Source organism: Triturus cristatus, chromosome 6, assembly GCF_964204655.1.
Source record: "Triturus cristatus chromosome 6, aTriCri1.1, whole genome shotgun sequence".
Lineage (NCBI taxonomy): Eukaryota > Metazoa > Chordata > Amphibia > Caudata > Salamandridae > Triturus > Triturus cristatus.
The window spans coordinates 15,486,023-15,558,111 of NC_140589.1; positions in this window are offsets into that span (position 1 = coordinate 15,486,023).

A 72,089-nucleotide genomic window follows, 5' to 3' on the forward strand; every position below is an offset into this window, starting at 1 on the left:
TCTCCACATGTAGAGCTAAATGTCAAGTCCCCTTCACCCTCTAGTTGCACGTCAATCACACGTCATGCGGCTGCGCGTGCATCTCTGCCAAATATTTTCTGCTGACATTGCAGGATTCTCTTATGGATCCACCCACTTGTGACATCATGTTTAATGACGTTTCTAGTTACGCCTATGTTTACGCCTTTTTTCATTACGTATGTATATCATTATCTGTGTTATCAGCTGTTACGCCTCCTGCATCTGTCTTAATGTAATACTTTTCATATAAATATCATTACTTGTCAATAATGTATTGCCTTCCCTTCCTGAACCTTCGTGGTGATGGAATTTGAAGCCTACAGTTCGAACTGTAATTCCTTTGTAGAGGAATAAAGCCTTTTAGAACCTCTAATACCACGGATTCTGCCTCTTATATTTACTGAGTTATTCTTACTAGACTTTACCGCATAAAAAAATAGTACCGGTAATGAAATATTTACCACATAAATTGGCGCCCGAATAGGGACACTTTCTCATCTCACGCGCCGGAGGTGCATTGCAGGCCCGGTCTCCTGCCACAGCTGAACGGACAAAAACGCGTACCTGCAGGATTTCCTGTATCTCCCTCCGGCCAAGCGGGGGCGACTGAGGCTGCGATCAACACCCAGACGAGGCGGTGAGAAGTGCGAAGTATCCCGACCAGAGCCTAGCTGAGAGAGCAAGATCCGAGGAATACAGAGGCCCACCAGGTTCCGAAGTTCCGAGTCCAGTCGAGTCGAGTCCAGTCCGGTCCAGTTTCAGTTCAGTTCCGAGGCCTTCCGTTCCGCGCTACCCGGTGAGTACCATTGCCGGGGAGGCATTTAAACGTGCACATAGGTTGTGCCGGTCAAGACGGGTTTGGGTACACAAATCCGGTCTGCACTGTTTCAGCAGTGTATCTATACTGTTTAAGCAGTATATCTAGTATGTCTTGCATATAATTCAGTATTATCTAGTATCAGTATTATGTCAGTAACTAGTTTTCTATTAATTATCATCGTTCATTAACTGTTAAATGTTAAATGTTTTAATACGTTCTACATATTGTGGTGTGAATGATTGTTCATTATTGTGTTTATTGTATTAAGTGTGTTCAAGATTAAGTAATAAGGTCTAAAAATGCCGCTCTTTTCAAAATTAAGACAGATCAAAACCAGAAAAGGGGTACTCGAAGAAGCTGTTCCCATCCCACCTAGGGACACTCCAGGATACTTTATGTATCATAAGCATGGCCTAGATGCCGTGTTATTTCTTGATTTATGGATGGACTACACCAAAGAGTTGCCAGAAAGTCAGAGGTGGCCCGCAGCGGGGACCTGGGATGCAGATTGCATCATGAGAGTAGAAAAAGAATTATGGAAAAAGAAAGCCAGACAGTCACAGAAGGATGCCATTGAATTATGGCGTAAAGAATCATATAGACGTACAGAAAAAGCATTCAGACAGGAAGAGAAAAGTAAGGAGAATTCAAATAAAGCCCGAGAAAATCTATTAATTGAGGAAGGTACCCGAGTAAAATCAGAACAAGTAGATAGACAAAGACATACCCTTATGAATGGTATGTATCCTCTTCTGGCCGAAGGGTTACTTAAGGCTACCCCGGAAATACCAAAAGACTTGCCACCTCCATTGCTCCCGATAAAAGCACATCCCAAAACAGCAAAAGATGTTTTCCTTTCCTCCTATTTAGATGACGTAGCTCCCGAATATGCTAATGCCACACCACACACACCGCATGACGATGGTGTTCAACGTCAAGATCATCCGTCTGTATCCCCGCAACAACAAACTCCTACGCCCATTCCCACAGGTCCGTCCGTTTCTACTGTTTTTCCCGCATCTACAATTTCTATCTTACGTCCAACGAATCCTTTCTTGCCCAGCACCTCAGATGGTGCTACAGGAGGTACGACAGACATGTTTGCCACACCGCCGCGAAATAAACAGACCCTTAGAGATTTAGCACTCCAACGTACACCCCAACTAGCGACATCCGACATGTTTAAAGAACACCTTGTGGATTGTAGATACGATCCAGTGCCAGGTAAACAGGACAGATTGCTACTATCATCACTACGTATACGACGAGCTACATTGTATTTAATGACGATACCAGGAATGGTTGAACACCTAGACAATATATATCACTTTGTCCAAACAGGGCGAGGCCCAGAAAGTATTAACGAAGCTATGGAATACCAGAAAGTGGATGTACAAAGACAACTACTACGTTTTTTCATAAACTGCGTGATCAGGAAGCAAGACAGGCCTGGGGCAGATCATGATACCATGCAAAAACTTGCCAAATGGGGTCAGAACATATCAGACGAGAAACATGATAGACAGGCGTGTATAATAGCCATGTATCGAAAGATCCGCAAGGAAGTAGAACGAATACATAAAGAAAGACGAGAAGCAGACAGAATTGAATCAGAGGGAGAGGAGGAGCAAGAATCAGAACAATTAGATACGATAGCTTACGTAGGTAGAGGAAGACCCCATAATAATACTAGAGGCTTTAATGATCCGATACGTCCGATACGTCCAGAATGTAACAGACATTTTCAAGCCCCTATGTTAAATACAAGGTCCCCTGAACACCTATTCCAAGCCGCTGATAAATTACTCCGAGACCGAAGGGGGTACCATATGCTCGATTCCATGGATGAACAAGAATTAGCCAGGTCAGCAGTACAATGGGCTGACAGTCCCAGCAAATACAGTGATGATGCACTAGCACACACGTTTCTGAATCTAGCCCCAGACGAACAGCGTTTAGCTGGTATATACATGATTCAACACCTCCTTATATTATATAAAAGCCAACACTCCGATCCAGGACCCTTACCTGACATATTGACAGAACTACTCACGGATAAATGGAGAGGGTCAGGTACTGATTTGATTAAAGAAATTCTAAAATTTCGAAACCAGTATATAGTTTTCGCATACCCAGAACACGTTCCAATTCCCACTATGGGAAGAAAAATATATCACATAGATAGACAGAATCCGTTATGCGAAGTCCATCCAATCAGAGGTGAAGATAATAACTTTACACGCGTGTTTGTGTACACGCCTATAACTAAAATTGAATTATTAGAAATGAAGAAAGTAGTACCCAGCCATGACAAGGATCCAGCAGGTTTCCACCGTGAGATAAAAGACATGTTACTCATGGGAGAGTATACCTACCCCGACATCATGAAAATATTGAAAGTGTTAATGCCTGCCGGTGTTTACGAGAAACTCAAAGAAAAGGAATGGGAGGTGGGAGACCAAAAGATAGACTGGACAGCATTAGAAAACGAAGAAAAGGCCCGAGCTGCAGGATCAGGGCTTGGGGAAAAGACTACAGCACTACCAGGATTACTAGTACAGGTACTGCCACGTTTATTAACTACGAAAAAGGAGGACTGGGGTGCAATCTCAGCCTGTAAACAAAAGCAAGATGAGGACACTAGTGATTTCTATTCCCGATTTGAAAAATGTTTTGGTATCAATAGTGGCATAAAAGCAAGTAGCGAGTCATATCCACATCTATTTGTGACAAAATTAGTTGAAAATTCCCTGCCGCAAGTTAAGAATAGAGTATTGAAATTTGAGAGTACCTGGCAAGGTAACACCCCGTCACAGATGTTACAGATGTTACAATATCACCACAATAGAATTAGAGAAGAACAAGAACATGAACAAAGACGTATGAAAGATACGAAAATGAAAATGCTTGTTGCTCAGTCAGTTCCAGCTGATGGTCATAAAAAGGGTGATTCCACAGGTCCGGCGAAAGGGACATGCAACTATTGTAAACAACAAGGTCATTATATACACGATTGTCCAGTTCTAAAACATAATATTGCCACAGGTAGAACCCAGGAAAGACCACGTCCACCTAGACAGGATCAGAATCAACAACAAATCCCTCAGCATGCACAATCTAGGCCAGCTCCGCAACAACTAGCTCCGCAACAGACAGCTCCACAACAGACCGTAGCACCACCACAAGCGCAGCCTATTGCTGCCACACAAGCAACAACGCAACAGATGTACCAGTATGCACAAAATGACTATCCCGATTACCAGCGATACACATGAAATAGCCTAGAGAGGGAAGTTGGCTTACCCCTTATCGAGGTTCCTGTAGATCAAGAGGGACCTTATGTACATAGTGAACTATTAGGGGAAGACAGAAAGTTTTTACTTGATACAGGGGCAAGCAGAACAACTATACGACGCAGTGAAGTTCCAGGGGCACCCCTCTCAGGCTCACAGAATATTTCCCTTGGATTCTCAGGAAAGCCTATCATTAATGAAGTAACGCAACCTCTTCCACTTACGGTTGGTCCATTGACACGAACTACAGATTTATTGCTTACTAAATCATGTCCAGAAAACTTGTTAGGTATAAAAACATTGAAAGCTCTAGGAGCTATAATATGTTGTTCTCCGGAAGGAGTACGATTATTTTTACGTGACTTCAAAGGTCACTACGTGTCCAGAGACATGGATCACCGGCTGCAGAATTTACCTACACATCTATGGGCACAAGGCCCAACTGATGTTGGTTGCATGAACATTACACCATATCGAGTCACACTAAAAACAGGAGTAGTATTACCACGAATGCGACAATACAAGTTACCACCAGATGCTGTTGTGGCTTTGCTGCAAATCATTGACGAGCTCATTGCACAAGGAGTGGTTGTAGAAACCGACTCCAATGTATGTAATTCCCCGATAATTCCCATTCTTAAAAGAACGGATCCAAAAGCATCACCAGTATATCGATTAGTTATTGATCTGCGCGAATTAAATAAATGTATTGTACCACAATACCCTGTGGTCCCAGATATCTCTTCATTACTCACAGCTATTGACTCAGAAGCAACGTTCTTCACTGTAATTGATCTCAAGAATGCTTTCTTTAGCGTCCCAATAGATCCGGAAAGTCAATATTTGTTCGGATTCAGTTTGAATGGACGAAGTTTTAAATTCACACGCGCTCCTCAAGGATTCACAGAAAGCCCCAGCATCTATAGCCAAGCACTGAAACGAGAACTTGACAGTATCCACATGCCAGTTAACACTGCCTTGCTTCAATATGTCGATGATCTGCTGATCACCGCCCGAAGCGAACCTGAATGTGAAAAAGCGTCACTGAAGGTTTTTAAATTTCTGGCTGACAAGGGGCACAAGGTGTCCCCTTCTAAGCTGCAATTCTGTGTCCAGCAAGTTGTTTACCTTGGGCACTCGCTGTCCAAGGAGGGAAGACAGCTTACACCTGATCGCATCCAGTTAATCGCTAACATGCCACCACCCAAGACACAAAAGGAGGTGCGGGCTTTTATAGGTCTCACTTCATACTGTAGGCAGTGGATCCCTCAATATGCATTTCTAGCAAAACCACTCATCCAGTTGACAACACAGGAGGCAGCCACATCGACTGTCCTCCCTTGGACTCAAGAACATACACATGCCTTTGAAAGCTTAAAGAAAGCTTTATGTCAAGCACCTGTTTTAGCAACACCATGTTACAGTAAACAGTTTACACTCTTTGTTACAGAACGCGGAGGTACTGCCTTGTCAGTACTCACTCAGGAACAAGCAGGATCACACAAACCATGTGCTTATTTCTCTAGTACATTAGATCCAGTAGCTCAGGCTCTTCCTGCGTGCCTGAAATCAGTGGCAGCAACAGCTTTAGCAATCAGACAAAGCGATGCCATAGTGTTAGGACATCAATTGACAGTACAAGTACCACACGCAGTAGAGGTTCTCTTCAACCGCACACAAACACAACACTTGACTATAGCAAGACTCACCGGTTATGAATTAACATTGTTTCAGCCACATATAGAAATCAGACGTTGTAATACGTTAAATCCTGCCACACTTTTGCCCGTAAATGGAACAGATCCATTAGCACATGATTTTATTGAAGTCATTACTATCACGACGAAACCCAGACAAGACTTGACAGATATCCCTTTATCAGATCCAGACCTGACATTGTATGTAGATGGTTCATGTATGAGAACAAGTACAGGAGAGTTAGTGGCCGCTTACGCAGTCACAACAGACACTGAAATCGTTGAAACAAATTGTATTAACACTTTGTCAGCTCAAGCAGCAGAGCTCATCGCTCTGACACAAGCCTGTATTCAAGCCAAAAATAAGAAAGTCAACATATACACAGATTCACGTTATGCATTCGGAGTCGTCCATGACTTCGGCGTACTGTGGCGAGAGAGAGGTTATTTAACTTCTCACGGTGCCCACATCCAACACGGACCCCTCATTCAAACCCTATTAGACACGATTCATCTACCTATTGCAATATCGATTATGAAATGCAAAGCTCATACAAAAGTTACCGATATCATTTCTCAGGGTAATGACCTAGCTGACAGAACAGCTAAACAGACTGCTCAGAACCAGACTCATACAACTGACACGACAAAGACAATAGTTTCGACACCAACACATTGCATGACAGTTAAGGATCCCGCCCTTGATGTAATTGACATACAGACACATGCTACACCAGAAGAAATAAAGAAATGGACTGAATTAGGAGGGATCCAAACGGATCAAGGATGGATGACGAAGGAAAAATCTATATGGTTTCTTCCCGACTCCATGGTTCAAGTCATCATTAACACAATACATAGTCCAGCGCACCTAGGAGAAAAAGCTATGCTAGACAGTATTCAACACATTTGGTTCAACAAACACTTGCGAGCAGCAGCCAAACAGAAAGTACGTACCTGTATGATATGTTGTCAGTTTAATCCAGGTAAAAGCATCCCCGTAGAGCAGGGTGGATTTCAACCTCCCGATCATGCTTTTGAAGTCCTCCAGATGGATTATATCCAGATGGAACGATGTCGAGGATTCAAATATGTTCTCGTAGTTGTCTGTGCTCTTTCCCGTTGGACAGAAGCCTACCCGGTTTCAGATTACACTGCCCCGACTACTGCCAAACAGCTAGTTCGAGAATTCTTCCCACGATTCGGTTTACCACGTGTTGTATACTCAGATAACGGCCAGCCATTCTCATCCGAACTAATGAAACACGTTTCACTTCTGTTAGGTTACCAATGGAAATTCCACTGTGTTCGACATCCCGAGGCAGCAGGTCTTGTGGAACGTCATAATCAAACTCTGAAAATTAGATTGTCCAAAATAAGTAGAGAAAAAGGTGTCGATTGGATAGTAGCCTTACCAGTTGCGCTCTTTTATATGAGAATGGTAGCACATTCTCGAACAGGGCTATCCCCGTACGAGGTGATCTTCGGTAGACCACCAAATATGTGGGGGACGCCTATACCTCGTAAAATCACTGATGTTGACTGTAATATGCTGACAGATTACCTGGCTTCCTTGATGTCTGCACTACAATCTTGTCGTTCACAGGTAGCTGCAGCTTTTCCCGATAACACTGAGGTGAAGCCCCATGACGTGGTTCCAGGTGATCTGGTTCTTGTGAGGAACTTCGACCGGAAGACCCAGCTGGAGCCCAGGTGGAAATCGCCCAAACTCGTCTTGCTGATGACAAGGACAGCCGTGAAGGTTGAGGGACGTAAAGGGTGGTTGCACTCGAGTCATATCAAGAAATTTTATGGACTACCGTCCGATGTGAACACTCAGCCCTGCATTCCCTCACAGACAGACTCAAAGCTCCCCTTGGTTGAACAGACAAAAAATGAACTCTATAAACTGAAATTAAGGTCTAGCAAGTCAGACAATTTGATTGTTTAAGTCCTCTCCAAGGTGAATCGGTTGAATTTGTCTCTGACATGTATCCTCTAGACCGAAATAGAAAGAGAAATAGACAGATAAAGCTTAAAAAACATGCGTACTGTAAATCGCTTCGTAGTCACTGCACAGTTACATTATTAATTTTGTTTTTTCTAAGTCTTTTGATCATCATTTCTAGTGTATTGTTACATATGTATTACCCTATTTCTAAGCATGCTTACAATGTTACCGCAGAACATTCTTTTAGCGAATTACCTCCGCATGAGTTGTCTTATAGATTTGCGCTGCGCAACAACACTTTCATTAGTATGTTACATCATTCCCATCAGACCAGCAATGCTACCAATTGTTGGATATGTGGCCGACTCCCTCCCTATCAGAACTATAAGGGAGTTTTGCCCCTCTTTCCGTATCCGTTCACACACAATGGCTCATGTGGAGCATGGTTTAGTTTGATTAATTCCCTAGATTCAAATCCCGTAGTTTATCAAGACAACTGGGTATGGGGAAACCTGAACCCAGTTTTGCTTAAAGTCTGCTACCCTAACAAGGAGGGACTTCCCAAAAGAACAGGAACTGATCTAGAAAATGAAGTATATGGATTAGGTAATTTTACACTTAACCTCCTGATTCTGAATGTTGAATCCGAAGCTACGCCAATCTTATCCGTTATGTCAGTATTCCCAGTTAAAGGGGAATTATGTGTAAGAAAGAATGGTTCCATACACATGGGCCATAGTAAATGTACCACTGTAATAAGATTCAGTGATCAAGGCAAGTCTACATTTAGAGCTTCCCGTCATTCCTACTTCATATGTGGCCAGACCGCATATATACGTCTACCTCTAGATTGGGATGGTACCTGTTACATAGCATTCCTTCTGCCACCTGTTTTCCTAGCCCCTCCTGACTATCACAGAAATACCCATTTAGTACACAATAGACAGCAGAGAGATCTCCCGATTGTCGATTACACTGAAACGGCATGGGAGCAATACACAGATTTCAATAAAGGTTTCTTTCCCTATATAGGTACAGTCACTAATAGTAAGCTGATACGTAGATTAACTAGAACCCTTGAAGCAGTAGTGAACGAGACTACTTCCGCCTTAGGCAATTTAACAGAAGAGCAGTCTGCTATGCGGATTGTTGTGCTTCAAAATCGTCTTGTCCTTGACGTCATCCTGGCCGATAGGGGCGGAGCTTGTAGGGTCATCGGATCAAGTTGCTGTGTTTTCATACCAGAAAACTCGCCGTCAGTATATAAAGCCATAACTCGCCTTCATAAGATTATAAGCCAGATACACCAGAGTCCAGGCACCTGGACTTGGTCCGGTTGGTTCTGGAGCGTGTTATCAGCCTGGGGATGGAGGATCCTATCCTTCCTAGGTATTGGCTTTCTCATACTATTCAGTTGCTGCTTATGTCTACAATGTGGGCCAGCGATTTGTGGTCTGTGTGCCACATCGTGTATCCCGCATCCAAGTTTTCGTTCAAGATCCCGGAAGAAGAAAGAAGAACAAATGATGCTATATGAACAGATCGATGGATTGATGAAGATCGATATCTCCTGAGGGTCCGTAGGGGACAAGGAGGGAATGAGGAAATATGAATTTTGTGATCAGTTATGTCCCCTATCGTAGACCCCAACGGCTCCATGTGCATGCTATAAGTACATGTATGTTCCCTCCAGTTCCAGTTATGAAGACGCAAATACATGTGCGTCCACCGTCAACATGTCCTCTTTCAGACTCGCCATGAATGGGTCAGATATTCCATTCATAAGTATGAAAGGCCACCGACTTTATGTGGTTCACTTTCCACATTTTACAGATTCAGGCGAGTAGGCCCTGAATTCTGCCATCAAGCCTTTTCCTGCCTTCTGCCTCTGAAAGCTCCAGCCCGAACCTGCATCTGTATCCATGAACTTTGTCCTACTCCCTGCGCGGCTAACGGTGCCTGATCCAGCCTGTTGCCTGCCAAAAACTGTATTTCACCTTCAAGATTATCTGCTCCGCTCCTCATCCGATGCATTCCTGTCTAGTAGTTTAGGTAAACATTCTTCCAGCTACCGTGCAAAGGGCCAGGCCTCACTGTCCTCATGCAAGTAATTTATAGCCCCTGTTACCATGGAAGATTCCTGCCCCCTCGCATCTCATGTAGACACTTAGACGCTTGTACACGCACTAACAGTCAGTATAGAATAGATTCCGCCCGAGAGACCTTTCCTTTTGGATAATACAGTTCTTTAAACATAAGATATTAGATATGATTTGGGATTAGGTTGACATGACCCCTCAGACTTCTGTCTCCACATGTAGAGCTAAATGTCAAGTCCCCTTCACCCTCTAGTTGCACGTCAATCACACGTCATGTGGCTGCGCGTGCATCTCTGCCAAATATTTTCTGCTGACATTGCAGGATTCTCTTATGGATCCACCCACTTGTGACATCATGTTTAATGACGTTTCTAGTTACGCCTATGTTTACGCCTTTTTTCATTACGTATGTATATCATTATCTGTGTTATCAGCTGTTACGCCTCCTGCATCTGTCTTAATGTAATACTTTTCATATAAATATCATTACTTGTCAATAATGTATTGCCTTCCCTTCCTGAACCTTCGTGGTGATGGAATTTGAAGCCTACAGTTCGAACTGTAATTCCTTTGTAGAGGAATAAAGCCTTTTAGAACCTCTAATACCACGGATTCTGCCTCTTATATTTACTGAGTTATTCTTACTAGACTTTACCGCATAAAAAAATAGTACCGGTAATGAAATATTTACCACAGGTGGAGCAAGGGCATCCTGTGGGTGCAGCACGGGAGCTCCATGGGCGTAGCATGGGTGTTCCCTGGGTGGAGCATGGGCATTCCGTGGGTGGAGCATGGGCGTCCCATGGGTGGAGCATGGGCGTTCCGTGGGTGTAGCATGGGCGTTCCATGGGTGTAGCATGGGCATCCTGTAGGTGTAGCATGGGCATCCTGTGGGTGTAGCATGGGCGTCCCATGGGTGTAGCATGGGTGTCCCATAGGTGTAGCATGGGTGTCCCATGGGTGGAGCATGGGTGTTCCGTGGGTGGAGCAAGGGCATCCTGTGGGTGTAGCACGGGAGCTCCATGGGCGTAGCATGGGTGTTCCCTGGGTGGAGCATGGGCATTCCGTGGGTGGAGCATGGGCGTCCCATGGGTGGAGCATGGGCGTTCCGTGGGTGTAGCATGGGCGTTCCATGGGTGTAGCATGGGCATCCTGTAGGTGTAGCATGGGCATCCTGTGGGTGTAGCATGGGTGTCCCATGGGTGTAGCATGGGTGTCCCATGGGTGTAGCATGGGTGTCCCATGGGTGGAGCATGGGTGTTCCGTGGGTGGAGCAAAGGCATCCTGTGGGTGTAGCACGGGAGCTCCATGGGCGTAGCATGGGTGTTCCCTGGGTGGAGCATGGGCATTCCGTGGGTGGAGCATGGGCGTCCCATGGGTGGAGCATGGGAGTTCCATGGGTGTAGCATGGGCGTTCCATGGGCGTAGCATGGGCGTTCCATGGGTGTAGCATGGGTGTTCCGTGGGTGTCGCATGGGCATTCTGTGGGTGGAGAATGGGCTTTCCATGGGCTTTCCATGGGCGTCCCGTGCGTCCCGTGCATCCACCAGTGGGTGTCATGCTATTCCAGGTTTACTAAGGTCTGTAAATCTGGAATTGTGTAAAATCAGCACGCATATCACAGAGCTGCGTAATGAGGAGAAATATATTAATTTCTCCTTGTCACTTACTCTTTCTGTGCATTATGTATTCTGCACACCACACATAAACAGAGGGAAATGCCTCTCTTTATAATTTTTGTGCAGAAAGATATCCCTTACCACTCAAAAACAATCTTGCCCACAGTACAGGCACCCTTGTAGCATGGTGAAAGGATGCCTGCGTTGACGCTAGGCTACCACAACTGAGCCACGCTGGGAGAGAGCTGAAGAGAACCATATCTTTGTCAATTTGATGCTCTTCAGCTCTCTCCTGTTCATAAAACACAGGGCAGCAACTTGCCTTGCGGCACTGTGCTGCGTGAATTCTTAGTAATTCTGCACCTGTGATTCCAGGTTGAGTTTTAATTGCCAGTAGAATACACACATGCAGCATGCCTGCAGGTACTATCTAGGGATGGGTGGCAAACTCTGCTCCGCTTGCGGAGTCTGCAGAGTTTTTCCCACTCTACGCTCCGCATAGAGCGTGGAGTTCTGAAAAACTCAGCATAGGGGTGCGGAGTGGAGTTTTTCCTCCCATGCGACTCGTCCACGTTAAGTTGGTGAGCGCAAGCAAGTGAAATGATACGCTAGACTACCTCCCGTAGTCGGACATCTACTCGAGTGGCAGAAAGAAGCTGCATCCTCTTGCGCTGCGTATGGTCTCGTTTGTGATGATTTTCTAGTGAAGAACAAACTCTTGGTGCTAAAAACCAGCGCAAGCAGCTGGATTTACCTCACTCTGCCACTTGCTGAACTCCGTTCTTTCATTGGGTTTCATTCAGAGGCTCACCTTACATTAGTCCTCTCGCAGAACATTGCTTTGAATATTTTTGATAATTTTGGTTATTAATTGATCAATTACTTTGTGCTTTCTGTCATGGGTATGTTTTATAATGAACCCATACATTTTTGACCTGGAATCCTGGCCTTGCGCTGGTTTGCATTGGATTAGCCTACAAAGGCTCACAAGGGGTCTTAGGAAGACTCCGCCAGGTCCGATCTAACACAGTCCACGTGATTGGAAGGGCAGCTGGTTTGTAAGAGTTAAGATGGACTGTGACTGCATCATGATATGGTATCCTTTAAAAGAAGTACACCTTCATGTCGAACCTACACTGGAGTAGCGTTGAGCGGCCCAGATGGACACAGAGATGCTGTTCCGGATCCTGCGTGCACAGATACTGGGGCTGTCCAGATGGACACAGGGATGTTGTTGCGGATCCTGCGTGCACAGATGCTGGGGCAGTCCATATGGACACAGAGATGCTGTTCCAAATCTTGCGTGCACAGATGCTGGGGCGGTCCAGATGGACACAGGGATGTTGTTGCGGATCCTGCCTGCGTGCACAGATGCTGGGGCGGTCCAGATGGACACAGAGATGCTTTTGCAGATCCTGCGTGCACAGATGCTGGGGCGGTCCGGATGGACACAGGGATGTTGTTGCAGATGCTGTGTGCATGGGCAGATCAATCAATCAGGGAATTGTAAATGCGCAACTCACCCATGAGGGTCTCAAGGCGCTGGGGGGGGGGGGGTCTGCAGATCTGTTTAACCGAAGAGCCAGGTCTTGAGGGTCTTACTGAAGGTGTTCGGGGAGGGGGGGTGTCTGATGTCTGCCGGTAGCTCGTTCCAGGTCTTGGCTGCAATGTGAGAGAAGGATCTTCTGCCTGCTCTGGCTCTGTGGATGTGCGGGGTTTTGGCCAGTGCGAGGTTGGAAGATCAGAGGTTTCTTTTGGGTACGTGGGAGTTAATTCTGTTGTTTAGGTATTTGGGTCCGTTGTTGTGTATGCATTTGTAGGTATGAGTGAGGATTTTGAAAGTGACTCTTTTCTCCACGGGGAGCCAGTGGAGACTTCGTAGGTGTTGACTGATGTGTTCGTGTTGGGGGATGCCGAGGACGAGTCTGGCGGTGGTGTTCTGTATTGTCTGGAGTTTGCTGAGTAGGGTCTTGTTGATGCCGGCGTAGAGTGCATTTCCATAGTTCAGTCTGCTGGTGATGAGTGCGTGGGTGACTGTCTTCCTTGACTCAGGGGGGATCCACTTGCAGGTCTTGCGGAGGATGCGGAGGGGGTTGAAGCAGCTGGAGGTGACGGCGTTGACCTGTCGGTTCATGCTGAGGGATGAGTCGAGTACGATGCCGAGGTTCTTGGCAGGGTCTGAGGGGCTAGGTGGGCTTCCGAGGGCGGTCGGCCACCAGGTGCTGTTCCTTGCAGAAGAGGTGGTACCGAGGACGAGGTCTTCTGTCTTCTTGGCGTTGAGCTTCAGGCAGCTGTTGGTCATCCAGACTGTGACGTCTTGCATTCCTTTCTGGAAGTTGAGTTTGGTAGTGGTGGGGTCTTTTGTGAGGGAGAGGAAGAGCTGGGTGTCGTTGGCGTAGGATACTATGTTGAGGCCGTATTGTTGGACGATGGCTGCGAGGGGGGCCATGTAGATGTTGAAGAGGGTGGGGCTCAGGGATGAACCCTGTGGGACTCCAGAGGTTATTTTCGTGGGGTCAGAGAGGAAGGGTGGGAGTCTGATCCTTTGCCTTCTTCCGATGAGGAATGATCGGATCCTGTCTAGGGCTGTTCCTTGTATGCCTGCGTCATGTAGTCTAGCGACAAGTGTGCGGTGGGAGATGGTATCGAAGGCTGCTGATAGGTCGAGTAGGATGAGGGCTGCGGAGTGGCCTTGGTCAAAGAGGGTGAAGATGTCATCTGTGGCGGCAAGTAGGGCGGTCTCTGTGCTGTGGTTGCTTCGGAATCTGGATAGGGACGGGTCAAGAACTGCGTCCTCTTCAATGAATCGTGTCAGTTTCCTGTTGACTGCTTTCTCTGCAACTTTGGCTGCGAAGGGGAGGAGCGAGATGGGCCGATAGTTCTTGAGGTCGGTGGGGTCAGCTTTGGGCTTCTTGAGCTAAGGTCTGACTTCTGTGCGCTTCCAGTCGTCTTGGAAGGTGCCTGTTTTGAAGGTGGTGTTGATGGTGCGTTGTAGTTCGGGTGCGATGGCGTCCGCGGCCGCGGCTCTGTGGTAGATGTGAGGGGGCAGGGGTCGGTGGGGGCCCCCGAGTGGATGCTTTTCATGGTCGAGGCAGTGTCTTCGGCCGTGATCGGTGTCCAGTTGGAGATGGTGAGCTGGCTGGTGTTTCTGGGGGGCGGGGGGCCGTCTGTGGTGCCTGGTGGATGGTCGATGAACTTGTCATAGAGGTTTTTGATCTTGATGTGGAAATAGATTCCAAGCTTGTCACAGAGGTGTTGGGATGGAGTGATATCTGTGGCTTCGCTACCTCGGTTGATGTATTCTTGAATGACACTGAAAAGTTCCTTGGAGTTGGTGGAGTTGGCTAGGATTTTGTTGTGGATGAAGTTCCTCTTGGTGGCTCTGATCTGGTTGTGGTAGTCCGTCATGGCGCCCTTGTAGGTGGTATGGTTTTCGGTTGTCTTGGCGTTTCTCCAGTTCTTCTCCAGGCATCTGCAGGTGCGTCTGGCTTCTTGGAGAGCGGTGGTGAACCAGGCGGCTTTTCTGGGGCGTTATCTGTTGGGGTTGCGTAGCGGGCGAGCTCGTCTGTGCAGTCGGAGATCCAGGTGTGGAGTTCTCTGGCTGCGTCGTATGCGTAGGGTGCCCAGGAGTGGTTGTCTCGGGTGAGGGCGGAGTTAAGTTGCTTGTCGGTAACCTTGCTCCAGTTTCTTCGTGGTGGGCGTGGGGCTGGTTTAGGTGCCTTGGGTTTGTTGATGGTGAAGTGTATGCAGTGGTGGTCGGTCCATGTCGGCTGCGTTGTGTGGCTGAATTGGACGCTGTTTCCTGCTGCGAAGATAGGGTCGAGGGTGTGTCCTCCTCTGTGGGTCGGTGTGTTGACGAGTTGTTTAAGTCCGATGCTGGCTAGGTTGTCACAAAGGATAGTGGAGTTGGGGTCGCTGGGGTTGTCGAGGTGGAAGTTCAGGTCTCCAATGAGTATGTAGTTTGTTGAGGTGATGGCGTGGGGTGCAATGAAGTCGGTGATGGTGGTGGTGAATTGTGTTCTGGGGCCGGGGGGTCTGTAGACGAGGGTTCCTTGGAGGGTTGCTTTGGGAGGGGGTCTGGATCTGGAAGTGCAGGTGTTCGGCGGAGTGGAAGGTTTCACTGGAGGATGTGAGGTGGAGGGTGCTCTTGTGGGCGATAGCGAGGCCCCCTCCTGGGTGGTCTTTCCTCTGGATCTTGTATCCGTCTGGGATGGCGGTGCTGATGTCGGGGGTGGAGGATGAGTTGGTCCAGGTGTCTGGGAAGAAGGCGATGTCGGGCGAGAGAGAGTCGAGTAGGTTCCAGATTTCCATGGCGTGTTTGTGTACGGAGCGTACGTTGAGGAGGATGCATTTTAGGGTGTCGCCGGTGCTGGCGTCGCCGGTGTTGGAGGCCGGGGTGGCAGTGAGGGTCTGGCAGCAGTGGAGGCAGGAGAACTGGCCGTGGGTCATGTTCGGCGAGGCTGTTGGCATTCTTTAAGTCTTCCAGGGTTGAGTGTGAGGAGGGTGGTGGTGTCATAGCAATGGGTAGTGGAGGTCCAGTGTTCGCCATGGAGTAGGGGAGGTGGGAGGGAGGATGGCCTGTTGCCTCATTAGAATACCTTGTGTACTTGACAACCGACATGTAGCTTCTCTCCACAAGTTCCTGAAGAGCTGAGGTTGCTACAAGAACCTCCTGTTAGGCCACTGCTCTCTGACTAGACATAAGTGTGTCCAGATGAGCCGTGGCTGTGTGGACAGGGCTCCCCTCTGATCTTTCCAGAGATGGCTCATTCCTGCTGCTTCTTCTTCTGACTCCATTGTGACCTCCTCCTTTGACCTGTGATGGACGCTGGAAGGGAATCCCAGAAGCCTCACTCTCGCATGTTGCTCTGTCTCTATAGAAATATGCATTTCTTTGATCACCTTGCGGTCCGTACCATGTGGTTGGTCTGGGTGTATGTGGGGCGCCTGGCATGGCACACGCCCCTAGATTGGTTCCTGTGTCACTGGTTTGCCATAAATGCTCCAGACAATGCTTTGAAGTAACTTCAAGGTACAATAGATATTAAGCTAGTTGACGGTCTTGCAGGGACCTTTGACCTCCCTGAATTGTGGACGCCTCTTTGATCCCTTCATTTGCAGGGAGGGTGACGTTTCATCCCTTTCACCCCAGGGCCTCTGTTTGTACCCCAGGGCCCGTGGGCGCCCTCCAGATAGTGGAGCAGTTTTCAGCTCTGCCTCCGGTTTTATGACCCAGGTGTGGTCGGATTGTACCTTGGGTGTCACCTGTCTGAAGATGCTAGGAGGTCCAGCGGGTCCCACCACGGAAAGATTCCAGCCATCGTCAGCCATTTTCCAGCTGTGGCCCCTTGAGTGAAGGGCTGCTTGGCCCTCAGCCCTGCCTCAGCAGCGAATGCATCGAAACGCTGACCTTGTAGAACAGGTAAAGCTGCACGCGGCTCCCTGGACCCTCAGGTGGGACCTCAACCTGCTACGACTGACAGCGCCCCCAAGGGTTCTCTTATCTGGACACCAGAGCTGTGAGCCAGAGCCAATGAGAAGCCAGGACAAGAAGGGAGGCGTGTCCTGGCTCCCCGAGGACGTTTGTGACAACCTGTCTCCTTAATGAATAGGAATCATTGTGCATAGTAAGCAACTGACAATACCCCCCAGTGACTGCACAGGACTTTCAGTCCCTGTCGATACGATAATACTCTATAGCGCTTCTGAACCTAATACGTAAGCGCTATAAAGCGGTTTGGGGGACACACATCGGTGCCAGGAGATGATAGGAGAACCTTTTATCTTGTATATCTATTTAACTCCTTTATATTTCCTATATATATAAATAACGATCGTCTCTTTTCAACAGACAGCTGTGACTGGACATTGAGATATTTAAACGTCAAACGTTATCTGAGTCCCAAACCTGCGCCCACCGTCTGTCTGCAGCTGGAGGAAGCCCTGACTGCCTGACCCTTGGAAGGTGAAATATACAGGACTTTGGTCACACAAAGGGAGGTCGGGAGGACCTGCGACCGCAGGATATCAGCCGAACCAAGGATGCTGACTCGTAACTCACTGCCCAGGGACCTGGTGAAGAGCTTTCAAGCAGCCAGGGGTGGGGCGAGCTCTGCTCTTAGAGCAGGATTCTGAAGTGCTCCTGTAATGACCATCCCAGGTACGTTGAAGGAGCAGGTAACCTGTAGAGATGTCACAAGACGTAGGACAGACCCTATCAAGAGATTTCTGATCCCCGCTCAGGCGACATGGAATCTGGACCCCTATCAGGTGAGGACCCTTGGGGTACACCGCAGAGATGTTCTTAGGGCCTGCGGTGTGAGGCTGGAGGCCAACGCCCTGGGTTCTTCCATCGAGGAGGCAGGCGATCAATTTAAGGCGTTTCCTTGGATCCCCATCTGATGGGGTCCATGTAGGAGGGTGTAGCGTGACACAGTGTCAAAGGCTGTGAAGAGGTCACGGAGGATCAGGGCTGTGGTCTCTCCCTGGTCTTGGAGAGATTAGATGTCATCTGTGGCTCTGATTATGGTGTTTTTTGTGCTGTGATTAGTGTTGAATCCCGATGGGATGGTGCCAGGAGGTTGCAGATCTCGAGATGGTTGGAGAGTTGGCTGTTTATTGTTTTCTTAAGGACTTTAGCCGGGAACGGGAGCATGGAGATTGGCCGGTAGTTTTTGAGTTCTTCATGGTCAGCAGTAGGTTTCTTAGCAGGGGGTGTACTTCTCTGCATTTCCATCCTTCTGGAAAGGAGGCAGAGGCGATGGGTGAGTTGGGGATGGTGGTGAGTTCCTTACTGATGGAGTTGCTCCCCAGGATGAACATGTGGTGGGGGCAGGTGTCTCAGAGTGCTTCTGAGTGGATCGAGCTCATGGTGGGAGTGGTGGTTTGTGTGGTTAGTTGATCCCACGTAGTGATTATAGTGTTTGAGGTGGAGTAGCTGCTGTTGAGGAGTCGATTATAGCCCGCGGACGCCATCCCCTGGGAACCAGTGTTTCTTTTAAAAATACAATTATTTTTTTAAATGAAAGTGTGACTGTATGACTCCCCATCCCTGGGCCATTTTCAGCCCCCGGGGACCCCGTCCCTGGTCCCAGCCTTTATATATGTATTTTTTAAAGAGGGGGGCTGCACTGCCGCCCTCGCCAGGCCGATTTTGGCTCCAGGGACCCCATCCTACGGGGCCAGGCATTTTCTGTTTTAAAAAATATATATTTTCTTTCAAAGGAGGGGGGTCAAGCGCCCCCCTGGCCATTTTCAGCCCTGGGACCCGATCCCCCAAGGCCAGCCCACTTCATTGGGGACCACGATCCCTGCCGGCTCCCCGCCTCCTGCAGGAGCCGGCAGTGCTTTTTACGCACAAGAGATGCAGAGCCGCTCCCTGTGCGTAAAAGGCAACGTAGAGCACACTGTTTGCTGTGGCATGCCGGCACACTGCTAGAGCTGGCCCTGGGGGGGTGGCGGTCCCCAGGGTAATATAGGGCTCCTGGAGGGGGCCGTGCAGACCCACTCCTTTGTGAAGTAAGCCCAGGAAGGTTGTGGTTCCTGGGACCAGGGGTCCGTAACGGACTCCCTTAATTGTTGTATGTGTTCCCGGGGAGTTGGCGGTCCCCAGGGCTGTGTGGTGGGGCAGAGCCTCCCACGCATTCTTATTTATTTTAGCTCCAGGGAGGTGACAGTCCCCTGACAGTCCTCGGAGCTGCGGGGGAGGCCATAGGGCCTCCCCCGCAGTGTTTGTTTTAAAATTATTTAATAGATGTGCCCCAGGGAGGTTGCAGTCCCCAGGGAAGTGGGGCTCAGTGATGTCCTCCAATACTATTGAAATTATCCCCGGAAGGTGGTGGCCCCTGGTGCAGGGGGGGGTCTGAGAGGCCCTCCATATTATTGTAATTAGCCCATAGGAGGTGGCGGCCCCTGGGGCAGGGGGTCCATGAGGGCCTCCCCCACATAGATGGAATTAGCTCCTGTTAGCTGGCAGTCCCTGGGGCTGAGGGCAGACTTAGTGGGCCCGCCTGCATTAATAATTAAAAACTACCTGGGGAGGTGGCAGTCCCCAGGGGTTTGATAAGCCCTAAGAGGGGGGGACATGCCCCCCCACTCTTATATCTTTAGCATATGCCCCCAGAACCTGGCTCACCCGTGAGTTACTGTAAAACAAGAGTGGGAGCCTGTGCTTGCTTGCGAATCCTCTGCAAAATATTTAAAAAAACAGATTTTTACCCCCCACAGGGTCTTCATGGGACTCCCCCTACCATATCTGGGGGTCAGGGTATTCCTTCCCTGCCCCATTTTTTTTTTTTTTTACTTTTTTCTGGGACTTAGCTTGATGGCTGCCAACACTTCCTGATTAAAGTGCTGGAAACCAATCAGTAGGATTTGCAGGTCCATTGCGAGGTCCAGTGCCTCCAGATATCTATGTTTTTCAAAGATACATATTTAAAAAATGACTACCTTTCTGCCAAATGTGGTGTAATTCTGTTCAGCAGTTCGGGCTTTAGTCATGTTAAAAAAAAATTAAATCCCCATAGACGTAACATGGGGAAAATGCGTTGTGGGCCCCTCTTTTTTCTTGGTCCCCGCTTGACGTATCACCCTGAAACTTTCAACACAGCAGCTGAAGCAAAAAGGGGAAGTTTTGTGGAGAGATTCGTCAAGCGGCGCCAAGTTATTGTCAAAACAAAAAACCCTTTTCCTATGGAAGTTTTGGTCCTAATCATAACTCCCTACTGCGAACCGCCAGTAAGTAATATGTATGTATGATTATATGCATATATATATTCTCTCATGTCACATGCCTTTGCACACAAGAGGTCCTGGCTACTTCTGAAGCACACGCATGTCCTTCTCCAGTCCTTGCTCCTCTTCTGAGGGTCTCCACTTCAATGTCCACTCACGGCTTTAGATTTCTGCAGAGGGCGTGTGAGGCTGAAGAAAGGGTACAGCGTCATTCACGCAGGAGGCGACTGCCTGCGTGAATCCTAAGCATGCGCGTTCCACAGGGCTGAGGCGTAATGTGCTCAGCACACTTCCTTCCTAATTTAACCGCCATGCAAACATTCAAGCTGCCTCTCTGAAGTTAAGTGCCTGAGTTTAATGAATAGACAATAAATCTCGTGAGATGTGATGATGCACTTAAGTAAATGAAAAAATATCTTAGCAGAGAAGTGTAAAATTGCATAAAGTAAAAATGTATCAAAGTGTCAAACTGCGCCAACAAATAAGTATATCAACGTGCTGTATATTTCAGAGTAATTGTTTGAAAGGAGATGTCCTCTGCATGGTAGAGACGTGCACCCCTGCCCCAGTGCCCACTGTACTGTTGTCTTTGTCGCTAATGCTGACCTTTTCATCCTAGGCGAACACGGATCATGCATGTGCACCATGACATAGGCCCGTCTCATATATTGCGGCCTTGCTGGCCCGGGAGGGGGGCCCAAAGTGCTCCCCTCATAGTAGTGGACGGCCACCACGTGCCCCGGGAGTTAAGTAGCACGAGCGCCGTGGTGGCAGCAGCGTACCGCGGAGGGATCCGTAGAAGTGAACAGGACCTTTTTAATCCTGTGTCATTCAAGTGAGGCCTACAGGCTCACTTGTCATTGTAAAGTTCCGCTGGTGTGTGCTTAACTCACCTACATCAGGCAGATGTGGAGTGCAGCGCAGGAGCTGTGACTCTGAGTTACTTGTATGTGTGTCTGGGAAGGGTTCAGTACAAGGATGGTGCAGTACTGTGCTGTACATGTGCGGCTGGTGTATGTGCGGTTGTATGTATGCCTGGGAGGAATATGTTACATGAGAGATGTAGAGCTGTGCAGTCCATGACACAGGGACGGTATGTGCTGGGTGTACGTATGATTGCATGAAGTACAATATGTGAAGTTTGAAGAGATGTGCAGCGTGCACATAGTGAGTGTGTGTGCTTTCAGTGGGTCTGTCTCAAAATAATCACACCTTGAGTGAATATGGGAAAGCTACAGTACTCAACAGTGCGCGCAGACTAGGGTCCTATTCACAAAGATGAACTTAGGCCTCAAGTCTAAATTGAGACCTGAGGTGTAAGTTTAGACCTGAAGTCTAAGTTGAGACCTGAGGTGTAAGTTTAGACCTGAAGTCTAAGTTGTGACCTTAGGTGTAAGTTTAGACCTGAAGTCTAAGTTGTGACCTTAGGTGTAAGTTTAGACCTGAAGTCTCAACTTGGACTTCAGCTCTAAACTTAAACTTCAGGTGTAAACTGAGACTTCAGGTCTAAAGTTAGACTTCAGGTCTAAACTTGGACTTCAAGTCTAATCTGAGACTTCAGGTCTAAAGTTAGACTTCAGGTATAAACTTGGACTTCAGGTCTAAGCTGAGACTTCAAGTCTAAATTTATACTTCAGGTCTATACTTAAACTTCAGATCTAAACTGAGACTTAGGTCTAACGTTAGACTTCAGGTCTAAACTTGGACTTCAGGTCTAAACTGAGACTTCAGGTCTAAAGTTGGACTTCAGGTCTAAACTTGGACTTGTGGTCTAAACTGAGACTTCAGGTCTAAAGTTAGACTTCAGGTCAAGGTTTACCTTTGTGAATCTGGCCCAGAGTATGTATACTGAACGCAGTTGTACAGTTAAAGGTACAATGCGTAGAGGTGAAAGTGCTGGCCAGAAATGCACTGAGAGTGTACACTGAGTGAGTGTGCCTGCAATGGTACATTGTATGGAGGACCCTGAGTCCATTTTAAGAAGCCCAGGCCAGCCTGGTGACAACATGAGGAGGAAAGGAATCCCCGCGGACAGATGTGTGTTTGGCTGCATTCCTGTGAGCAAGGTGGGGACAAATTGGAGGGAAAAGGAAGAGACCCCCTCTTTACACTTAAGAAGGTTGCTCCTGGGGGGCGTGGCCAGCAACGTGAAACCCAGTTAAAGGGGGACCCCAGCCCTTGTTGCACAGGGGGCGTCGGTGGTTTACTGATTTGGTGCCTGGAGGTGCGGCAGTACGAAGAAAGAGCTCCGGACACGGATGGCAGAGAGACGGCATAAAATGGTGGCGCTGCGGCTGCGGTGATATTTAAGGAAGCAGGTGAGTCAGGAGGCGGAGGTGTTTCACGCAAACCCCAGCTGCCCACAAGGGAGCTTGGGGACACCTGGAGGCCTGGGGTGTTGCCGTGACAAGGAGATTGAGTGCTCAGGGTGTGAGACCCACGGCCATACCTGCAAAAGAGGTGATTCAACATCAGTGCGACGGTCCGGAGGGGGAAGGTGCCATCACATTGCTTCAGGAGGTAACTTCTCTGCAGGGACGGCTCCAGCAGCCAAGAGGTGACAAGCTGCGACCCACACTGTCATAGCAGTGGGTGAGCGGCAACGCCTACGGACCCTGGGTGGAGACACTGGGAAACTCACCTCAAGAGGGGCCTGAGAGGAGCAGCGGACCCTGGGCCCAGTGAGTTGAGGTGAGCCCGGTGAGGGGGGAGTCAAAATTGCCAGGACTGCTCGCTTGTGCAGCAAGGGGGGGAGCGAGCCAGGGAGCAGGTGGGTCAATTTTTCGGCCTGACATTTAGGGGGGAGAATAAAGACTTGGCCTGCGGGCAATGAATGGTAGTCTCCCCGGGACGGTACACTGATTGTTGAGCCCCACGGCACTCAATTTCAACAAGAAAAGTGGGGGTGCTTGTACAACCGCGGCAAGGAGGGGGCCCTTTGTTGCTCCATGCTCACCAAGAACACGTGATACCCAAGAGCACATCTCCGGATACTTTGAACCACCAGGTGGTATTTATACTGGGAAACGTGACAGGTTACTAGAGACAAGAGGCCCCTGGGCAGGCGGCAGGGATTACCGGGTCTGATCCTTAATACACCATCTATTATCCATCCGGTGACGATTGGAGAATGGCAGGAGGGAAAGGCACTAAGACGACACTGCAAACTAAACTCAACAAATTTGCATGGACCGAAATTGGAGATGACCAAGACGACGCCCAACCGGAGGTCCAGAAAATACTCGATTCCCCCCCTGCTCCACAGGATACAACGCTCCAATATATTATGGCCACCATTAATGGGGTGCGCACTTCTCTGGAGTTCTTACTTGATGTAGTGAATATTGAGGTCTCGCTCATACGGGCAGACCTTAACAAGATGGACACCAGAGTTAAGGAAGTAGAAGATGTCACTTTTGAGCTCACAAAAGATGCCTCCCAACTTAAACAAGAAGTTCAACACCTATGAGACAGCCAGCTCAAAATGGAAGTGCAATTAGACGCATACGAAGGAAAGGCGCGATGCAATAATGTCTGCATCCTGGGGGTTCCAGAACAGGCAGAGGGCCCGGCTACAGACCTTTTTGTAGAAGAACTAATCGCCAAACGCCTGCAACCAAAGGGACTCTCAAACTATTTTTCCATTAAACGGACTCATCGAGTCCCTGGGGGCGGCCTGAGCCAGGAGCTCCCCCCTGACCAATTATTGCAAGAGTTTTTAAATTTTGAGATCGAGATGCAATACTCCACACTGCACGCAAAAACCCACCAATCAAATTAGAGAACCGTGTGATATCCTTTTTTTCAGATTTCACTACGAAAGGTCAAAATCCTAGGCACAGTCTCCTGGCGGTCAAAAAGGCACTGAGAGAAAGGGACAAACAATATGCAATGATTTTCCCAGCTAAACTACAAATTGCAGTGGATAGCAAGACATGGTTCTTCTCCTCACCAGAGGAAGCACAGGACTGGCTGGAAGGATGGCGTCGAGTGGGGAGGCCTAACAAAGAGAGGCAAACTGGATTACGAAACAACAACAGACCAGAGCCCTCCAGTGGGATGCGGGGCGACCTAGCCACTAAAGAAGCAGAAACGATCTCCAGGAGTTAAGAAGACACTGAACGCTGCTTAACGTTAAGAAACAGGCACTACAGCTAAGTGGCTCTAGTTGTCTCGAGCAGTAAATAGAAGGGATAGAACGGGAGGGGTCTCCACTAAGAGAGTCTCATCAAAATACACTTAAATAATATTCCCAGAACTGGGGGGTAGTCATAACTACAATGCGAATGTTGAAAGATTCATTTTGGGCTGGGATCTAATCATATCATGCAGTTCGACTATTGACATTTCCAGATCTGGGCGGGGGGGGTGAGAGGCTGTGTACCAGGCACCTCTGCTAATAGGTGGGGGCGACAGGCACTCTGCCTTTTTGGGGAGTATGTAGTTTTAAATCCACTGGCAGGGGGTTGGGAGGGCAGCTGAAGGGTTGGGGAGGGTCTTGTTATGTTTTTTGTACTCAAGTCACACTGTTCAAATCACTGGAATCAGTCACACAATATATCTTCATTCATGATCAGAATGGGTTCCTGTCACTTTGTGTGATTTGTGTTCCTACACGCCACTCAACATCTATACCATAAGAGGTGGGCCGGCTAGCGTTGGACTGCCCTGTGTTGTCCGTTCCCGGACTCATATATACCCGCCTAACGGTGAAATGGCTGGAAACTCTGCAGAGACATCACTCTCCGTTCTGACATGGAATGTCAATAGGCTCGGGGACAAAATAAAGAGGGGCATCGTGCTGCAGTACCTCAAACGACACGCCCCTGATCTAGTCTTGTTACAAGAAACACACTTAGCGGGAAACAAGTGTAAAGCCCTGACCCGATGGGGATATAAACTTCTTGTCCATGCAGGATACTCTTCGGGATCCAGAGGCATAGGTATATTGGTAAAACGAAGTCTCGCACTCACTCCGATACGCACATGGGCAGATCCCCAAGGTAGATTTGCGGTTTTGGAGGCAAGTTGGGAGGGAAGGTCAATTAATGTTATTTCAACATACATCCCACCAGCGCTAGGGAAAGAGGCGCTGAGCGACTTTGGAAAAATCTTGCTTGACCTCCCATTGGGTATGCTAATTTTAGGGGGAGACTTCAATATGACCCTTAATGACCAAGTAGATTGACATCCAAAACGCCCCTAGACACGCTCCAACACACACATGTCAGAGTTTAACAAGGCCATGGGCGTCATCGACATATGGCGTCACTTCCACCCAGACTGGACTCACTTCACTTATTACTCAAGTGCCCACAGAAGCGTCTCCCACATTGACTATTTTCTGACCCAATCGGAAAACATTGCTACCGCTCAGTAACCATGTTGTCTACCACGTGGCATTTCTGATCACTCCTCGATGTGGGTGGAACTCACGCATCATAATCAGAGACAACAAAATACATTTGTTATTAATCCCTGGCTGCTCAAGGTCCCATATATAAAAGAGAGTTTAGTATCACACTCTGAGAACTATTTCAAAGAAAATGTTGGGTCGGTGGACTCGGCGCAGATAATATTGGAGGCCTTTTAAACTGTGGTGAAGGGACAGGCATTAGCACTCAAGATGGGATATAATAAAAAGCAGCCACGGCAAATAGAACAGCTTGAAAGCGAGCTTCAGCAGCTCGAAACAGAACACTCACGGTCACCTAGTGAATCCAGGGAATATTAGCTAGCCATTAAACAACATTAGCTAGCCATTAAACAACTTGAATAGAGAACCCTAGCCCGGGAGCGGGCTGGAGCCAAGTTACTGTCCACACGTCACAGGCTTTATGAAATGGGAGACAGAGCGGGCAATTTGCTCGCAGGGTTGGAAAAAAGGGATCAAACAGAACGTTGGGTCCCCAGATTAAAAATCAAAAGAACGCAGACTCTGTTGGACCCGCAAGCAATTGCGGATGCCTTCACGGATCACCTGGAGAGGATCTATACTCCCTCGGTCAGCACCACAGCAGAGGACTCTCGCCAACTACTGGCAGATATGCGTATGCCTACCCTGTGCTCTGAGGATAGGGATGCAATAGAGGAAGATCTCACAGATGATAAAATTGGCACTGCAATAAACAGCATTTAGGCGAGGAAGGCAATGGGGCCTAATGGGATCCCCATTGAATTCCTAAAATCAACAGCCTCGCTCGTCGTGCCCCATTTGAGAAAAATGTACAATGAAAGTTATGAAAGGGGGATCCTACCAGAGGACCAAAGATTGGCCTCAATCAATCAATCACTCATGTGTTTGTTAAGCGTGACTACTCACCCATAAGGGTCTCAAGGCGCTGGGGAGGAGGGGAGGTGCAGGTTTCAGTCCAACAAGAGGGGGTCTGTCGAAGAGCCAAGTTTTGAGGTTTCATCGTGAAGGTGGGGAGTAATGTTGCCTGTCTGAGGTGGAGCGGCAGGGCGTTCCATGCTCTGGTCTTTCTGGCGCAGGGGACCACGGCGTAGGAGAGCTGGGCTGATCAGATGCGTGGAATTTGAGTCGGCTGTTCAGGTATGCCGGTCCAGTGTTGTGGAGGGCTTTGTGTGCATGGCTGAGGATCTTGAAGAGGACTCTAGCTTCGATGGGGAGCCAGAGGAGTGTGCGCAGGTGCTGGGAGATATGGCAGTGTCTTGGCAGGTTGAGGACCAGTCTTGCGGCAGCGTTCTGGATGTTTTGCAGCTTACAGGTGAGGTTTTTGTTTATTCTGGCTTGGAGTGCGTTGCCGTAGTCGAGTCTGCTGGTGACAAGGACGTGAGTGATGGTCTTTCTGTGCTCAAGGGGGATCCATTTGAAGGTCTTACGTTTGAGGCGGAGGATGTGGAAGCAGGAGGATGCGACGGAGTTGATCTGGCGGTCCATTTTGAGGTCGGGTCCAGGATGATTCCAAGGTTGCGTGCATGATCTGTGGGGGTGGGTGGGCTTCTGAGGGCGGGGGGCCACCAGGTGTCATTCAAGGCATTGGGGTTTGGGCCCATGATGAGTACTTCTGTTTTGTCAGTGTTGAGTTGTAGGCAGCTGCTTTTCATCCATTTGCCGATGACTTCTATGCCTTTTTGAAAGTTGTGTTTTGCTGCGTTGGGTTTGTTGGATAGGGAGAGGATGAGTTGGGTGTCGTCTGCATATGAAACAATGTTGAGTCCCTGAGTTCTGACGATGGGGGCGAGCAGAGCCATGTAGACGCTGAAGAGCATGGGGCTGAGGGAGGACCCCTGGGGGACTCCGCAGGTGGTTGGTGTAGGGTCTGAAAGGAAAGGGGGGAGTCTGATCTGCTGCATTCTACCGGATAGGAAAGAGTGGATCAAGTTGAGGGCCTTGTCCTTGGATCCCTGCGTCGTGGAGTCTGCATGTTAGGGTGCGGTGGGAGACTGTCTCGAAGGCCCCTGAGAGATCAAGGAGGATGACGGCTACTGTTTCTCCTCTGTCCAGGAGGGAGCGGATGTCGTCTGTTGCGGCGAGGAGGGCAATTTCTGTGCTGTGGTTTTTCCTGAAGCCGGATTGGGAGGAGTTGAGGATCTTGTGCTCTTCGATGAAGGTGGCGAGTTGGCTGTTGATGGCTTTCTCGATGACCTCTATCGTTGTTATACGTAAACCAGCGAAACCCGTCGATAGCTGCAGTTCCTACCGACCAGTTTCATTAATTAATTTTGAAGCTAAAATCCTCGTGAAAATCTTGGCTTCTTGCCTAACCCCTGTTATAACTTCACTGGTTCATGTAGACCAGTCTGGCTTTGTGCCGGGCAGCAACACAGCGCTGAATATCCGTCGTCCTCACAATGTCCTGGGCCGCAAGCACGTTATAGAGGAAGATGCTGTTGTGTTGTCCCTGGACGCCAGAGTGACATTTGATTTTATAAATTGGCCATATCTATTTGAGGTGCTGCAGCACCTAGGGTTTGGCCCAAAGTTCCTGGGATGGGTTAAATTACTTTATACGGATCTTAAAGGCCAGGTTACGGTTAACAATCGCCTGTCCAGAACGTTTTAATTGAGAAGAGGCACAAGACAGGGATGCCCCCGTCCCCACTGATTTTCTCATTGATGTTAGAGCCACTGGCAACATGGGTCGGAGGAGATCCACTGCTGAGGGGGTTGAAGTGGGCAGAGGGGCAGGAAGACACAATATCTCTCTATGCCGATGATATTCTGCTGTATCTTGCGTCGCCAGCAAAGTCAGTGCATAGAATTTTAAATATTTTCACTAATTTCGGTAAATATTCAGGATACTCAATTAACTGGTCCAAATCCACGATTTTTGCTATTCAAGAACCGCTCCCTAAACTCCCATTAGGATGCGAAGTGGAGATGGCTGTGGAGGCATTCCGGTACCTCGGGATCTATGTGACCCCCGATCCCAATCTGTTTTATACCAAAAATCTGTCTGTGCCTCTGGACATACTACGTAATGATGTCAAACACTGGAGAACATTGCCGCTCTCCTTACTTGGTCGAGCTTCCCTTTATAAGAAGCTGGTAATGAGGGTGGTCATGTGACTCTACTTCCAGTTCAGGCCAGGTTGTGGCCAAGGTTCCTACAGATCTTGTGCACGTGTATGTGGAAGGTCTGGATATTTTCGAATGGTTTATGAGCTTTGAGTTTGCTTGTAAGGCGCAGGCCTTAAATATGGTGTCTAAGGCAGCTTCAATGGGGCGCATGCCTTTGAAAGTGACAGCCATCTTTGGGAGGAGCCTGTGGCAGACCAGACGGTCTATGAGCGGATGAAGGAGGCTCTTCCTAGAAGGCTTAGGCTGAAACCAGCTCAATACCCGCAAAGATTCAGGGACTGCAAGAGAGCGGATGGTGTTCCGTTTGAGACTTGGATTCATGGTGTATTGAGTGATTGGAATGAGTGGGTGAGAGCGACGGAGGTCAAGGATTTTCAGTCCGTTGACCAGTTGCTGGTGACAGAGCGTCTCTAGGCAATACCCGTCGGATCTGACAGAGCTGGATCCAACAAAACATGCAGTGCTGGTAAGTGGATAGCCAGCAGCGGCTCGCAAAGAGCTGGAACAGCACGCTCCTAAGCTAAAGGGGGAGTAGAACTCTCCACAGACATGTTCCAAAATGGAGGATACGCACCAGGGCAATTCTCACGGGACTCAAGGAGGGCCCAGGAAACATGGGAATGGTAATTGTGTGTCCGGGAAGGAGCATCATGAGAAGGGACGGCAAGGAAGTCCATCTAAGTCCAAGGTGGTGACTTCATTTAGGTGCCACAAGGTGGGATAGAACAAGAGAGAGTGTCAAGAGAAGGAACGCAACACAGCGACACCCGTGGTAGCATGTATGTTGCACGTAGGTAAAGATACCCAACCTAGTACCTGGGGACATTTGGGAGAGGGTGCTCCCAAATGCTCTGAAGCACATTCATCCTCACACACAGGGAATTCTGCAGAAAGTTACTGTCAATAGGAGGAAAGTGCCTGCCCTGAGGGATTCTGGAACCTTCCACACTTTGGTTCAGAAGAAGTACCTTATGACTGAGGAGACACTCCCTGGAGCCAGTGGAGAGGGCATAGAGTATGTGCTTGCCCTGGTTGAGACTGAGCTCAGTTGTAAGGTGACCATGATGAATTTCGGGATACGGGAAAAGCAAGGAGCTCGATGTCTCTTGGGCAATGATTTGATTGCCTCTGGCTTGGTGCCAAGACCAGAAGCCTTTATGGCTTGGACAATGTCAGCTGTTTTGTCCAGAGCAAAGGCTGTACGTCAGTCTCAGAGTAAGGCTGGGTTCACCTCTGATTTGAAGGGACCAGGAAGTTTACAGAAAAGTGCAAACTCCGGGAAGGCAGTGGCTGTAGAGGTCATCACTTTTGCTCCAGAAAGAGAGGAGTTTGAAGCTCCTGAAGCAGACCATTTGCTGAATTTTGGGTCGCCTCCAGAGCTGCAGGTTTCAGTAGCTGCTGGAGGGCCAAGCCGGGAAAAGTTCCACAAGGCACAGGAGGAAATCCCAATGCATGTGGGACTTCAGAATGAAGCCCAGGGTCAGGTCAGCAGAGGAGGGGTCAGAAAACACTATTGTTAGAAATGGGGGTCTCTAGTTGGCAAGGGCTTGCACCTTTGTCCAAATAGGGACCCTTCTTCCTAGTTAGGGTAAGGGAGTTACACTCCAAAAATAACCCCTGTTCACCCCCTTGGTAGCTTGGCACAAGCAGTCAGGCTTATCTTAGAGGCAGTGTGTAAAGCATTTGCACATAACCCACAGTAATACAGTGTAAGCACTACAAAAGGACACCACACCAGTTTAGAAAAAGCCAATATGTTTATATACTTTAAGACAAGACCAAAAACGATAACAATCCACAATACAGCACTTAAAAATCTACAGTTGCCAAATAAGCTTTAAAAACTGTTCCTTGATGTTCCTCCGTCCGGGGCTATCACAGCATCATGAGCAAACAAATCCAAGCAGTTCTGACTGACAGCGGCATCGCGGGCCAGCTACGGTGTTCGGAAGACCCGCAAAACAGTACCTTTTAGAAATGAGGGGCGTCAATGACCTCTCGTTGAGCTTCCAAAAACACGGCGTCCGCAGGCGTCGGTTCCGGAGGTCGGTGCAGGAGTCGTCGGGGCCCTCGAGGTCACACGCGTTGCAGGTCGATCTCCTCTCTGTTGAAGTCAGAAGCGCTGGCGTCGGCAATCGTCGGTGCTGCAGTGCGAACTGCAGCAGTGCGGCGTGCGGTGCCCTCAGGTCGCGGTGCAAGTAGCGGCTTGGTGGCGGCGTCAGATGGCGTCGACGGTGAGACCAGGATCGCGGTTTGAGATGAAGGCGATGCTCGTCATAGTGCGGGCAGGTCATGGTGCAAGCAGCGGCGTCGTTGTTGCTGAAGCGCTGTCGTCGGCTGACGAATAGAGTCGATCGCATCTGCGTCAGTAGACCAAGGCTGCAGTGCGGGATGAGGTCGGTGCATCATTTAACTTTACGAGCGTTGCCCTCGAACCACGGTGTAAGCAGCGGCGTCGATTTCGGCATGTAGCGTCATCGTCTGGGATACCAAGGCATTGTCGTGGACCGGGGCTGTGCAGAGTGCGGTGCCCACAGGTCGCGGTGCGAGCAGTGGCTCGGTGGTGGCGTCAGCATGCATCGTCAGTGAGACCAGGGTCGCAGTGCGGCGTTGTGGCCGTGCCCTCTGCAGTGCCAAGGCGTCGTCGTGAAGCGAAGTTGGTGCAGAGTGCGATGCCCACAGGTCGCGGTGGCGACGTCAGCAGGCGTTGTCGGTGAGACCAGGGTCGCGTTGCGGCAGTGCCCTCTGCGGTGCCTTCAGGACATGGAGATGCCATCGAGTTGCTTTTCTTCTGTTGCATCACAAAACACACAGTCCCCAGTGCTGAGAGCAGAAAAGCTCGAAGTCTTTGCTGTTCCTGAGACTTCTTGAACATGGGGCAAGCTCTACCTCAAGCCCTTGGAGAAACTCACAAAGTAGATTGCAGAAAGTTCAGTCCAGTCCTTTCACTGTCCAAGACAGAAGCAGCCACTGCAGGCCAACACAGCAAAGCACACAGCAAAGTGGTAGTTCCTCCTCACAGCTTCTCCAGCTCTTCTTCTTGGCAGTCTTCTTGATCCAAAAGAGTTCTAAAGTTCAGGTGTCTGGGTTCCAATATTTATATCCCAAAATCTTTTGATCTCTTAGGCAGAGAGTGTCTGTGCCCAGCCAAAACCAGTTCTGCCTTCTCTGGTGTGACTTCCTGGCAGGAGGTGGAGACGGCATAGTCAGAGGCAGACCAGGCCCTTTGAGGTGCAAGGAAATCTCCTCCCCCTTCCCCCATCGCAGCCCAGGTGTATTCTGCCCTTTCCTGACCCACCTAGACTATCTGGAGCCACTCCTACTCCCCAGTCTTCTGTCATCCAAAACCCAGACAAGCAATCCACATTCCAGAAGAGGCACACGGGATGACTGAGCAAGAAAATACCTACTTTCTAAAAGTGGTATTTTCAAACACAGAATGTAAAAATCACTTTTACTAAAAGATTAATACTTTAGATTCTGAGTTCACGCATACAAAATTTTATTTTCCTACCTAGTTCCCAGGGCCAGTTATGTTTATAAGATGTTATAAACAAACTTCCCATTTGACCTATGGGGAACATGTAGCCTTGCAATAGTGAAAAAATAAATGGGCTGTAATTCACTATCAGGACATGCCACACACACCAGGGCATGTCCTTCCTTTCACATACACTGCACCCTGCCCACAGGGTTACCTTGGGCCTACCTTAGGGGTGACTATCATGTTGAAAAGGGAAGGTTTAGGGCCTGGCAAGTGCTGGTAAGTGGGTGCACTTGCCAAGTCAACATGGCAGTCCCAGACTGCACACAGGCTCTGCAATGGCAGGCCTGAGCCACACTTTACAGGCTGCTTGTGTGGGTGGCACAAACGAGTGCTGCAGCCCACCAACAGCATTTGATTTACAGGCCCTAGCACACTCAGTGCACTTTACTAGGGACTGACACATAAATCAAATAGGCCAATCATGGTTACATCAATCCATAACACAATTTACTACAGGAGCGCTTGCACTTTACCACTGATCAGCAGCGAGAAATGTGCGCAGAAACACTATGCCAGCAAAAACAGAGTCAAAACCGGGAGGGCAGAAAGTAAAAACTCAGGGGAAAAACGCCAAAAGATGCCAAGTCTAACAACTAGGTTGCTGGGAGGATGGTCTACTATATTGTGAACCAGTAAGTCCAGAGCCAGGTGGCTAGCAAGAGGCTAGTGGTTCCATTAGTGAACAGTGCTTTCCTGTTGTCACTGGACCGTGAAGATCCCTTAGCAGGACAATTAGGGATCAGAAAAGCCCAGAATAGGTTGTACCCGCTGTTCTACTGACCAGGGATGCACAGAGGTACCGAGATGTGCTGTAGAGCCTGTCCAGTTTGCCAGATGAGTGGTAAGACACCAGGGAAGACAAAGGTACCATTAGTGCCTCTGCCAGTTGGAGGTGTTCCGTTTGAGCAGGTGGGAATAGACATACGCAGTCCATTTGACCCCCCCCCCCTAAAAGTCCTGCAACAAGTATATCTTGGTTGTAGTGCATCATGCCCCCAAGTACCCTGAATCTGTGCTTGTAAGGAGCATGGCTGCAAAGGTGTTAGCAATAGATCTCCTGGGGATTTTCTTTACAGTCAAATTTCCAAGGGCGGTAATTTTGTGAGTGGCGTACCAACGTCATCTCTTCCTATATGACACAGATTTAGGGGGCACGCTGGTGGCATATTGCCTCTTTACAGCATATCACCTGCAAACCAATGAGTTGGTGGAGCGGGCCAACAAGACACTAAAAAGCATAATGGGAACTCTGCCGGAGAACCACAGGAGGAAGCGGAACCTTCTCCTGCCCTCACGGTTCCCTGTAAGCTGCGTGCCCACGTGCAGCCTTCTCTCTTCAAGCGCACAGAAGTCAGTGGCAGCGTGCATGCTGTTACATGCCTTTAAAGTCCAGGAACCAATTTGAAAACTGGTCTCTCTCTCTTTGGAGCACAGCTGGCACCACAGTAAAGAGGTCATGAATGGCAGCATGGAAAGCGGTTCCTTTGTGTCCTGCATTCAATCAGCCCTTCGGCTGAAACCATGCGCTAAATGGAACATGTTTAGCTTCAATTGCTACATTTATGTTTGAGCAGTCTCAGTTTGTGAATGAACGTTGTGTGTCTCAACCAAGGACAGTGGAAGAGGCTGCTGTGGGTTTATTTATGAATTCAAAAAATGTATTTCTGTCTGTAGAGAGGGAGGCGGCTTATCGAAAACAATGTGACTGAAACAAAAACTGCGGCTCAAAAATAAAGCTTTGAGCCATATTGCGCTGCATAGGTCCGTAGGCCTCACTATGCACAGCGAGGCCTCGCGCGCTCTTTATACCAATGCAATTCTGCATAGCATCTTGGATACAATGGCAACCACCCACTTTGTGAATGTGGGAGATTCGTACAAGGAGGGCCATAGGAGGATCAGCGCCTGCTTGTGTGACGAGCAACCTTGGTGGCTTTACCTGGAAAATCAGCCCAGTTTTGAAGCCATGAGGCCACTTTTTTCATTTGCTATTTTCTGCACACTTTTCTTGTCATGGAATTTCATTGTAAGCATTACAAAGCAACATGTGCTTTCAGGAAAGGATGCGCCACCCTTGTACAACATGATCTCGCGAATGGATATTTCCATTAAATGTAATCCTTTCCTTTCCTAAATCTTTATTTCGATTCAAAGAATCATAAAAGAAAACATACAAATACATTTGAATAACACAAATTATCTTAAAAAGTGGAATCTTACAATAATAATATAATACAACTATAAACTAGGGTGAATACAATTGCAAATATAGGAAAATTGGAGCATAATCCTAGCCACAGATAAGCAATTTTTCATTTCATTTCGGCAGGTAAATTCTTCTGATATACCATACTGCTGCTAGATACTAGGTAATAGCAAAAACAGTAGAAGAAGATAAATCACTTTTCAGCAGCCTATAGGCATCTAAATGTCGTCTAATGCCCCAATTCCTACAAATAGGAGCAATCCACTTCTTCCTAGATTTAGTGTACATAGGACAAAAAAACATTAAATGAATATCGTCCTCCAGCTCACTAGAGCATGCAGGGCAATTTTTTAAGGTAGGAGGGTGCCATTTACTGGTGAGTGCTCTAACTGGGAGTGCGTTATATCGCCATTGTAGAAATAGTTTTCTCAGGACGACGGGATTTGTATCGTTCAGGACGGTTTCCAATCTATAGTGATCCTTAATGGTTACAAAAGTAGTGGTCATTGATCCCAAATTCTCACTTACAAGAGATGCCGAGAGATTAGAATTATGGTATAGTGCAACAAGTTCTTTGCGAGATATAGTCGCACAGGACTCTAGGGGTTTTATCCAGTGGGTCCGTAGGCCCAGCCTAATAAATTCATTTTTAACATAGTTGAGTCATGGGATTTTGCCCAGAGCTGGATGAAGATAGAGTTCCATAAGTTCAGAGCGATAGCTCAAAAGTTCAGGGGTTGTCCAAAGACGCCTCCAAAAAGTTAAAGGCTTCACACCTAGTTCTTCCCTTAACGGTCTCAGTCCCATATCGAGCCTCAAGGGAAGCAGCGGCGTGCTAGGTGGAAGGGCAGACAAGTTCCGTAAGAACTTGTTTTCCGTAGCGGCAATCTCAGGGGCACAGTCAATGCCCCAGAGTTCGCCGCCATAAATTAAAGCCCCTCGAGCCTGCATTTTATAAATTTCCAAAGGAGGACCAATCGGGTGAGTCATGGATTGGTTCCATAATTTCAGGATTCCCCCTACCCTTTGAGTTAACTTTAAATTTGATTTTGTCTGGTGATGGGACCAGGTCATTTTCTCATTCAGAGTTAGACCCAAATACTCGAAAGTATGGACTCTTTCTAGGCTGGTTCCATTTATGGTAGGATTAGGGCGAAGAGACTTAGGGGGGTTGAAGATCATAAATTTGGTCTTAGCCGTGTTGATCTCCAACCCCCGGTCAATACAGAAGGATACAAAGCCATCCAAGACACGTTGTAACCCCATAGGGGTCTTAGCTAAAAGCAGCGTGTCATCGGCGAACATAATGGCAGAAATGCCAATACCCGCAAGCCGTGGAGCATCTCTATTGGGTACATCATTTAAATGAGAAATGAGACCATTTACATAAAGGCAGAACAACGTGGGCGCCAGAACACAACCCTGCCTTACCCCTCTTTCGACAGGGAAACTAGGTGAGAGGCTACCATCTCTACCACATCTTACCCTCGCATAGTTGTTAGTATGGAGGCGCAACAGTATGTGCAAGAGAGGCCCTGGAAGGCCTAAATCTTGTAACACGGTCCATCATTTTGTGCGGGGAACTAAGTCGAAAGCCGCACGGAGATCGACAAAGACCGTGTACAAGGAGCCCCCCTCTATCTTTACTGTTTTCCAGAAAAGCATACACAACCTGAAAATCTGATCAATTGTGGAAACGCTCTTTCGGAAGCCAGCTTGATAGTTGCTCAGAATCTCAGAGGCCTCGACCCATTCCATAATACGATCCAGGATCAGCCTCGAGAAAAGTTTCTGTGCGACATCTATCAGGCTAATGGGCCTATAATTCCCTGGCAACAAGGGAGACCCTTTTTTGAAAATAGGCACAACTTCGGCGCCTAGCCATGTAGAGGGAACAGGCAAACCATCAAAAATAGCATTGAATAATAATGTAAGATATGGTGCCCACACTCTAGGTTCATGTTTGTACAAATCACCTGGTACCCCATCCAGGCCTGGTGCTTTCCCAGCAGGAAGTTGGGAAATTGCGAGCTGGATTTCAGTTAGCGTAAAATTTACCTGGTCCTGACTTGGTACTGCATATAGTGAGCTCGCTAGGGCAGATGTCGGGCCCCTATAAAGAGTGCTAAAGTGGGTTTCCCAGGCTTCTGGGGCAATGTTATTAATTACAATTGCAGGAGGTTCGGTTGTGCCAGTAGATACAATCAACCAAAATCTCCGTGAATCTCTAGATTTTAGGGCAGATATTAAATTCACCCAGTTTTCAGAAGCCCATTCCAATTTAGCAAAGTGTATCAGGGATCTATAAGTCTGTCTCTTGTGTTGAATATCAGACCTAGAGGCTTTCTTCTTTATAGCATCAAGCAGGTCGCTCTTGGCCGATCTACAGGTCTTGTTATACCAGTTGGGCTGGTTTACAAATCTCTTTTTACAAGGGACGGTTGGATTAAATAAACCAGACAACGTATGAAACAATTCCTGATGGACAGTAGCCAATTTCTCATAATAGTTTGGAGGAGAATACTGCTCTAAAATCTCCACTATGTTGTTTAAAACCGAGGCAGCTACAGAATAAACTTGGGATAATTCTTTGTGATTACGAACCAATTTGGTCCATTTAATTCTCCGCTTATTATTTGAGAGAGTGGCTGAGGCTGATGGCTCCGTGTTAGGTGGTGACACTAAATTTAGAGGGCACAGACCAGATAGGGAGACATCCAATATAAGAGGATTGTGGTCGCTCTCCCCCCTTGGAATGACTTGGAAATCAAGGACTCTATTCCATTCCTTGGCTTGGAGAAAAATATAATCAAGTCTGGCCTCTCTGCCTGGCTTATTAAATGTGGGCTTAGGGGGATTGTCTAAAGTGGTTCGTCCATTACAAGCCCTAATAGAGTGGACCATTGTCAGGGAAGTAATCTGGATAGCTAGGGGTGTCCAGGCCCTCGCCATTGGGCCTGAGACCTGGGGAATATTCCAGATTTCGTCCTCTTCTTGATTTATTTGGTCCACCAGGCCCTCAAGTGGTTCAAAATGAGAGTTAAAATCACCAGCTATAAGAAGCATTGTATGGTCGGGTATTCCAGTTAAGACATTAGAAAGGGCCTCGATCACCCGGGATTCCGCACAAAAATTCACGGGTCTGGCGTATACATTAATCACCGCCAGTTTATTGTCTAAGCCCCAATCTAGTATCAGACATAGAATATCATCAGACCCAGTTTCAAAATTAGTAACATTGCATCCCAAGTGAGTAGCAACCCAAATATTCAAACCACCAGAAGGGCGGCCACGGCCACCCCACACCACCGGAATTGAATAAGTAACATAACCCAATCGATGGTAATCTTGTCTTGCCCAAGTTTCTTGGAAACAACATATTTGGTGAAGATCTATGAAGGCTCCCCAAATTGGGCAATCAAGTTTGCTGGGTAAACCGGCTATGTTCCATGAGAGCACTTTGTATTTTGTTATACAGTTGGAAGGATCTATGGAAGTTTTACAAACGGAAGGCTCGCACAAATTTGGAATAACAGGAGTGGTAGTAGGAACAGGGATAGGAACAGGAGAAGTGGACTGGCGATTAGGAAGTGGAAGCACTACAGGGGATGGAACAGAAATAGAGACTTCCTGAGGAAGTCAATCGACATCCTCAAGACAGGCGTACCTATTGAAAGCTGAATAACCAGAGCACAAAGGCTCATCAAAATGGAAACGCCTAGGCCTACCTCTAGCCCCATTGCCCCCAACTTTAGACCAATTGTCATCCATATCATCCTGGAAGAAAGTGTGAATTGGGGGATAGAAAAAAGACAGAGGTAGAGAGTTAATGAGGGAGGTACTATTACTACCAGTCCAATTAAGAATATAGGGAGCTGTTAGGCGGTTACTAAAATTGACCAAAATACAGTCACCCTTAATATTCTTTATAGTGCTACCCAGCCAAGGAACCCTTCTAACCATTAGAACCTGTGACCTAATATTTGGGGGGAGAGGCCTATGCTTATTGAGCCAGTTAATGACTTTATTTTTTAGAGATACATATGATTCAGGCGATGAGTTAGTAAGTTCCGGAACGCCTGTTAAAACGACAACATAGGGTGAGGCTTCTGGTGGAAGATTAATTATGTTTCTCCTGTTTGTTAAAGCCATATTTGAATTAGTGTTGGCTCTTGGATCCTTAGGGATTTGGTCCGAGTCTACATATTGTGGGTTGGGTACTGTAACTGAGTTCTTAGTTAGGGTTTGTGTTTGACATTGGGCAGGCACAGAGGATGTATGTTGAAGGGCAGAGGATATCGGCGGGAAAATGTTTGGTGTAAGATCTGGTATACTTGGCATAGAATCTCGAATTCCAAGTGGAAGGGTTTCCTTCCTTTGAAGTGAGTTTGGGGAACCTGAGGGAATGAGAAGGGAGGGAAAATGTGAATCCGCTTTACTTGCTTCACATACAGCACACGGTTTGGCTCTGCTCTCTAATACGTTTGCAGGTGCTGTAATGGCCCTTTCTATTTCCTTAAGCCTAATGTCAATTGCATCAAACCTAGCAATCAATGAAGTAAGAAGACCCTTAATATCAGTATTTACAGTGTCAGTAAATCGGCAAGAGCCCTCGTCGGGTTCCAAGTCACAATCAGAGACATGTTTAGGGGTGTTAGACGTCAATAAGGTTTGTTCCAATGGGGGTTTGAAAATGCCATTGTTGACTTGGGCAGGCCTAGTACATGTTGGAATGGATACATTAACAGTGCTGGTCTGAGGTCTGTCAAGTCTGGGTTTTTTCCCTCTCTTGGTGGCCCCCACTCGTTTTCTTTTTGGGACAGCACCCTCCTCAATGTACTGTGCTCGATTTGACATCAAGTCCGGCAATCGGGAATGCGTAGTCTGATCAGTAACCTCAGGGATGGGTTGGAGAGTATCTCTACATGAGGGAGAGCCAGATCTTAAGTCACATAATACAGATTCAATTGTACGATCGATACTGTCCATCAATGCTGCTTGTGAGTCATCGAGGTTTGAAGGGGAGCCAGCAGATGCGATTAGACCCAGAGATGACCTGCGCGTACTGGCAATCCCATCAGATAAGCGCCTTTCTAGCATGTTCAGTGATCATAAACGCGGACATTTGAAGAAACACGTGGTTGCACCGCGTCTAAGCGGTAGCCATAGTGGGGAAACACCTGCTTCTTAGTGTTGTGCTAAATATATGTTTAACCCTTTACTAACCACCGGCCATTCAGTGTTGAAGAACTTAGTGTTCATTACATCCAGTGGAGGGGTTCTCAGAGTTTATGGCTGCCACAATCTCAGCATTTCCAAGATTTAGAGTTGGCATGCTTTGTGCCGCTGATGTTCATACAATGCTGTTCTTGATTTATATGTGTGATGTGTATGCTTCTGATGTATATCCCGACCCCACCCACCACCATATAATGTGATACTACATGGATTCCAGCTCATTATTGTGGATTTTGTAGCTTAGGTTAGTCATTGCCTGGAACAACTCACATTCTCTGCATCACCTCCTTCTAATGCTCATCAACGTCTTCTTTATCATTTTGAGGCGTGTCCAACATTGAGACACACCTAACTCAACAGCCAGGCCAAACTAATTGTAATATTTTATTCAACTATGAACTTCAAAAGTAAATGCAATGGAAAATCTGAGCATTTTGCTGCCTTTTCAGGGGTAGAAGTGCTGTATGAATGCTCCATTACAAGCAAAACAACCAGGCAAACATGCCGGGGCTCCTCTTCCATGAACCTGCGTGGGTGGGCACTGGGTTCATGTTTGAATAGTCCCTTTTCTGAACATTTTTTGAGTGCACATTGGCATTCATGTAGGCCTGGGCGAAAATTTTGTTCCGTTCACGGAAATTGCGATAATTTGACATTTTCGCATTCCGCGGAAAGCGCGAAAATGTCAAAATTTCCGCATTCTGCAGTTTAGCGTTAATTTGGTTCTTGCTCGCGCTGTAAAATAATACATTCTCGCACGCGCGCGATCGCCTTACCTGAATCTCTGCGTTCGCCGACAAGTTTTCTTGATCCGGTCGCGTTCTCCTTGAGATGTTGTATTGTTTTTAGCCATTTGCACTGTCTCACGACAGTTCGCGCCCGCAGTGACGTCATGCATCACGCGATCACATCTTTCTTCTCGCGATCATGCACCGCGAGACAACTGAAAACAAGATGGCCACGCCCGCGAGCAACCACATGGGTAATTTGGCGAGCCGCAACCATGCAGAAAATCTCGCGAACATGCGGGAAAAAAACTTCCGCATCTTCGCGATATTTCCGCGTGTTTGCGATAATTTTTAACATCTTCGCGATAATTTGCGAAAGTGGATTTCGCAAATTCCGCCCACCCCTACATTCATGCCCTGAATTTGCAGAGTTGCCTATAGATGATGCAATTTGTTCGGGGGACAGTGTGTAAGACAGAAGAGCAGGATAGTGGGAGGCGTCTAAACAGAGAGAACTGAAGAGGGGACAACACTTAAGATGAGAAAGACTAGTAAGAGGCGTGTGAAAGGTCAGGGAAAGAATGCAGACAGGAAAGGGACAGTAGGTAAGAGAGAGGAGCAGAGAAGGGGGAGATGTCTAAAAAGACGCAAAGGGAAGCAGAATCATGAGCGGAGCAGTGGAGTATACTGCAGGATGTGTGAAGGAAAGGGAAGGAAGCAGAACCATGAAAAAGGAGACACATAGTAGGAGATGAGCAAAGCGGCTGGAGAGGAATGAAGGAATGTCCCCCTCTTTCTTCCGTCTAAACATCTAACTTTCATAGCCTGTACACATGCATATATCAATGCACGCCTTGCATGCATGCATCTTAGCTGCAGCGCTCACACAGAAAGAAAATTATAGGGAACATTGCCAGCCATGTCTCTTTTTTGCCTACCAAGAGATTACGCAGAAGGGAGTATGGTTCAATACCTTCGTACGTCTGTATTGACACCCTGCGAGGGGTCCACTCTTCTTAATCAGAGAAGAGTGGGAGGGAACCTCAGAGTCCCCACAGAAGGATGTAGTGGACTATGTGATTGGCCTCAGGAAGTTGATGGTGCAGCACGTGGGTCAGGCAAAGGATAGCCTTCAGGCTAGCCAGACACTGATGAAGGAACGGTACGACCAGAAAAGCTGCGATGACTGGGAATCAAGAAGGACAGGAGGTGTTGGTGCTGAAGCCTATTTGTCCCAAGGTTTTGGAGGAGACATGGTGTGGACCATTCAAGGTAGTTCAGAAAGTGTCTGAGGTAAACTACTTGGTGGATACAGATGCCACGAGGGAACCCAGGAGGGGGTCCATATGAACAGGCTGCAGCCACCTCCGGAGAGACTACACAATGAATGTCATGGCTATGGCAGAGGAAGCTGGGGAAGGCAGCAAGCTTCTCCCTGACTTACTGCATAGTGAAATGAAGGATGTAACTGTGGGAGGGGTCCGGTTAGCCCCTGAATGACATCTGAGCAGCAGAGAGAGTGTAGAGAGGTGCTGGGACATTTTGCCAACCTCTACTCGCTGACTCCAGGGTTGACACTTGTCTGTGTGCATGACACAGGCATGGGAGACAGTCTGCTGGTTAAGGGCAGAATGTACAGAATGTCTGACCGTGTTCATGGATGCATTAAGGCAGAAGTTGCCAAACTTTTGGACGTGGGAGTGATTGAAAGATCTTGTATTCATTGGACTTGTCCTGTAGTTCTAGTACCAAAGCAAGTGTCTACTTACTTGAGGTTTTGCATGGACTACTTAGCCCTCAATGAGGTAACCAAAACTGATGCCCATCTAATTCCCAAAACAGAAGAGCTTGTGAATCGGTTTGGTGCTGCAAAGTAGTTGAACACCTTGGATTTGACCAGTGGTTATTGCCAGTTCATTTTGGCACCAAATGCTAAGAAGAAGACTGCATTTTCTCCACCAGAGGGGCTGTATCAACACTTTATGAACTATGCTCTCTCAGGGTTGGAGGAGTTCTTTGTAATCCCGGGCAGAATTATATAATTCAGCTTGGGGAGTTGACAGAATATGGGTAACTCTGCATTACACTTGTAACTCAGAGTTCCTGCCAAATTTCACCAATCGCTGTGGGGTGGCATTGTTCTGCTATTCACCCCTCGCAGGAGCAATGGGAGACTCCAAAACGCATGCTTGCAAGCAAGATTTGCCAGCCACTGGCACGATTTCCAGTCTCCACTGGGCCTTCCGGCTCCATTTTATAAAGCTGGTGGACGAGCGGGGTCGTGGTCAGAGAGGGCTGCTATTCGAGTAGATTTGTTGCTTGAGCAGCAGCAAAATCAACTCAAATGCCCGTGTGTTGTTGAGCAACACATAGTGCCATCCATACTGATATTCAGCGCTTCCTGCGCTACTGGCGCTAAATTAGAGTGCGAGCGGCATATTTTCAGCCCATTGCTGGAATTCCACAGAATCTTGCATTTTTGTGTAACTCCGTGGAATTCCACAGAGTGAAATGCCGCAAGTTCCGCCCACCCCTTGTTCTGTGTGGCCTAGTTGGATAATATTGGGGTGTTCAGCAATCCATGGAAAGACCACCTGAAGCACCTTGAACAAGTGTTGGCAAGATACAGGAGGCAAAACTGGCCATCAAGTCAACTAAGTGCCAGGTGGGGAAGTCCTCTTTGGTCTACCTTGGATATAAGGTGGGGAATGGGAAGATACGCCCGTTGGATGCCAAGATTCAGTCTGTGATGAAGTCAGAGGTATCTACTACCCAGACTTAAGTGAGGGCCTTTTTAGGTCACACCGGGTATTAGCAAAACTTTGTGGCCAACTATGGAAGTATAGTTTCCCCATTGACAGCTTTGACCTCTAGGAAGCAGCCAAGGAAGGTAATATTAACTGCAGCGCATCAAAGGGCATTCGAGGAACTGAAGACGGCACTATGCACTGCACCAGTAGTGATAGCGCCTGACTGCAATCATCCCTTCTTTGTACAGACGGATGCCTCTGACAAAGGAGTTGGAGCAGTGTTGACTCAACTGGATGATAAAAGCAGAGAGCCTCCAGTAGCCTTTGTTAGTAGAAGATTACTACCCAGAGAGCAGAACTGGACAGCTATTGAAAGGGAGTGCTTTGACATCGCGTTAGCCTTGTGGAACTTCCTCCCATATTTCTTTGCCACTAAATTTGTCAAACAGATTATAATCCACTGGAATGGTTGATGGTTATGAAGGAAGAGAATCCACAGTTGTTGAGCTGGTCTATTTCTTTGCAAGGGCGAGACGTTGTAGTACAGCACAGAGCTGGATTGAGCCACGGGACTGCTGTCTGACTTTCCTGCCGGTTTTACCAATCTGACCACCCAAACTCTCCAGGTTAGGAGTAGGTCCAGGGAGTTCTGATCCGGGAGGGGCGTCTCTTGGGGTGGAAAGGTTCTCTTCTTATTTAGAGACGTGCACCCCTGCCCCAGGTGCCCAACTGTACTGTTGTCCACTGCAAAACCACCGCAAATCTCAACTTCCAGAGCGGATTGCAAGAAGTGGCAGTCTGGATGACCAACAGTTGCCTAAAACTCAACGCCGAGAAAACAGAAGTCCTCGTCCTCGGAAGAACCCCTTCAGCATGGGACAACTCGTGGTGGCTCACCGCCCTCGGAAGCCCACCTACCCCTTCAGACCACGCCAAGAACCTCAGCATCATACTCGACTCATCACTCACCATGAACCGACAGGTCAACGCCGTCACCTCCAGCTGTTTCAACAACCTCCGCAACCTCCAAAAGACCTTCAAATGGATCCCCCCGAATCGAGGAAAACAGTCACCCAGGCACTCATCACCAGCAAACTCGACTATGGCAACACACTCTACACTGGCATCAACAAGTCCCTTCTCCGCAAACTGCAAACAATACAGAACACCGCGGCTAGACTCGTCCCTAGCGTCTTGAGACCCTCACGGGTGAGTAGCGGGCTTTACAATGCCTTGATTGATTGATTGTCTGGGTCCCCAATGCTGATTTTTGTCATAGCTGAACACGGATCATGTGTGTGCGCCATGACATAGGCCTGTCTTACAGATTGCAGTCTTGTTGGATCAAGAGGGGAGCCCAAAGCTCTACCCTCATAGTGGTGGGACACTCAGAACCAGTCTATCTGTCTTTTCTGACTACCAGTGTCAACCACAGACTGTATTATTTTTATTTGTATTTTTGCCACTGTATTATGTAGTTCCCCACAAGTCTGTTGTCAGGATCGTTTCCTTTAACACAATACGCTGTGGGCGTTAACATTCACCGCTCCCTTTTCAATTGACCGAATGACTATTCAACTCTATGAGCACTTTCTTAAATACTGCCCGCATTTACCTTCCGTGTTATTCAATGGCTGGCAACAGAACTCCTTGGATTGACACGTGTTTAAAATTTCAATTTTTCCACAGTCAGTATCACTCCTGGTAACATCCGTATAACTTTGCTCTCAATCGTCCATATGACTATTTAACTCCGTGAGCACGTTCGTAACACTGCCCGCAACCACCCTCCGTGTCAATTGATGGTTGGTAACATACCTCGTGAGTGGTTTAATTCCTATATTTTCACAGTCAGTGTTATTTTTGGCACCATCGGAATAACTTTGGTCTCGATGTTTACATTGAAGTTACTATGCCGACCACTCACTACCGGTCCTCACTTCCGGTTCCCGTAAAATGCTACTCATACAAGTCTAGTCTCCCTTTGTCCTCGACACCGGAAGCCAGTGCAGCGCACCAGGTGTAACGAGTTCCCCAATGTTTGGTTGTAGTTAAATAGAGCACGCTTGGTAGTGTCCCGCATATCGGCGGAACCACGGGATGGAGGCACACTAAGCTATTGGCAGTACGAGGATACCGACAAGGCATTTTTTCTAGTAGCATTCAGGAGATAACAGCTACTTCTCCTTTGTCCATTTTCTCTTTTGTTTATTTAGCATTGAGACTCCTCCACTCGCGAAGTTCATGAGGCTAAAACCTCACATACACTTAAGTATGTATTCATATAACCACAGGGTCGTTCTCTAGTTTGGAGAATAGTCCACGCATTTTATAGAGTGTGTGTTTTTTGTTATCTGTTTGTAGTGTCTTGTATTGTCTTTATTTCCTTACAGGTTACCGCACTTTTTCTGCAAATTAAGATTTATGGCTAAATTATCACGTTTTTGTCACATTTGTGGCGCACTTCTTATGTTTGCAGGTACAATGTTCGTATTTCCTGGGACACTAAACTAGTACATGTCTTTTTTTCCTTCTTCCCTCTACAGAACATTTATGCATACTATTAGGTATTGTATATCTATGCATGATTAATTGCATTTTTCACTTATGTTTGTAGTATCTTCATAAGTATATACCATACATAAAGGAGGGATCTTAACCCTGTCCTGACGAAGATGCTTCGCATCGAAACATGTTGACAACATATTAGGAGTAACCACACATTAAGTAGGGAGTCTCCGCACCACCTTTTTATTAGTTTTTTTGTCCAAAGGGGCCAGGTCCTTTTTAATTTTACATTCACATTTACCCCAGACCCTCCCTCTGCATTACACATAGCACTTTACCATCAGTGCTCCCGCACACTTGCAGGTAGTAGCACGCCCCGTCCCGCAGCGGGGCGGGAAGACCCCTATGATGAAGCATGACACCATGGGTCATTCTTGGTGTGTGAGGGGTATTTAAACACCTTTGTGTGTGTCCAACCATTGTGAGACACATAAACCCATTTATTTCAGTTTTTTGGACCCAGGTTTTTTGTTTTTCTGTTTTCCCCCAAAGAGATGGATTCTTATGTTTAGTAACTGATACTACATATAGCAGGAGTAGTGACTCTGCACTGGGTGTGTGTGCCTGGGAAGGGTACAGTTTGTGTAGTATAAGTGTGGTTGGTGCGTGCCGCACAACTCTTCACCCTTCATATTGTCCTCCACACAAGCACACATACACTCAGCACCTGCTTTCCACACATGCACTGCACAGCACTAAATCTCTCATGTAAAATATTCCTCTTGGTATACACACACCCAGAACTGGGGTAAGGACCCTCGAGTCTCCCTGTGGGGTGAGGGTATTTACCCAGGACACCAAGATCACCAGCTCTGAAGCCTGTAGCACCAGCCCCTGCCTGCCTGCCAAGCCCAGTGTGCCCTGTGAGGAAGAAGAGAGCGTTGGAGGGAGCAAGGTCCAGTGGGGATCCCCGCAAAAGAATTCACTGAGTGACATGAGAGCCTGTGAACTTATCAGATTGTTGCCCTATGCAGTCTCAGCTAGGAGACCTCCGTATGTTAGGAGAGAGACGCCAGAGACTGAGACGTGAATTAAAGTGATGTGCGGGACTGGACAACCCGTCCTGCTGCACTTCAGTGATCCCATATCCCATCAGTAAAGTTACTACTTCCAGATGCACCAAGAACTTATAACCGTTGTGGCCTGAGCGCCTGCAGGGAGATAGCCTGCATTCATGCTGTCAAGTACCATGGCAACCTAAGGGACGCGAGTTGCTTCCCAAAGTAGAGACTTAGGCTTCATTCGGCGGGTTGGACCCGCACTGGAGGGAACTGACCTCACTGACCACTGAGGACTGCCAAGGATGCCATGGACACACCCTCTTTGGGCTCCAGCTGGGAGCTGAAGGAAGGATCCCCCCCACTCCCCTGTGCTGGCTAAAAACAACTTACGATGTCTTCGCGAACACAGAGCTCCGCGGACAACTGAGAAGAACTCCAGGGACAACACCACTCAGGAGGGAGAGCCTGCACTGCCGAGAGCTGCAGAGTGGCCCGTGAGCAGTCTGACTTCTCTGAGCAGAGTCAGACCCGTGGGTGCTCACGCTGAGGGCACCCACTGTCAGTGGCGTAGCAAGGTCAGGCGGTACCATGTGCGGAAAATTTCGTGCACCCCCGGCTTGACAAAAATATGTGTTTAAAACACATATTTTTGCCATTTTGTCACCCCCTTATTGATGACACCGAGGCGGCCCGCACCGGCCGCAGCCCCCTTCCTACGCCACTGTCCACTGCACCACTGAGCTCTTCTGGGCTGCGAGAGTGAGTGAAACCTGAACTGGGCCAGTTGGGCCCTGGCAGTTCACTAACAACGGTGTTTCGGCACCATAGACACTTTTGACTAAAACTTGGAGTCAAAGGGGAACTCTTGAGTACAGCCTAATAGTGAGCATTTCCTGGATGCGGCCACCAGTAAATGGGGAATAACCCCAAACACTTTACACAAAGGAGGTTGGGACAGGGATTCACCTAACCACTACCAGACCACCGACCTCAAAGGGGTTTGTATTGTTTCTGAAAGTCATACACCTTTGCATGTGTTGGGTTATAAATAAAATGCTTCTTTTTTTTACATTTTTTATTTAAGACTTATTGCCCCGTGTGAATTCCACAGGGCAGGACACATTACATACTGATCCACATTTTAAACATTGTTCATTATTACTTCCTTAAATCTTTAAACAATACATACATAATCATATATTATATACATAACACAATATCTATAAATTATATTCTATCAAGCTATGCTAGTTTGCACAGCATTCTTTCCACTTAGTTATGGTCTCCCAAATTTGTCTACCTAATCTCCTTCCCTTTTTCCCCTTCCTTGCATAAATTGCCATCTCCAAATTATAGATCTGTGTTAATCTAGCTAACCATTGATGAAAAGTCGGGGGCAGGGGTGTAAGCCATTCCGTAGCGATACACAGTCTCAGAGTTGCCATAGCAATAAATATAAAACAATCATATTCAGGTTGCCGGCCTCTGTCGTTGACTCCTAACAGTATAATCACTGGTGTTAAGCTACACTCAAATCCTAGTGACCTAGAAAAAAGAATCTCAATGTCTCTCTGTATTTTTTGCATATGCGGACACGTAGCAAAGATATGGACAATATCAGCCTCTAAGCTACCGCATCTCGGGCAATTAATACCTGTTGTCCCTCCCCATTGCGCTATTCTAGCAGGGGTATAATATAGTCTGTATAGGGTTTTGTAATGTTGTGCCTGAAGGGCCGCGGAACATAATATATTCTGTCCCATTTCTAATGAATCAAAAAAAAATTCTTTCCCTACATCCAGTTTATTTGCCCATTGTTCCGCCCATTTTTCTAGGTCATCCTGTTTAGATTCTAACAGTTCCGAATAAATTCTTTTAACTGTACAGTCAGTTCCTCCCTGAATAATCTCCATAATCGAGTTTTTCTTAAATCCTACCGGCCCTCCCTTCTTTGTTACCATATAGCTTCTAACCTGTAAATATTTAAAAAAGTCTCTTAGATCCAATCCAAATTTTTGTTGTAACTCGAGAAACTGCATTATCCCCTGCCCGTCCAAAATATCACCAATCTTATTTATACCCTTTCTTCCCCAATCTTTAAACACAAGATCAGAGAAAATATCTTGAGGAAAGGAGGGGTTCTGTCCCATTCTTGTATATCGATTATATCTCCCAAGGCTAAATTTTTTTGTAAACGCTTTCCAAATACAGAATGCTGCCTTGACTGTCTTAAATCTTGTTCTTTTAAAATAGGTCGAATCCATCTGCTTCAAAAACACATTTTCTGATACAGCTCCTAGTGCTAGGCCATATATAGCGGTTGTACTGAGGGGTCCTTGTCCCTCAGATTCTGCCCCCCCAATAAGACCTGACATATATTGCAGGGCAGCTGCCCAGTAGTAAAGTTTTAGATCTGGTAACGCCCATCCCCCCCTACATCGTGGAAGCGCCATAAATCTCAGTGCCCTCCTCGTCTTACCCTTAGCCCAAATAAATCTATTTACCAGGTTCTCTAAAACTTTAAACCACTTATCCTCAAACATTAAAGGAATTGCCCTAAATATGTATAAAAATTTCGGGAGGATCAACATTTTAATGATGTTTGTACGGCCCATAATAGAAAGATGTAGATTATGTAACCTGTCCAGATCTTTTCTCGCCTTCAAAATTATTGGAGCGATATTCTTTTCCACAAGAGTCTCTAGGGCAGAGGTGATAGTTACACCCAGGTAAACACCAGAGTCCACCACTCTATGATCCAGGCAATGCACAAACTGATTCTTAATTATTTGTGTTTTAGAACTATTCAACGCATAGCCCGATAGGCGTCCAAACTTTTTAGCCTCAATCTCAATCTGTTCTATTGCCTCTGTTGGGTTTGGTGTTATAACCGCAACATCATCGGCATATGCTAGTACCTTGCATTGTCCCAAGCATGTAATTACTGGGGCTATTCTTTCATTTATCTCAAGCCTACGTATTAGCGGATCCATATACATCGCAAAGAGCAACGGTGAACAGGGACACCCCTGTCGTGTTCCCCGTTTTATCTTTACCGGAGTAGTAGTACCAGCATTTACTCTGATCGATGCTACGGGATTTATATACAAAGCCTGTAGTGCCCTAACAAATCCTTCCCTAAGCCCTGCTTTCTTTAAGGTAAGCCACAAATAGTTCCAGGAGACACGGTCGAAGGCTTTCTCTGCATCTAAGAGCATAGCCGCGACCGGTTCTCCTGTAGCTTCTCCAATATCAAATAATGTAACGACTTTCCGCGTATGATGAGTAGTACCCCTACCGGGTATAAAACCATGCTGGTTATCACTGACAATGGTATGTATTATGCTAGTGAATCTCGTAGCTAGTACCTTCGAGTATATCTTAGTATCCGCGTTCATTAAGGTTATCGGCCTATACGAGCCTGGTTCGATAGGTGGTTTCCCTTTCTTTAGGATTATCACAATATCCGCTCCTCCCCATGAAGCCGGTATGGAAATTCCTGTTTGCGCCAACTGCACTGTGGTCAGAAAATCCCTAATTATCTCATTCCAGAATACCTTATAAAACTCAATCGGGATTTGGTCCGGGCCTGCTGCTTTGCCAGAGGGTAAGTTCTGAATAGCTGTTAGAGCTTCTAGTTTATCTATGGGTATCTCTAAGGTCTCAGCATCACCTTCAATCAATGTTGGTGCTGGTATCTCCCATAAGTATTTATCAATTGCCTGATCTTCTTTACCAGATTGCTCATCATATAGATTCGCATAGAACTGCCTAAATACTTCACGAATCTCATCAGTATCTGTATGTAACCTACCCATATCGTCTCTAATTTCCCTAACTTCCCCTGTAGCCACCTTCTGCCTAGTACGAATAGCAAGTGTACGTCCCACCCTCTCGCTAAACTCATGACATCTCTCTTTATTTGCCAAATAAATCTTAGCGGCCCTGTCTGCCACAATTTCTTCTGCTCGCAATTCTGCCCTGGCAACCTTAATAAGAGCTTGTTCGGGTGCTTCCCCCAGTAAAATACATTGCTCTAGCTCCTTCTCAGCATCCAGAAGCAGTTTTGTCACCTCTGAATTTCTCTGGCGCTCTTGCTTTCTTCTATACGTGCTGTAGCTAAGAGTCTCTCCCCGGGCACCAGTCTTAAAGGCATCCCACACCATCCCTGTTGCCGCTGTCCCCCTATTAATCTCAAAGAATGTGTTTATCCATTGTTTCATATGCTGAATATACTGTTCATCAGTTAGTAAACCTCTTTCAAATGTCCATACCCTCTCCTTCCGGGTCGCAGCTTTCATAACAAAACTTAAGATCAAGGGGCTATGATCCAAAAATAGTCTAGGAGATCTTTCGATCTCTAAGCTAGGGATCAGTGAATTGGTTACAAAGTAGTAATCCAGCCTTACATGTATCCTATGCGGGGCTGAGTAGTATGTATATCCCGCATCATCTGGTCTTAAACTCGCCCATACATCTGTTAAGGCATTGTTTTGAGCAAGGCTTGATAAGGCCTGACATACTCTTTTTTTCCTGCCCTTATAAACCCCAGGCCCCACTCCATCTACCCCATTAATATTGAAATCCCCGGCTAGGACAACACACGGTGCCCATGTAGCTAATTCCAAATCCAAGTATTCAAATATCTCTGGGTCATCATCGGTTGAACCATAAATCGACCCCAACGTCATCCATTTTCCACTAAGTAAACATTCAATCATTGCCCACCTGCCCCATTGATCCTCTAGCTTTCTCCTTGTAATTATATCTTTTTTCCTAGTTAGAATAGCCACGCCTCTATTTTTTGCCCCTTGCTTAGAATATGCTAGTAAATGATAGCCCAACTGTCCCAAAAGATGCCCTTGTGATCCCATTATATGCGTTTCTTGTAAAAAAACAAAATCCAGGTTCATCCTCTTTAATACTTGTGCGATTGTCTGTCTCTTCCGATAATCATTTAATCCACATACATTCCATGTAACAAATCGGATACTCATTAAATTATTTCTATTGCTTGTCTCAGCCAATAGATCCTCCTCTTTTCTTTAGAATATTTCTCAAATTTAGTATTTGTCTGCATTCCTTTTTTTCCCCCATAGATATCTTCAAACCATCCATCTCTACCATTCCTTTTTCCCTAGATATTGTGTCTGTACATTCTCCCAATGTGTCTTGCCCTGTACCCGTGCTCCCCCAGCCCCCCCAACCCTCCCCCAAAGACCCCACCCTGTGAACCCACCCCCCCTTACTGGCAAGTAGGTCAATCCTGACCTATGCGTGTCCGTGCGCTCGCAGTTCGCCGCTCCCCCCCCCTACTTCCTTCATTGTCCCCCCTACCTCAAATTCCCATGACTAACCAGGTTTTATATTGCTAGCTTTGAGTTTACCTAACAGTTCCATATTTATATCCATAAAAGATATTAATCTCTTCTTAGGTTCTTAAGTTTGTCCTACTATACACTTAATTAGTCTAATCTTACTTCGTCTTGCTGCCTGCCTGCCCTTCCTGAGACTTAGACAATTTTATTTCATTAAGGTATTCCTGGGCTTGTATTTCAGAGTAAAATACCTTAAACTGGCCACCAAATCCTACTTTCAGACGAGATGGGAACATCAGATAAGCTTCGTACCCTATAGTTTGAAAAGGTGTAATAAGTTGTCTCAACCTCCACCTCCTTTCCACAGTGGTGTGGCAAAAATCAGACTGAGCAAAGAAAGTTATATCACGATATGTGCGTTTAGCCACAGGTTTCGCTTTGCTCATAATCTCCTCCCTTAATAAAAAATTCCCCACATATAGCAAGATTGCTCTAGGTTTGACTGGGAGTTTCCCCTTCTTCTGAGATATGGGGAAACGATGAACACGCTGAATCTCCTTTTCCCAGTCCCAATTAATTATCTCAGGGAGGCCTTCTCTGAGCAGGTCTATAACAAATGATCGAATATCTTGTCCTTCTTTCCCTTCCCCCACACCCAACAGTCTGATGTTATTACGCCGTTGCCTGTTTTCAAACGCTTCAAGTTTCCACGAAAAGTCTGTTGCAATTTTTTCCTGCTCGAGCCTAGTATCTCTCCACTTGGCGACCTCATCTTCCAATTTCCCAGTCCTTTCCTCTACCTCCGCAACCCTGTCCACCATATCTGCGTAGATTTTATTCACTTTTCGAAGGGATCCCTGTATTATTTTTTAGCCTGTCTGGCCCTTCGGCTTTCAATCCTCGCCTCACCCTGCATCTGTTTCAATGTTGAAAATAAGAGTTCGAGGCTAGTGTTCTGTGCCTGAGCCTGCGCTGATGCTTGCTTTTGGTCTTGTGATTGAGCCAGATATAGTTGCGGTGGACATTGCAGATTGTCTCCTTCCCCCTCATGGTATGTCTGGGAAGTAGCGGAATAGTCCCAATCCAGTTTCCTTGCCACTTCTGTCTGTTGAGGATCTTGCAGTTGCTTTAACCTGCTACGAGCCCTCTCCTTAACGCTTTTTAACTTTCTTTGAGAGGAAGCCCTATTTACTGTACTCCCCTCTGGTTCTGAAGTATCGGATCCGAGCTCCGAGTCTTCTGTGTAACTCCCTGAAGACGGTGAGCGAAGCCCTGTATCAGAACCAGGGATTGAGACTAAGTTATCTTCGTCGTCTTCTTCATCATCTTCATCATCGTTGACCGAGAAAAAAACATCATCCCCCGGTGAAACAGGGTTAGGGGCAGGTACTGCAAGATTACAAATTAACTCCAGCTTTTCCATGTCTTGGGGTGCTCTTGCTGCGCTCTGTTCTGTCATCCCATCGCTTTTACCTTTTAATTGAGGTTTTTGAGCCCCGAGCCTGCCGTCCAGCAACGTTGTGTTTAATTTATCACTGTTGTCCGTAACCCTAGTATCCCTGCTCAGAGCACTTATTTTATCCTTTGCATGTATCTGCCCTCCCTCCTGCTCACCATCTATTACTCCTACCTTACAGCGTGAGTTTAACTGCAGTCCCACCTGCAGAGCTGAGTCCGTTACCGTTGCCTCCGTTGGATCCGCTGCAGAATGCACAGCTCTCGAAGCTGTGAGAGATCCCTGCTCCGAGCCAGATGACTGCACATCGGGGGTCTGCTTACTGCCCTGCTCCGACCGCGCCTCCGATTGTTCTGGGTTCTCCGCCGGCATCCCTGGCTGCGTACAGTTACGCTCCGCTATATCAGAAGCGGCTGAAAGCGGCTTCTGTAACTCCGATGTCAGTATTGCGAGAGCCCCTGAAGAGGTAGCAAAAGATTCCATCAATGTAGGCTGGCGAAGAGCTGTCTCCTTCTCCGAGCAGCCGTCTACCTGTCGCACTTGGCTCGCCTTTCTTGCAGGTAAACCGATTTCCTTGTTCTTTTCTTTGTCTCGGCCCTTTCTCTCTTTTCCCTCAATGTTTTCATATTTCTGACGTTCTTCAATCTTCTCGGCTGCTCTCCTAAATTGTGCTTTTGTTAAAGCTTTTGTTTTTAAACTTGACGCATCCAGCTCCTTAGGTGGAGCTTTTCCCCTTTCAGTCTTCTGTATTTTCGGAGCCATGGTTCGTATCAGGCCGTCCCAGCGTTTCCTAACAAACAGGGTGGTTAAGATAATTGCCTGTAAGGGTTTTAGGTATCTCCTCTGCGAAGCATACAGCTGGAGTTTCACAGATAATTTTGTGAATATCCCAAGGATCCATTTTCTGAGAAAAACCTCCTCCATCATAACAAGCGTCTCCGTAGAGGCAGTAGTGTTAGACGGACCGGGAGGGTCGGCCGAGGACAAGGGGAGAGGTCTCCGGGGAGAGCCGTCTCCAGTGATCGTACAGATGAGTAACTTCCCCCCCACAGATACACACCACACAAGGATAGGCTTTAACGTTCTTTATAGGCGATTTCTTAAGGTACGATGAAATGGTACAAGGAGGTCTGGACTCAGGGGTCCCCTCGATTCTAGTCTCTTGGTTTGGGAAAGGGGGTAGCGGGACAGTCTGGTTACCAATCTGGTAGCTGAGATGGTATGGTGGATAGCTCACAATCCTCGAGCTCGGTGTTCTAGCTTGGACGGGCCGCGGCAGCGCCAGCAGGTCCCGGTGAAGGTGGTCGTTACACGGTCCGCGGCAGCGCCAGCAGGTCCCGATGAAGGTGGTCGTTACACGGTCCGCGGCAGCGCCAGCAGGTCCCGACGAAGGTGGTCGTTACAACGGTCCGCGGCAGCGCCAGCAGGTCCCGACGAGGATGGATGATGCAGAAGGCCGCGGCAGCGCCAGCAGGCAGGACGATGATTCACAAGGCAGGGCTACGGCAGCGCCAGTAGTCCGTCAAGGCTGAGTTCTTCTCGGTGTCTCTCGACTCCAGGATACAACTGCCTTCCTGCTCTGGAGCTGCCCTAGTTATAGGTCTGGCGCCCTTTGATGTCCGGACCCTCGCACTTGGATGTCGGGGGGTCCGGGATGAGGGAGTCCAGACACCCAGCAGGGGGTGGAGCCAGCGCCCGGGGGAGCTGGAGGGCGATCGGCACCTGGCGGGGGAGAGCCATCGACACTTCTTTCTCCCATTGACCTGCCAAGTGGTCCGTTCACCTCCTGGGTGGATGGTGGTGCCGGGCTGTCGGGGCCGGGCCAGGCCCAGGGTTAGGGTCGAGCTGAGGCCACGCGGCCTCGTGGCGCAGTGTCCAAGATGGCGGCTGATCCGGCCAGGGGAGCCGGTAGTGGTTCGGCCCCATGATACATGGATGTCCGGGGGCAGGAGTTCCGTCGGGAGACGGGGTGCGGGTTGCTCTTGTGGGTAACACCTAGGAGTCCGGGGCTTGGGCCGTGTCATGCGGGGAGGGAGCGAGCCCTTCATGTGGCCTGTCCAACAAGTAGCATCTCTTCTGAGAAGGGGGGGAGAAAGCGACTACTCCCTACAAGCTAACAGCGGCCATCTTGCCCCAACAGCGGCCATCTTGCCCCAACAGCGGCTTCTTATTCATATAAAAGCAAGTATTTCACTGGACAAAGATTGTTTTGTTGGTACTGTTTGCACTTTGAGTTATGAGTCGTGTTCACTGAGCTGTATCTGCGCCTTCCTCGAGGGAGTCATGACTGCTCGACCACAGCTACCACTGAGAGTCAATTGAAAAAGAGGGACTGAGCCCAGTTGCTCGGGATCCATAGTAGGTCGGGCCCCGGGACATCAGGAGTAGAAGGCCTCAACCAGCATTGTTGGGGCCAGTAGCCCCTGCGTGCCCCGTGGCCCTCTAAAAGGGGTTCAGACAAATAGGATCTTACCTTACGTTATAAAACACCAAGAAATTCATTGAAAAAGCAAAGGTTAAAGTGATTTATAGTTTGGTCTGATAGTCATTTCTTACTTTTACGTTAAAAAAATCTAGAAATTCACTGAAAAAACAAAGGTTAAAGTGACTTTATTGTTCGGGGAAAATGTCAGTTAAAAAATATCATTTTAAACCTAAAAAACATTTAAACATACTGGGCCCGATTCACAGAATTAACTTAAGACAAAATCCTAAACTTAGTACCATTTTGGTATTCACAGAATGCACTTACTACTTCTGGTATTCACAGAATGAACTTACTACTTTTGCGATTCACAGAATAAACTTACTACTTTTGGTATTCACAGAATGGATTTCCGACTACTAACTTTACGTCTGCACTCGGGCCGGAATTTCCGGCCCGGAGGCGGAGCTTCTGGGCCGGAGGCGGGGCTTCCGGGCCGGATGTGGGCATTCCGGCCAGTGGCGGAGATTTAGCCATGGCCAAAATCTCCACCTCCGGCCCCGGAAGCTCCGCCTCCGGGCCGGAATTTTCCGGCCCGAGTGCGGACGTAAAGTTAGTAGTCGGAAATCCATTCTGTGAATACCAAAAGAAGTAAGTTTATTCTGTGAATCGCAAAAGTAGTAAGTTCATTCTGTGAATCGGGCCCACTGGTTATAGTTTACTGATCTAACTATATCTTTCAGCCCTGCTATGCACTGCTCAAGACGTCACATACTACATCACTTGCTGCATGGTCAGTGACATTGATGACATCTCAAATTACATCATTGATTTGAGTCACCTTCAAGCTCCTCCCTCACGCCTACAAAGCCCTCCACGACGCCGGACCAGCACATCTGAACCACCACCTCTCATTCCACGTACCCACCAGACACCTCGGCCTCGTTCAACTGGCCGTCCTCACGGTCCCTCGGATCCCGAAGACCAGAACTAGAGGAAGATCCTTCTCCTACCTCGCTACCACATCCTGGAACACCTGCCGACCCACCTCAGTCAATCCCCGTCTCTGACACAATTCAGGAAGGATTTCCAGACCTGGCTCTTCGAATGAAGCACAACGCACAGTCAGACCTGTAACCTTGCACCACCCCCAGCACATTGAGACCCTCAGGGGTGAGTAGCCGCGCTCAACAGGTACTGATTGATTGACTGATTCCTGATGACATCATCCACAAATTTTCTGTTCAGTTTACAAACCAGTGCATCCTTTGGAATATATAAAAAAAAGTACTTAATGGTTCACAATCAGGTAAAGCATAACTTATATAAACATATGTACTTTTATAAACACATATACAAGTAAACACATAATATATGGTAGCCTACTTCCACAAGACACACTAACCCTATTAGGTGGCAAGGCACTGCTAGATACATCCTTTGCTATGTGAATACGTTTTCAGGTTGAGTTCCCTACTTCCCGACACTCTAGCTTCAGTGGGTGCCAAAACTCCTACACAGCCTTCGCCCTGTGGAGATATCCTTCCACACATGCGGGCCACATTAGGAGGCCAAGCACCTACTATGTGCAGCCTTTACCCTGTGCACAGCTCTTCACAGAGAGGACACTCCCTCTAGACACCCAAGCAACCTACGGAGGCCAAGCCCCTACTATGCGCAGCCTTCGCCCTGTGAACACATACGTCCACACATGCAGGCCCTATTAGGAGGCCAGGCCCCTACTATGCGCAGCCTTCGCCCTTTGAACACATACGTCCACACATGCAGGCCCTATTATAAGGCCAGGCCCCTACTATGCGCAGCCTTCGCCCTGTGAACACATACGTCCACACATGCAGGCCCTATTAGGAGGCCAGGCCCCTACTATGCGCAGCCTTCGCCCTGTGAACACATACGTCCACACATGCAGGCCCTATTAGGAGGCCAGGCCCCTACTATGCGCAGCCTTCGCCCTGTGAACACATACGTCCACACATGCAGGCCCTATTAGGAGGCCAGGCCCCTCCTATGCGCAGCCTTCGCCCTGTGCCCAGCTCTTCACGGAGAGGACACTCCCTCTAGACACCCAAGCCACCTTCGGAGGTGAAGCCTGTTGCAAATGCACACACTCACTAGCAGTACAGAAGCCATAACAAATGTGCTCTAAATGTAGCTCACTAAATACCTTTTAGGGTTAGAAGCATATACAACATGGTAACACTCACTGGATGATGTCATCAGTGGCACATAGGAGTGACATAAAAATGTAAAAGGAAGGGTTTGACCTGTCAAAAAGGGTTATTCGACACGTCACATTTGCACTTTAAAATTGCAACAGCCTGGCTAGGAAGGTTAGGCCTTGAGGAATGCTTTACACTGGCACTGCACTGGGTGGCACAACGGGTGTGACATTTATCTTACAGGCCCTGGGAACACTTTCTACCACATACTAGGTCTTATAGGTAAGTTAAAGATGCCAATTAGCGGTATGCCGATTTTACCGTGCCGAGTACAGGCACCTTGTCACTGGTTAGCGGGGGTACAGGGCAAAGAGTTTCACATCCAGCAAAAATATAGGATCCAGCAAAAGGGGAAAACTCTGGGGTGACACTTCATAAAGGGCAAATATCCTACAGGTATAATAGATTAGATTTAAAAATGCTTAGTTTTGTTAGTTTTGGAGGTGAGCCCCAAACCTGGCCCATCCCAAACAAATAGTTCAATTGTCCACCTCATCGCCCTCTCTGTAGCCCACTCTCTACAAAGACTTGAGGTCTCTTCTCACCAGACTAACCCCAGCGCAGGCCTCCTGCCCCCCGCCCCCCGCAATCACGGTTAGAAAACAGAGGACGCATCACCCTTGCCCCTCCCGTTCATGACTTGATGTCGCCTGAGAGCACAAACCCTCCATGCTTCTCTAGTAGTAACCTCTGTGTACTGACCCACCTTCCTCACCACTAAGGGGGATCACTATTTGTTGGAAGGCGGACCCCGAGGAGTCGGTGAGACCACCAAGGGGGGGCCCTCTCACTGCACGAAGTAGCCGAGCGCTGTCGAGAAGTCTCCTGAGAGATCCTTCTCCTATCCCGTACTAGCACAGTAACACCACCACACCGGACTCAGGGAGGTTGTCTCAAGACAAGCAATTCTTTATCATCAATAAAAGGTTACGAGTTCAATATTTACACGAAGGGATCGAGGGATCCACCAAAAGTCTCAATGTCTCTTTGGAAGGGTAGGGGTAGCGGGACAGTCTTTGGCAGGAATGTGGTACGAGGGTACCTGGGGCCCAGTTCTTATCCTCACGCTGGAGGACCTCTGATCTCGGAGGGGTCGAGCCGCGACGGCGTCAGCAGGGCTCTGGCGTACAGTTCGTGGAGAGCCGCGATTCAATCAGCAGGGCTCTCAAGATGGTCTCTGTTCAGCTCGAGCCGCGACGTCGTCAGCAGGGCTCCGAGGAAGGTTCCAGCGAGGTTGGGCCGCGACAGCGTCAGCAGGGCTCCGATGTTCCAGGTGGTTCAGAAAGAGTTCACAAGAGGGAGCCGCGACGCAGTCAGCAGGGCTCGTGATGGTTCCGACAAGAGTTCTTCTCCGTAGGGTCAGCCGCGATTCAATCAGCAGGGCTCTCGACTCCGGGATACAACTGCCGAGCTGTGGTGGGGTCGCCCCAGATATAGGTCTGGAGCCCTTTGATGTCCGGACCTATGCGCCCGAGGGGGCGGAGTGGCCGGGTGGAGGTGGCCAGACGCCCAGCAGGAGAGGCGCCAGGCCCATGGGAATTGCCGGGCGATCACACCTCGAGAGGGGAGGACAGTTGGGGGTCCCATCGATACTGTCCTCCGCCGGGGGCGATGAATGGTTCCTGCGGCACCCCCTGGCTAGTTCGTGGTGCCTCGATGTCGGGCTTCGCTGGGGTCGAGGCCGGGTTGGTGCACGGGGTGACGTGGATGCCAACAAGATGGCGGAGCCACGAGGAGTATGCAACCACGTGCAGCTCCGGGTGAAGGGCCTTGGTGCAGTTCAGACGGGTGGCCCGTGAAGGCCGGGGCGGGGAACGGGCACAATCCAGGGGGTTAAGGACCACGCCACGAGGCCGGGTCCAACAGGCGTCCCCCCCAGCCGAAGGCATGGAGAGTCACCCATCTCCTTGGGGATTCTCCTCGTCAAGGCGGAAGAAGCGGGACAGGCCGTCGGCGTTGGCGTGGTCATTGCCGGGCCGGTGTTCGACGTCAAAGTCCATCCCTTGTAGCGAGATGGACCACCGCAGCAGCTTGGGGTTCTCGCCCCGCATTTGCATTAACCATTGCAAGGGCCGGTGGTCGGTCTGGACCCGGAAGTGGGTGCCAAAGAGGTAGGGCCGGAGCTTCTTGAGGGCCCACACCACAGCGAAGGCCTCGCGCTCAATAGTGCTCCAGCGTTGCTCTCGGGGCAGTAGTCGTCGGCTGATGAAGGCCACTGGTCGGTCGAGCCCCTTTTCGTCGGCTTGGGATAGGACGGCCCCGATCCCATACTCGGAGGCGTCCGTCTGTACCACGAACTCCTTCTGATAGTCCGGGGCCTGCAGCACCGGGGCAGTACACATGGCTGTCTTTAGGGTGTCGAAGGCTGTTTGGCAGCGGGGTGTCCAGTGTACCTTCTTGGGCTGCTTTTTGGACGTTAACTCTGTGAGGGGGCCAACAATGCTCCCATAGTCCCGGATAAACCGCCGGTAGTATCCGGTGAGACCCAGGAAGGCCCGGACAGCGGTCTGGGTAGTGGGGGGTTCCCAGGTCTGGATGGCATCTATCTTCGCTTGGAGGGGGGCCACCTGCCCGCTCCCCACTTGATGGCCCAGGTAGGTCACGGATCCGTGGCCGATTTGGCATTTGCTGGCCTTGATTGTGAGCCCGGCCCGCTGGAGGGCGGCCAGGACGGCCTCCAGGTGGAGGAGGTGCTCGGCCCAGTGGTTGCTGTACACGGCAATGTCATCTAAGTAGGCCGCGCTGAAGGCCTCAAGCCCGGCCAAAACCTTGTTCACCAGTCTTTGGAAGGTGGCCGGGGCGTTCTTCATTCCGAAGGGCATCACCCGAAAGTGGTAATGCCCATCCGGAGTCGAAAAGGCGGATCTTTCTTGGGCGCCGGGGGTGAGCTGGATTTGCCAGTACCCGGCGGTGAGGTCCAGCGTGCTCAAGTAGCGAGCGGCCCCTAGGCGGTCGATCAGTTCGTCGGCCCGGGGTATCGGGTGTGCGTCCGTCTTTGTTACTCCATTCAGTGCTCGGTAGTCCACGCAGAATCGCAACTCCGGGGGGTGACCGGGAGCTGCGGCCTTGGGCACCAGGACGACAGGGCTGGCCCACGGGCTGTCGGAAGGCTCGATGACCCCCAGGGCCAGCATCTTCGCTACTTCGGCCTGGATGCAGGCCCGCACTCGGTCAGGCACCCGGTAGGCTCTGTGTCGTATGGGGGGGTTCTCCCCGGTGTCGACGTCGTGGACGCACCAGTGGGTCACCCCCGGGGTGAGAGAGAAGAGGGCTGCGTAGTCCCGCAGTAATCGCTGGCAGTCGTTGCGCTGCTCCGGGGTCAGGGACGAGGCGAGTTGGACACCTTCGATCGATCCATCATGGATGTTGGACTGCAAGAGGTCGGGCAAGGGCTCGGAGTCGTCCTCGCTCCCCTCGTCGGTCGCCAGCAGCAGGCTCAGTTCGGTCCGGGCGAAGTGGGGTTTTAGCCTGTTCGCATGTAGGACCCGGAGGGGGTTCCGGGGGGACTCCAGATCGACCAGGTAGGTGACGGGACTTTTCTTCTCCACCACCTTGAAGGGCCCGGTCCACTTGTCCTGGAGGGCGCCGGGTTCGACCGGGGCCATGACCCATACTTTCTGACCTGGCTCGAATTCTACCGTAGAAGTGTTGCGATCGTACCACCGCTTCATGTCCTCCTGGCTGGCCTCGAGGTTGGCTTCGGCTATGGCTCGGAACTTGCGGGTCTGGTTTCGGAGGGTCAGGAGGTATCGGTAGACGTCAGGAGGGGCGCCTCGGGGCTTCATCTCCCAGCCCTCCTTGACCAGGCTGAGTGGTCCGCGGACCGGGTGCCCATACAATAGTTCAAACGGGCTGAACCCCAGGGACTTCTGCGGGACCTCCCGATAGGCAAACAGGAGGCAGGGCAGCAGGACATCCCATTTCCGCCTGAGGGGTTCTTCCAGGCCCTGGATCATCCCTTTCAATGTTCGGTTGAACCGCTCAACCAGCCCGTTCCCCTGAGGGTGATATGGGGTCGTGAACTTGTATGTGACCCCGCATTGTTGCCACAGGGACCGCATGTACCTGGAGATAAAGTTCGTGCCACGGTCGCTCACCACTTCGCTGGGGAATCCCACTCGGGAGAAGATCCCCATCAAGGCCCGGCCTACCACAGGGGCCGTTATAGTTCTGAGCGGGACCGCCTCCGGGTACCTGGTGGCATGGTCCACGAGGACCAGGATGAAGCGGTGGCCCAGGGCGGTTGGGGGGTCCAGGGGTCCCACAATGTCGATTCCGACTCGTTCAAACGGGGTGCTGACGGCGGGAAAGGGCTGGAGGGGGGCCTTGACCCGACACCCCGTCTTTCCGCTGGCTTGGCAGGTCTGGCAGGACCGGCAGTGGTTGTCCACATCTCTCCGCATCCGAGGCCAGTAGAAGTGGGTCACCAGACGACTGTACGTTTTGTCTTGCCCCAAGTGTCCGGCGAGGGGCACATCATGGGCCAGGTTGAGAAGGAACTCCCGGAAGCGGAGGGGGACCCGGGAGTTGACCCATCGATCGGCCTCGACGGCAAGTTTGCGCGGGTCGGTCATTTTGCTGTCGAGGAGGTGCTGTCTCAGTTCCACGAAGCAATTATTGGAAAGGTGTTCCCAGACGATGAGGTCGACCAGTTGTCCGTAGGTGGTTACTTTGCTGCCTTTGATCCACCCTTCTAGGGCCCGACTGAAAAAGTCCACATATTCCACCCATGTGGTACCCGGGATTTTCTTGCAGTCTCGGAACCGCTGGCGGTACATCTCCGCTGTTAGTCCGTATCGGGTGAGCAGGGCCTCCTTCATGTGATCGTAGGAGGTCATCACCTCCTCCGGTAGCTGGAGCAGCGTGTCCCGCCCTTCACTCAGGAATCGCCCCCACAGGCCTGCGCCCCAGTCTTTTCGGGGCACCCGATGGGAGGTCATGGCCACCTCGTAGGCCTTGAACCATTGTTGGATATCGTCATTCTTGTAATACTCCTTGACGACCTCCTTCGGGATATGCACCTTGGCCTCGGGGGGCGGTAGAGTGTCTCTAGTACTGGGGGTGTCGGTCCCTCCGTTCTTGGCCTTGATCTCGAGCTCCTTGAGACTGCGCTCGTGCTCAAGAGTTATTTTCTTTTCCTCCAACTCCCGGTGTCGTCTCTTCTCTTCTATTTCTTCTTGAAGGCGTAGCTGCTCGAGGGCCAGTTTCTTTTCTGCCAGCTGGAGTTCACCGTCCAGCCGCAGTCGGGCGAGCTCTAGTTCGTGGCTCCGGACCTTTTCCCGCTCTCGTATTTCTTCCTCGGAGAGGCCGGTTTCTAGGCTCTTTCTTCCTCCGGTTGCCGGGGTCAGTGCGGTTGCTGTGGTCTCCGTCAGGGGCAAGGGCCCTTCTTCCTGGGAGGGGCCTGCCCCAGCCTCCAACCATGCCCTCAGAGCTTTCTGCATCTCTTCCTTGGTACCGAGGCTGGTGGTTGCAATGCCTTTGTCTCTGCAGAACTGTTTTAATTCTTTGTGCGTATATTCCTCCAGCCGTTCGGGCTGGAACTCCATTGTCGCGTTGTTTTCCTGGTTGCTCATGATGCTATTTGTTTGGATGGGTAGCTAGTGGGTACTGGCTGGTACGTACTGCGTTCGGCTCGGATCCCGTCGCTGGCCACCAAATGTTGGAAGGCGGACCCCGAGGAGTCGGTGAGACCACCAAGGGGGGGCCCTCTCACTGCACGAAGTAGCCGAGCGCTGTCGAGAAGTCTCCTGAGAGATCCTTCTCCTATCCCGTACTAGCACAGTAACACCACCACACCGGACTCAGGGAGGTTGTCTCAAGACAAGCAATTCTTTATCATCAATAAAAGGTTACGAGTTCAATATTTACACGAAGGGATCGAGGGATCCACCAAAAGTCTCAATGTCTCTTTGGAAGGGTAGGGGTAGCGGGACAGTCTTTGGCAGGAATGTGGTACGAGGGTACCTGGGGCCCAGTTCTTATCCTCACGCTGGAGGACCTCTGATCTCGGAGGGGTCGAGCCGCGACGGCGTCAGCAGGGCTCTGGCGTACAGTTCGTGGAGAGCCGCGATTCAATCAGCAGGGCTCTCAAGATGGTCTCTGTTCAGCTCGAGCCGCGACGTCGTCAGCAGGGCTCCGAGGAAGGTTCCAGCGAGGTTGGGCCGCGACAGCGTCAGCAGGGCTCCGATGTTCCAGGTGGTTCAGAAAGAGTTCACAAGAGGGAGCCGCGACGCAGTCAGCAGGGCTCGTGATGGTTCCGACAAGAGTTCTTCTCCGTAGGGTCAGCCGCGATTCAATCAGCAGGGCTCTCGACTCCGGGATACAACTGCCGAGCTGTGGTGGGGTCGCCCCAGATATAGGTCTGGAGCCCTTTGATGTCCGGACCTATGCGCCCGAGGGGGCGGAGTGGCCGGGTGGAGGTGGCCAGACGCCCAGCAGGAGAGGCGCCAGGCCCATGGGAGTTGCCGGGCGATCACACCTCGAGAGGGGAGGACAGTTGGGGGTCCCATCGATACTGTCCTCCGCCTGGGGCCATGAATGGTTCCTGCGGCACCCCCTGGCTAGTTCGTGGTGCCTCGATGTCGGGCTTCGCTGGGGTCGAGGCCGGGTTGGTGCACGGGGTGACGTGGATGCCAACAAGATGGCGGAGCCACGAGGAGTATGCGACCACGTGCAGCTCCGGGTGAAGGGCCTTGGTGCAGTTCAGACGGGTGGCCCGTGAAGGCCGGGGCGAGGAACGGGCACAATCCAGGGGGTTAAGGACCACGCCACGAGGCCGGGTCCAACACTATTCACAATGACCAATGGAGTACGGCATTTGTATTAAGCATGTAGCAAAGTCCAGTCCATTCCCCAGTCCAGCCTCTCCCTCTTTACAGTTATTACCTGAGCAGAAATGTTTTCTCTGCCACCTCCCCCATGATGTGCAGTTGATATATGATTCTTTCCAAAGGGACTAACTCTAGGTTGACTTAACAGGCCCAAGCAGGGAAGATATCACAGAAAAAAGTGCCTTCTAATTTTAATTGGAGCAGGTGAACCAGCAAAGGATTGTTCTCACTCTGCAACATGAATCAAAAAGAAAAAACAGAGAGTGGAAAAACCAAGACAAGGACCAGTATGAATCAAGCAACGCAGTATAAAGGGGGAGTCGTATTGACTAAATTAAGCGTGGTGAACATTTAATCAGTCAAACAATCAGGGGCTTGTAAAGTGCAGCCACTCACCCGTGAGTGTCTCATGGTGCTGGGGGAGCTGGTCCCTTCGGGTGTGGAGGTTCAGTTGAAGAGCCAGGTCTTGAGGTCCTTCTTGAATTCGGTCAGTGATGAGGATTTCCTGAGGTGGATGGGCAGGGTGTTCCAGGTCTTGGAGGTGAGGTAGGAGAATGAACTTCCACCAGTTCTGGTCTTGGGAATCCTGGGGGTGGAGGCTCGGGTGAGTTGGGTAGAACGGAGTTGTCCAGCGGGTACGTGAAATGCGAGGCGGTGGTTCAGGTATGTTGGTCATGCATCATGGAGAGCTTTGAAGGCAAGTGTGTGGAGCTTGAAGGTGATTCTCTTGTTGTCTGGAGCCAGTGGAGTTGTCGGAGGTGTTGCATGATGTGGCTGCGGCGGGGGATTGCGAGGACCAGTCTGGTTGCGGCATTTTGGACATTCTGTAGTTTCTTGAGCTGTTTCTGTGTGATGCCAGCATAGAGTGTGTTACCGTAGTCGAGTCTATTGGTGATGAGTGCGTGGGTGACCCGTGGGTGACCGTCTTTCTGGATTCTGTGGTGATCCATGTGAATGTGTTTTGAAGCAAGCAGAGCGTGTGGAAGCAGGCTGAGGAAACTGCGTTGGTTTGGCGGTTCATTGTGAGCGATGAGTCCAGTATGATGCCGAGGTTGCAAGCGCGGTACGTCGGGGTGTGAGGGGGTGTCAGAGCGGCTGGCCACCAAGAGTCATCCCAGGCTGAAGGGGAGGGTCCTAGGAAGAGTACTTTGGTCTTGTGCGAGTTGAGCTTGAGGCAGCTGTCTTTTGTCCTGGTGGCAAAGACCTTCATTCCACTGTGGAATTTTGTTTTGGCAGTGGTAGGTTCGTTGGTGAAGGAGAGGATCAGCAAGGTGTCATCGGCATAGGAGACGATGTTGGGTTTGTGCCTTCTGGCGATGGCTCTGAGGGGGGCCATGTAGACATTGAAGAGGTTGGGGCTCAGGGAGGAACCCTGGGGCACTCCGCAGCTGATCTTTGTAGGTTCTGAGAGGAATGCGGGTAGTCGGATTCGCTGAGTCCAGCCGGTGACGAAGGAGTGGATCCAATTTAGTGCCTTATTGTGGATACCAGTGTTGTGGAGTCTCGTGATTAGTGTGCGGTGGGAGACGGTGTCAAAGGCGGTCAGTAGGTCAGGTAGGATGAGGGCTGCGGTCTCAACCCAGTCTAGGAGGGAGCGGTCTCCGTGCTGTGGTTGCTTCGGAAGCCGGATTGGGAGGTGTCCAGGATGTGGCTCACTTCCATGAACACAGAGAGTTGGCGTTGATGGCCTTCTCGATTACCTTAGCTGGGAAGAGGAGGAGGGAAATAGGTCTGAAGTTCTTGAGGTCCGTTGGGTCTGAGGTTGGCTTCTTCAGTAGGGGGTTGATTTCGGCATGTTTCCAGTCATCTGGGAAGGTGGCAGTTTCGATGGAGCAGTTGATGGTGCGGCGAAGCTGGGGATGATGACGGTGGCTGCTCTGTGGAAGATGTGGTACTGGCAAGGATCCATCGGGGCTCCTGAGTGGATGCTCTTCATGGTCTTCAGTGTATCCTCTGTTGTGAGTGGGGTTTAGCACAGTCTGTTGGGGTGCAGCGTGTTTGCATGTGGTGGCGGGTGTTGTAGCACGGTCTGGGTTGTCGAAGCTGTCATAGATCTGTCTGATCTTGTGGTGGAAAAAGGTGCAGAGTTTGTTGCAGAGTTCTTGGAAGGAAGGAACATCTGTGGTCTCACTGTTGGGCATGGCGAACTCCTTGACAATGGTTAAAAGTTCTTTGCTGTTGTGCGTGTTGGCGTTAATTCTGTCTTGGAGGGCCGTTATCTTTGTGGTTTTGAGAAGGAGGTGATGTGCGTGGACAGCAGATTTGAAGATAGCATGTGTTCCGTTGTTTCTCTATCTCTTCTCGAGTCACCTGCAGGTGCGTCTGGACTTGTGCAGGCCGGAAGTGAACCAGCTGGCTTTTTTTGAGTTTTGCTTGCCCGGTCTTTTCTTGAGGGGTGCCAGAGTGTCAGTGCAGTTGGAGACCCATCGGTGAAGGTTGCACGCTGCGATGTTGGCATCCATTAGTGTTAGTGGAGTGGTTGTGCAGAGGAAGTTGAAGTTCTGCAGTGACCTTGGTCAAGCTGCGACGGGGGCGGTGAGGGCGGTGGCGTACTGTGGGAATGGCAAAGGCGAAATGCACGCAGTGGTGGTCGGTCTATGCGATTTCGGTGGTGTGGCAGTAGCTAATGTTCCCGCTAGTAGAGAAGACGTGGTCGAGCGTGTGTCCGGCTGTGTGGGTCAGAGCGATGGCTAGCTGCTTTTTAGTCCGATGTTGGTGAGGTTCTCCAGAAGGGAGGTGGTGTTCTGGTCACTGGGTTTGTCCATGTAGAATTTGAGGTCTCCGAGTAGGATGTAGACGGTGGATGCGAGATCCTGGGGTGTAATGAGGTCTGTGATGGTGTCTGTGAACTGCGGTCGGGGTCTGGGGGATCTGTAGATAAGGGTGCCGTGAAGGGTTGTGTCGGGAATGGTCTGGAACTGGAAGTGGAGGTGTTCCATGGTCCTCGTTGGGTCGTTAGAGTGCATGGTTAGGGTGTTTTTGTTGACGATGGCGATCCCTCCTCCTGGGCATTGGGGCAGTCTTTGCGGGTGACTTTGTAGCCGTCGGGAATGGCGATGTCCGATCCGGAGCAGGGGTTAGTCCAGGTTTCAGTGAGGAAAGCCATGTCAGGAGAGGTGGCGTTGAGGAGGTCCCAGATTTCTGTGGCATATTTGTGGAGAGATTGCACGTTGAGGCCGATGCAGTTGAGCCGGTTGTGTTTGTTGTTGGTCAGCTGGGTGACGAGAGGAGCTGGCATGTTGGCGTGGGTGAAGACGCGGTGACAGTTCTGGCAGGTCGAGGGTCCATGGGTCTTCTTCGGTGATGCCAGATGGCATGCTGTGTGGCATCCAGAGTTGAGGGTGAGGAGGGTGCTGGCTTCGTAGTAGTGGAATGTCCGAGAACCAGGGTCTCTGGCACTAGGCGTGTACGGGCGCAGATGGGCTTGCCTTTGGTGCGCTTTCGGCATACCAGCAGCACACCCGCTGCATGCAGCTGCCATCAAGTAGTGCTGCATGGGGGCTGGAAAGGGAAGAGGTAGGAAAACGCATAAGGGACACTGGAGGGGGTGGTGCTGCGGGGGATCGCAGGGGCGACGAAGGGGAAAAATAGGTGGGAAATGGAAAAAGGGAAAGCTCAAGGCAGAGGCAGAAAAATGAAAAAGAAAAAGAAAAGAGAAAAACAGAAAGCGAGACAGTAAAGGCAGAAAGAGAGACAGAAAAAAGCAGAAAGTGAGACAGAAAAAAACAAAAAGAGAGACAGAGGGGCAGGTCTAGCAGCAGGGCAGTGATGCTCTACCACTAGACCACCAGGCATGAGGTGCAGGTAGGAGCCTGGGAGTGGAGGAGGGCTTTGAACTCCTTACCTCCGGGTCAGTAGCAGCGACTGTGACAGCAACAGCTACCAGACGGAGCTGTGCTGTGAAAGGGGCAAGTCCACTAAAAGGATCGACATTCAAGTCACAGAAGGAGGTCAGCTTCAGTTTAGAGTCAGCTGATACTAATGGTTGTAATTGGCATCGACCTACTAGCCTGGGGGAAGGGAAGAAAAAGAGAGAAAAACACTGAGCAGCTGGGAAGGGATGTCTGTTTGTTACTCGGTGTGGAAGTGGACCGAATCTGTCTGCTTTTCTTTCTTGGGGGTTGGGAGGGGTTTGATGGCAGCAGGCTGAGCATGTGCGGGGCCGAGAGAGGTCTTCTTAGCCCTGAAGGCACGAGTCAACTTTTACATGCCATAGTGGAGCGCGCTATAAAATGTCACTGTATCGAAAGGGCTGCATTTGGGGCATCTATGTGATGGCCTAGGGCAGAGTTCATTCAACGGCATTCATTTAAATGGACGGGCTGGGAGGCCTTCGGGGTAGGGGTGGGTGGCAGTGACTTGTTCATCAAGAAGATGGCAGGCTGCAGCAAGAGTTCAGCAGCTCTTAGTACCCCCAGGGGCACCCCGCTGTCCCCCCTCCCTCATGGTAGGTTACCCAAATGACACACACAAGACAGTTGGTGTTGGGTAACAATGCTGCAGGTTTATTACATAATTCCAGAATATGTAATGGGTGGGTTATCTTACGGGCGATCCAAGGGCAGGCAACCAACTGGGTCGCCTGCCCGACTGATGAGCCGGGCAGCGTGGGAGCGATGCCCGCCGTTGCTGCCATCCAGGTGATTCTTTCTACGATCACGTGCCGTTGGTAACTTCTACTCACGCCCCCCCTCTTGGGGCGGAGCGTCGCTTAGCAAGCCCCCGGATGTTCAGGCCCACAACCGCCGCAGGACTAGCGGGGCGCCAACACGGCTTCCGGGACCCTCCCCTGAGGCTCCTCTGTTTTGGCTCAGGCACCCCCTATGGTGCCGCGCAGAGGTACCCTTTGTACCGGCCTGCTTCCAGATCGCCCTGTAACTCCGCCTGCAACGAAAAAGAAAACATTACAACGCTCAGAAACACCCCCCACCCAACGCCTACGCCGGGTAAGCGGCAGGGAGGGAAATGGCGAGGTGGGCAACAAAGAGGTCTCCAGGAGGGTGGAGGAAGGCTAAATAGCCTCCCCCTCACACCAGGGCCAGGAAGTGACACGCATTGCGCGTCACTTCCGGCCAGCCCGAGGAGGGGGGCTCCGGTTGGCGTCCCTGCCCCCCTCGTGGGAGGGGGTGAGGAGGGGTGACCGGTGCCCCGGGGGCACTAAGTTGCCGACTGCCAATTGGCCCCCTGCGGGGGCCGCGGTCAGCGGCATTTCCACTAAACTCCAGACTGTGCAAGATGGCCTGCAGTAAATTCACTGCAAAGTTTTGCGACTATTTTCTGAAGGCCATCGGGCAGCCCCCCCCCCCCCCCCATCACTCCTCCTGTCCAGCTTGCCCGCGGTACGCTTCCCTCTGCTGCCTTTGGTTTTGGGCCTCTGCTGCTCGTTTTCTACATATTTCTCTGCCTCTTTTCTGCTCACTCCTGCCCTGTAGTTTGTATCTTTCTGCTCGTTTCTGACCTTTATTCTGCCTCTTTTCTGCTCGCTCCTGCCCTCTAGTTTGTATCTTTCTGCTTGTTTCTGACCTTTATTCTGCCTCTTTTCTGCTCGCTCCTGCCCTCTAGTTTGTATCTTTCTGCTCGTTTCTGACCTTTATTCTGCCTCTTTCTGCTCATTTCTGTCCTTTAGTCTGTTATCGGATCCACAGTGCCCAGATGCCTGTAGGGATGACAATGATGCTCTATGCAAATGCTGATTGATTGATTGATTCTGCAGAATTGTTTTTTCCTTTCTTAACCATAAGTCATTGTTTGTATAAGAAAGCACAACACTCGGCCCTTGGCTTAATCGATTTAAAAATCTGTGCTTCTTGTCTACATATTTAGAATATAGAGGCAATGTGGAAGGTATCAACAATACATGCATTACATGTAGTAATTGTATGTGAAATCCTCTATTTCCATTTTTCGAAATGTTCTTGCAGGGAGAACCTCCGTTCAGGCTCGCTCATGCATAGGTCTACGTTTCGGCCCCACCACCTTTAAAATCCACCGGCAGCCGTTGCTTCTTTGGGTGTAGATTGTGAAAGAAAGAGTGCGCATGGGCTATCGTTGGCCTGCCAGGCAGCAGTCCACTTCTACTGTGGCCCCAGATTGGCAATCCCTTCTCTTCTAGGTCTCCACCTTTCCTGACAACCCAGTTCTTGTAAATTGAGACATCCTAGGTTGAGAAAGGAATGAAATTGTCCAGTGCTTTTTTGTACAGCCGATCCAGTACCATGGCTCAGATGGACCCTTCAGCTGGCTGCTTCTTCATGGACACAGATACATGTGTGCACCGCCGATTGCAAACGTTCGTCCAGCAGGTGCATTACCGCGTTCATTCGGCTCCTCGTACTGCGCTCTTTGCTGACTTCCTGTGTCAAAATCTTAAATGGCACCACCATTTGGATCTGCATTAGTCCATGTCTGTCCACCTCCACGGTCATGGGTTTGATAGTTGCACCCCTCCTCCTTTATATTACGTCATCCTTGATCAACGTGTACTGCTCCAACAGGTGTTGCAGCTCACGATGCGCACAAGGACTCTTACGGGGACGCTATTGGCACGAAGAATGATCCTCAAATGCTTCCGGGCTTTAAACAAATGGCTGAAATAAGTGGCACTTATGTGCCAGGTGAGCAGCGTGTCGTCAGCGGCTGCTTCTTTTGTTGAGGAAGTCGGCCACATTAAGGTTGATGCAATGCGGAAAACACAGGACTCTGAAGTATCCTCCATCCCCCGCGGCGTTGACAATATTACTGCCAAATCCAGTGCCAGGACCTCTGGGTTGAAACCATTTAGAGATTTTAGTATTGAATTCATCCATGATGTTGGCAGCTGTGTGTGAGTTCTCAATGGGGAGTGTTGCAACGGCTGCCTGGAGCCGAATTCCTAGAAAAGCATCTTCAACAGCGAGACCAGCGGTTAGCGTTTGCACAACCCCCTTGAAAGAGCACCGGCGTACAGTAAAGCACATACCATCTGATGCTTGACAACTGGTCCACATGTGTCTCGCGAGGTAGGT